The sequence below is a fragment of the Molothrus aeneus genome, chromosome 1 (assembly GCF_037042795.1).
Source record: "Molothrus aeneus isolate 106 chromosome 1, BPBGC_Maene_1.0, whole genome shotgun sequence".
Taxonomy (NCBI): domain Eukaryota; kingdom Metazoa; phylum Chordata; class Aves; order Passeriformes; family Icteridae; genus Molothrus; species Molothrus aeneus.
The window spans coordinates 114,418,626-114,490,714 of record NC_089646.1 but is presented as its reverse complement, the minus strand read 5'-3'; the positions used below and the strand labels follow the sequence as shown (position 1 = coordinate 114,490,714).

Genomic DNA, 72,089 nt, shown 5'->3' with positions numbered 1-72,089 from the left:
TTCACACCCATGATTTCTTAAGGCATATAGGAAAGCCAAAACTAATAAAGACATCTCTATAAATGTTGTAGGAGGAAAACTTTACTATATAAATCTATGGTCCATCCACATCATGAACAAAACACAGATCTGATCCCCTTATCTTTAAGAAATATACAGAACTAGGAAACTCTCAGAGCAAGGCAGGAAGGGGAATCAGGTTCAAGATGAGTTTCTCCATGAGGAACTTTTCTGTAAACCAATGCATTTCCATTTGGGAAAGGAAATATTGATGGAGATACAAAAGAAAGCTGCAAAATCATCAGTGATCTGGATAGGATTCAACTGTTCACTGCCTCTTCTCATATCAGAACTGAAAATGAAGTTACTAGAAATCATCTTTAAAAAGGATTTGGATTAGGGGAAGCTGGTGGTTCCTCATGTATGGAATAGCAGATCTGCAGAGCTCCTGAGAGATGACCCTGTGAACACTAAAAACTGAAGAAGTTGCCAGGAAAGCTGCTCATGTGAGAGGAGTCATTTGCTATGGGACACACAGGCACCAATCCAGCTCAGGAGGTGGCCATGCTGAAATAACTAAATGCTAAGAAAATATAAGAGGGAAGTATTACAAATGCTTGACCTGCTTTTGCACTTTCCTAGACAGTGATGTAACTGAGTACTTATGGACACAGTGGGGTACTGGATTTTGAACTAAATGGGTTGTTGGTCTAAGCCAGGATGGCTCATTTTATTAGGAAGAGAAAAGGAAAATGGATTTTTTCAACAGGAAAAAAATATCCAAAAAACTAGCTTGATTCATGATCATGAATTCCTATACTTTGCTTTAATGAAGAGAAAATGTATCCATATTTATCCAGACTCCTGCTCTTTTTTTTTTAATTTTTTTTCCATCAATATATCACCAGTATTCAGGTTAAACACACTTCTAGTTCAGAAAACCAACATTTCACAACCATTTCGTATCTTTAGCTCCTATTAATTTCAAGGGCTCAGCAGTTTTAAAATTCTGACTACAGGATTGCAGAGGTAGGGAAGCAATCAAGTAATTTTCTACAAATGTGTTAGAAAAATTATAAAGATTGTCACAAAGTAGGAGTTATTTCATCATGAATCTCTACAAACTTCAAGTGTTTTCTGGCTACCCTCCTTCAAAGAGTATGTTTTGATCTTGCACTTTGAGAGCTGCTCTCAAACCATTCTCCAGGATTGTTTCCTTTCTGTCAGAGGGGTGGCTAGGGAGCACACAGGACTCTGCATGTCCCAGGCTATGACACAGATACAATGCTCAGATCAGTGAAGTTCATTTCCTGAGAGGGTTTTGTTCAATATAAAGAAGCATTGAGAAGCTTTCTGCCTTTTTCAGCTCTCGATAAATGCTATAAAGACTGGTTTTTGTAGTATTTAAGTAGCAAAAACTGTGCTTAGCATCTTTCAGTCTGCCAATTGTGTAAAATGATTGTGTAGAATATAAACTACTTGGAATAAAATCATTAATTGTTTTGTTAACAAGATAGCCATCAGCTACCTGGACATGGTGCCAGTGGATTGGCATAAAAGAGAGCTTTCAATGGGCTGGGGAGAAAGAAACAAGAGAAATAGTCAGGCTCTGTTCTAATTGCTTCAGTATTAAAATAACTGCAATGGGAGATGAGCATGAGTCATTTTCTTTGGGGCCAAATTTTTCTAATTTTGAGTCACGTTGAGCAATACCATTCCGCATGTGTAGTTCTGCAGAAATCAATGCAATTCTCATCAAATATTATTCAGTGTTAATCAGAATACCTGCAGCTGGCTTGTAGAGTTTGAGAGTGAATTTTGAAATGAGCTTAGGATGAAGAAATAGATCATGGCATGGATAGAAACCTTTTCTCCTTTCAATGGCATCTCCTGGAATCATAGAGGGCTCATATCTCCTATCTTTTTGCTTTCCTTCTAAACTTGCAGATTATCTCCCAAGTTTTCACATTATTTAAATTATCTTTCACAATTAGCAATCCCTCTTCCTTCCTTAAGAAAAAGGCTTTGACACACTTGACTTTAAGACATTTTGGGAGAGGCGAACTGTTGAAGGGGGAAGCTAACCACTTTTTAATGGAAGCTTGGAATCTGTAAGCTGGCAAGCATTTGCAATTCCCAAGGATGTTAGAGGGGGAAAAAACCTCAAACCATTGGTTATTTGATTTATCATAAATATTTGTTGGCATTCCTGTTTGTGCTAGAGACAGGGAGACTGTTTTTCAAGTACGAGCTGAAATAATTGCAGATTCAATAGAAAACTAAGGAGCATTTACCAGTGGAATAGTAGCTAACATTTGTCAATGCAATAAAAAAATTATGTCAAAAAGGTCTGATTTCCTTCTTTAAGATAACAACATTGATAAAGATCAGTGCTGGAATAATGTGTCCACTTCTGGGATCAATGTTCTCTAAAGGCATTAGGAAAACAGAGAGACTGCAAAACTATTTGAGAGTTGGACAAAATCCTTTACTGTGACAGACCAGACAAGACAGACTTTAATAACTCATTTGAAAAAGTACATTTAGAAAAGATCTGATTATAGAGCATAAACACTGTCCTGGAAAGAAAACAACAGACAGGAAAGGCTGCATAATATGCAGAAGGAAGATTACAAGGATCAAGAGCTGAACCCTAAGCAAAATTAATCCAAATTAAAAAGTAGGCATCACTACTTAATTATGTGGAAAGAGGTTAATTACTGGAAAAAAATTTTAAAATATTCTGAGCACTCTACCATTACAACAACATGCTTCTTCTAAAGCCAAGGTGTTGCCTTTTAACGAGGTAACTGGATGGGTTTGACTCACCTAGGACGACAAGAAGGTAGGATTAGCCTTACTAGTCAATTTTGGTCTTAAAATCAGAAGCAAATAACAAGAATAAAAATTTACAAAGTTGAAAAATGTGCTTAATAATTACTCTGCAGACTTCATGGAATCCCCACTCAGCTGCTACTAAAATACCACAGCACTTAGGTGCAAAATCATGGCCTAAAGGGAATCTGCTGTAGTAATGCAAGGCAAAAAAAAACAAACAAAAATGTTTCAGTTGTCTTTATGCTTGAAAAAAAAATGCAAACAAGTTCCCAGATATTTTGCAGTGCTCACCTTCAGGATAAGAAAAAAAATTAAAAATTTTAAAAATTTAATTAAAAAATTTAAAAATTTTATTAAAAAATTAAATAACTTGCATCTTAAAGTCCTTTTAATAAATTGATGCATCCAGCTGATGGTTCTTGATGGATGCACACAGGAATGGAAAGTACTTCAAATAGAATCTGAGTCTTTCTAAAACTCAGGGGATTGAAAAAGGAAATTTAAATAGACAGTTGTGACCTCATCTGACAAGATGCAAAAGGAAATGGCATGGAAAGTTATTTCTCAAATCCCAGATTTAACACTTGAGATTTTTAATGATGTTGTGTCCAATTTCATTTAATAAGGCAACTAATATGCACTATCTTCATGGAATTTATTGGAGGGAAGTGATTCAAGAAGATACTTATAAGACCTTACCATTGATTTATATGGTTATCTGAAAATAATAATTTTTATGCTTGTGATAACCTTAAATGTCATAAATGGGACCCTTTTTTATTGGTAAAATTAATCCTTCCTGATATCTATGATAAGAGGACATTGGGTGTTTTTCCTCTTTTATTGCTATCATACTTCATTTAAAAAAAATATCTTCATCATCTGGCCACAAAAAAATAGGATGTCTTTGCTTTTCAGGGCAGAAGAATGAAGGTTGGACTTAAAAGAGAAGCTAACGTTTATATTTATTATTTCACAATGAAAAGGACTTATTGAGAATGGCTTTAGCCCCATTTATTCAGCAGCTGCAAAAGCTTTGTCTCTTTAAAAGCCAGCTAGTATGAACTCATTCTTGGGGATTCAAATAAAAATATAAGAACTAAGTCCTTGGTTTAATACCTCTTTCATTTAAAAGTAATGTTAAATATCTTTATGTATATTGAACAAAGATAATGAGGGCAAAAAGCATTAGCAGAACACAGGGACATGTGCACTGCATCCTCAGGGAGCAGTACAGGACAGACACAAACTCCTCACACACAAAAGCACCACTTCACTCATGGGCTGCATTTCAGAGGGAGGAAGTAATTGCAATGTCTGCAACACTACACAGCACGGAACTGGACTGGAATTTCTGGCATGTTTGTCATAAACTACTAAAATCTATGAAAACTGAACAAAAGTTGGATGAAACCTAAATCCTTCATGAATTAGAGATGATAAAGATGTTCCTCAGCCACAAAACTCCTCAAAAGCGTAATAATGACCATTCAAAATGCTTTCATCTCCAGCTGTTTCTGCACTTCTTTTGTGCCTGCAAGCTGCTGTGCATAGATTAACACTTTGGCTACAATTTCCTTCTGAGCTTCCTACTAAGTCATGGAGAGAATCCTTGGCCATTTCAGCCCTCCAACTTACAAGAAAGTTCTTTGCTCAATAGTGGCTTTTTTCACTAAACAGCCTGAGCAAGTTGGGGCTCTTGTAACTTTGTCAGTGGCCCATTTATTCCAGCACTTTTTCATGCCAGCAGGACTGAAGAGCTGCTCTTTTTTACATCTTTAGATGAGACAGGCAATGCTATGTTGCAGACTTCCAGGACTGCATTTCATTTGAAGTCCCACACATGATGAATAAAGATAGATTTTTATACCTGAAAGTCAACTTTAAAATAAGAATAATCAACATATTTCTGTGACCAAGATTCTTATTGTGAGGCAAGACTTAGCAAAATAATGTGCTGCCTAGATCTAGGTTACTTCCCAACGTTTGTTTCCATATTGACCAATTTACTATACAAAATTTGCCTTTCAGTTTAAGGAGTACATACCACAGGCTGTGATATGCAGTCTGAAATGGAGGAAAGCCATCCTTTGTGCAAGTAACCCTACCTTATCAAATCTGTCTTGCAATAAACCAAGATGCAGAGAGTGATGGATGAGAAATAATTTACTGCCCAGATAACCTTAGGCCAACTGAGCCTTGCAAACTGCAGCTTCAAATTATTTATCAGACTTTCCAGAGTTTGTCTTGGATTTGACAAATGTAGACACATTAGGCAAAGGTCTAAATACTATAACTGAAATCTGTAATCACATATATTTATTTTTTGCTTCATTTGTTTTGCATCCTGCTGCCTCTCTGCTGCTTCTGCTAAAATGGAAAAGTTTAAAAATTGTGTTATGAAAAGTTTGTATTTTCTGTCTCCTGTGCCTGAGTAGTAAAAGACATCATTGTCTAATCAATGGAAATAAAATTTTACATCCATGATGCTACCAACATTTTCTTAAACATAGCTCTCTTTTATTCATAAACAATTCCAGTAACAGATAGTTAACATTCTCTGATCATTATCTGCCATTACCTACATTTTTGAAACTTGTTTACAGAATTGCTTTTGAAACTTCAGGAAATTGAAACAAGTTTTTTCTCTATCAACACAAAGCATGAGAAGTCATCTGTAAGAGAAGCAGTAAAGCTGGAGTGTGACAGAGTGAAACTCAAGCAGCCGAGGGCTATAGATGGCCTTAAAACAAATGTAAGTACCTATTTGAATATGAAGAATTGCTTTGCTTCTTTATATATATTTATAATAAATATGCAACTGCAATTTAGCTGAATTGAAATTCAGCTAAATTTTACTGAAAACATCTGCAGAACCTGTAGCACATGTATTTTGTCTACAAGACAATACAAGTCCTTGAAATCTATGCACATCAACACTTAGAAATGTGGCCACATAAATTGGGTTCTGTCAGCAAAGGAAATCGTTGCCTACTCTGTTATGCTGTCTGAGATGCAGCAATGTGAATGTTAAATGGGAAATGTCATCCAAGAGGATACGGAAATAGGACTCACAAAGTTCTGATCTTCTCATGAAGGCACAAACCTGAGATAACAAAGAAATGTCAATTTTTTGCAAATGTCACCCTTGAAAGGTTTAGTAATCTGTAGTCACTCTTCAAGTAAAGGCTTCACCTCCCCCATATTTTTAAGGACATTAGAGAAAATTGGCAAAGTAACAACAGAAAAGTTCAAAGCATATAGGACCACACAGAAGAAATTAATGCTATATGAAGACAATTCTAAATAGTTGATTCAGGAAGAAGCAATTCAGGTTCATAGCATCAATAGGAATTACATTCATCCCTAAACCACATAGAGAGTAATTCAATTGTGAGAATGAGACTGACTAAATCAAAGGCTTTAAGATTCTTGGATGAGAAGAGTACAGACTTTAAAAAATTATCAAAATTGTACTGAATTTTATAATAAATATTTTTTTATTCTGTTAGGTTTGCCTTTGCCAATAGTAACAAAATTAAGAAGTTTTTCAAGGCCTCTCTTCAATGTATAGATATTTATGGGTTTATAGGTACATTCTTGTTGAAATAAACTGTGCATCAAAGCATCAAAATAAGAATCAAAGTGACCTTTCCTACACATCCATATTGCACTGATATACTGTTCCCCACTGCATAATTAAATCAACTGGATGAAACTAAAGCAAGCCATAGGGGTGCCACCACTTACCTCATATGCAGTTGAATTTGGGGGAACAATCATTATCTTAAAAGGTTTTCCTGAAAAGTACATGAGATGTTAGCTCAGTTTAATGTCAGTGCTCACCATCCCACATCTCTCTTCTTCTTTTCTGGTGGTTTTTTCTTTATAATAAAGCAGTTATAAATCACTGTCTGCAATGGAATTAAATCAAATGATGCATAACAAGTAAAAAGATCAGTGCCATAAAAACTGGCAGACTGGAAAAATATTAACATGAGTACATGACACATAGACAAGAAAAAGTAGTTTTGAACTTCATCAAGAATACAAAATGTGGCATCACTGTAGCTACATGAATTTGGACCAGCCAAGATATTGGCAGTAATTTCTAAAGGGTGACACCTTGTACTCCTCAGCCATGAAAGATTCCTCACGGGACTGAGACAACAGATCTTAATTGTTAGGTAGAGATTAAGTAAGATTAGCCAAGGACATTGCTCTGAACAGGCAGGGAAGGGTGGAGTACTGAAAATTTCTCATTGTTTCATGGATTATTTTATTGAAGAGTGAGTTAAATGCTGATATGCTCCACTCAAGACAGTGAGCAGATTACCTGTAACCCTTCCCTTCCACTTAAAACAAAAAAAAAAACAAACCAAAAAAACAAAGAACAAAAAAAAAAAAAAAAAAAACCAAAACAAAAAAAAAAAAAACCAAAAAAAAAAAAACAGAACAAAAAGGAGCAAGAGTAATATTTACCTGGAGAGTAAATATAGCAGGAGTACTATTTCCATGAGTTTCTTTTCTGTACTGTAATTTCTATCTATTGTAATATGATGTTTGAGAAGCAATGATCCATAAAAGTAGCAGTTATTTAATACTTAGATCACCGTGCTTCAGACACTATTCCCCCACAGCTTCCTCACGTTCTGATTTGTAACTCAGGTAACTGCACAAAAGACATTAATCACAACTCCAACAAAGTGAAGAGTTTCTTTGCACAAGATCAAGGAAGGCGTACATGATTAAAACCAAACCTCTGTTTTTAATAGGCCTCTTGGAACTAAATATCATACAGCTCCATAGGAAATAGCCATAAACCTCTGCAAAAATTAAATGAAGAGTTTTACAGAATGACATTAATTGTCTAAAGCATTTGCAAAATGCTTTAGAAAATACCAGATTGAGTTTGATTACAGTTTTCCTTCAGATGAAAATGTTTACAGGAATATTCTTATCCTGTAAAAATATATATGTTACTCACTTCTGTGTGTGCATCATGGACATTATTGGATTCTGCACATTCATAGTGGTAACCTTGTAAAAAATTCCAATTTATAATTTAATTAAACTCTTTACTGAAAGCATTACAGAGAGGTAAAGTCACCACCTTTCTTTGAACTTCATATCACTCCATATTACCTAAATTTAATTTAGCATTTTATTGTCTTAAACAAAAACTAATTAATCCATACCTGATTATTTTAAAATGTACTTACCCTTTAAAGAATTAACACTTACTTCCCTCTTCAGTATTCTCAACCCATTTTGTATAGTATTTGGAATGCTTCAGATTACTGTTTCCTTCTTTGAAGATATGCAATAAGATTACTGTATTGTACTATGAAATATTCTCATAAATCATACCTAAGACACAGATGTCAAATAAATTAACACTGAATTGCCCTGCCTTATGCTTTCATTTTTTTTCTTATTAACTTAATGACCATAATGGCCTATAAAGGGTCCCTAAATCATAAGTTTTCAATTAGAATTCTGTTGCCTAAATTTTTGATGAAAAGTTTTTCAGGTGTAAAAAGGAAAGTGCACACTCCTGTAAATCCCAGCAGAGGAGGCAGGTAGCATGTGGGAGAAAGGAAGGTGTGATTTGAACTCAAAACACTGAGACTCAGAAACAGGTGTAGTTCATCACAGTGAAACAGTCAAGCCAGGCTCAAAGCACCAACCTTGGATTTCAAACTTTGGTTATCTCCACACAGAGCACAATTTTATTAAACAGGATTGGTAATTATTTTCTTGGCCTCATGTGCACATTTAGACTGTGGAATCACTTCTTTCCTCCCAAGTACCTTTCAACAGCCCATGAAAAGGATAACACAAATATGGATATCAGACTAAACCTCATAGGATTTTCATCATAAGATTAAATAATTGGCAAAATTTAAAAATATAATGAACCTTTGAGTTTCTCCCGTCTCTGTTTTTTATTGCTACAGCTATACTTCTAATGAGAAGTATTCAGAGGAGATTTTCATTTGGTCATGGCACACTGCACCATGCTCCCTGGAGACAGGGAGCTCCACCTGGGACACAGAGAACCTGGAGGTCATCAGACATCCAGAAGACTAAAGGAAACAGCAGATAAGATAAAGCAGAAATCACTGGAACTGTGTGTGTCTAGCAGACCTACACAAAAACTACATTTTGAAAGACTTGGAAATTACATAAATGAAGCATTTTCTCTGACATTCTTCCTCATGAGCTCTAACTTTGTCACATTTCACTGATTCATAATTATGGTTTGCTGATCTATAGTTATTTTACTTCACAAGGCCTTTCACTAGGCTTACATGCATGCAAGTCATGTTGGGCATCCCATCTGCAGCTCTGTTCTGAGTTCATTTATGGTCTTAACAGAAGACCCTGAAGCTCAGCTCCTGACTGCTGTCAGAAGCTCCATCATTCTCCTAAGAGAAACAGAAATGTACCATGGAGAAAAAAAAAAATTGACATCTCACACATGTTTAGAAGGCAACTGGCCTGCATTTTCTGTCAGTAATAAAATCTGTTCTCCTGTCAGGAACCCCTCCACTTTCAGGTAATTCTATATGCTTCTGCACTGCCTAAATAAGTAAAATCAATGGGCTAAGGCTCAAAACAACAGTCAGCTCTTCCTTATACAATATACGTCCCATCTCCAAAGGGAAGCAAAGCCCCTGTGAGATAATACACAGCTCTATGCCCAAGGAGCTGCACAACCAGATTGGTGACAGTGGTCAGTCCTGCTTAGAAGCTCCCTGTCAGTGGCATTTTTGACCAGCTGACCAGCAGTACAGTGCTGCATTTTTAGAGGGTAGTCCTCATTTCAGTAAATGCTTTGTGTCTAGCTACAGTGTGCCATGATAAAACTCCTCCTCATCCTGAAGATATGGCTGAGGTGCAAAGGCAGTTACCAGGATGCTCTCAGAACCAGGCACAGAGTCTGCCTCAGGCACTGATTAGCACTGCTGCCTGCAGAGAAGTGGCAAATGCACAGCAGGAAACAGCAGAAAAGACTGAGAAATATTATCAGCTTGAGAAATACTTAATGACATAAACTAGCCTAATCCCAAAAAAACTTCAAAACTGTGACTTGAAGTAGTCATTATCTATACTTAAGGTGCTGTTGCACTTGAGCAAGCTGAAGTACAACTTATTACTGCTTAAAATACATCAGTATTTTAATACTGTGAGAGTTGCATTATTTTATATTCTTTTTTTTTCTGAGATTTTAGTACACACCAGTCTCTTTACCTTATATGTGTCTGAACACAACAGCTGATTAAGTCCTAGGGTACCACTGTAGACAAGGGATACTCCAAAGGACGTTCAAATCCCTAAGCTAGAAGTCTGAAACACCTGATGTTTTTAGTCCTGTGTTAGAGGTATAAGTACTATACATCACATTTGAATTAACACAATCATAGGCTATAAAATGGCATCAATTGCTTTGTCTAGCAAAATGCTGCCAAGCTAGTCATTATCAGGTCCTAATTGGTAGCAGTTACTTTACATTAGAAGGAAGAGGTGAATTCACCACTTTGAGGTGGCACAGAAAGCTTTTGCCAAGAGAGGCAGTGCTGGTTAGCTGTGTGGAAATGTCATTGTGAGCATTTTTATATTAAAAATATCCTTGTATTGTGCCTCCACTTTAGCAGTGGTTGGCACCCTAATTTTTCAGGCTTTCAAACCGACAAAGGAAAAACTAGATATCATAATAACAAGGACATGTAACGATCAAAATGCAAGATGCCCCTTTGCAACTTTGGAAAGGAGTCAACCACAAGGCAATCTTCTCCAATACATTTATGTCATCTCAAAATAATCAAAACATGACACCTGTCGTTTTCCTTTCTTGGTCACTGCACCTCCATTTTCACTCAACATGGTAACTCTTCTGCTTCCAAAGACATTTGGGATCTTCCTAACTTCTCCTTAAATTCTTCAATCTTCAGATCAAACCTAGACCCCAGTCAAATTCAATGCTTCAACCTTCATGAAATATTTTCACCAGTTTGCCACAGCGAAAGCAATAAGGACTCAGCTGGCTGAGATCACTTTTTACTTTTTGAAGTGTTCAATTATGCAGCAGGAGAAATGAAATGACTTTCAAGTATAAAGCAAGCAGCTTGTAAGGAAAGGAAAATAATCTAAGAAGGGAAAGGTCAGAGTTCAGTTTCCAGGTTTTTTAATAGAAATGCAAAGCACAAAGAGGTACAAACAATGGCCAGCAGAACAGGTCAAATATGTGTAAAATGAGGGAATGTGATGATAATGTTTCTTATTTCATTTTTAAATGCTCTTATGATTCTTTTTATGTCAACTTCTTCTTCCACTTCCTAGCTAGGTTACTTGATAAATTGAACCTTTCCTTCCCTATGGAAAACAGTTTCTGGAACTCAACTGGGGGCCCAATTCAAGTAAAACAGCTGAAAATCATTTATCCTGAAAGAAAAATGATGGACCTTTGATATGGTACTTGTGAGAACCCTGTGCTTGTGTACCTTTCCCACTCCATTTTTTTGCATTTGTATCATCCACTTAGCATTTGCATTTCCACAGGAATTACAGCTGTGACAGTACCTAATCTGGAGTGGACTCTACCTTCAATGAGCAAAACATTGCTTTTACAGCTGAGAAATTTAGCCCAGTGTTAGACCAAGATATGTTGTAAGAGCACAAGAGGCTCAATGCTGCTTGCACAGCCACGGCAAGCTGTGAGACAGACAGACCCCAGCATGAGCAAGGGAATTTCCAGCAGAGGTGTAACAAAATGAAGTGTGTGTCCCTTATTGCTATCCCCATCACCTCTGGGGGATCCTTCCAGCAGAAGAGGAAGAGTACACACAGCCCTTTGCTGCTCCCTTCATGGCCCAGAAACAGCAGGAGAGAGTTGGTGCTCAGGCCCTGGTGGGGGTGGGAAGGAGGGAGCTCAGTGATCACCTGGAAAACACACAGTGTTGTGCTGCTGGAAATCACAGCAATCGTTTTAAGCTTCATTTCTGAAGCACCCAAACTGTGGGATTTCCAAGTCACCTCTGCCTGCCCTGCAGCACCATGCTGTGCCCCACAAGGAGGAACCCAGCCAGCCCTTACCCTGCCTGCATGTACCACACCAGGCTCTCCTCACAGCTCCAGCCTGCAAAAACAACTTGTTTTGCATGTTGTGCTACAGTGTGAACACAGCACTCCCCAGCTGGGCAATAAAATACTAGCAGTGAAAATGTAAGGCTGGAACTGGAGAAAAAGCTCCAAAATTCTGCTGCCTCAATGTGAATAGTAGAAAATAATTGAAACTCACACTCCAAATATATTATTTAGATTCTGGTTGTTTGCTTTTCTTAGTATGAGTGAAGTGATCAAAATCTCTCATTTACAATTTTCAGCTAATCCTTCCACATATGCATTAGACACTGAAATCCTTTTCATAGATGCAGTTTAATACTTCCTTTGTAATTCATGGATGAATTTTCTTAATTGAAAAAATTAGGATAAATCACTCCACTTATGTGGAGCAGTTATTGTCTTAAATAATAATCACTGTGTCTGGATTCCATCACAATTTATTCTGCAACCCAGCACCCAGTTTTCTTCTTATTTTATTGGAAATACCTCTCCCATTGCCTCTGTGGAAATGAGAAAAACAATGCTTTTATAACAAATATGTTTAGGGGAGTTTTTTTACAGTTTATTCTATTCACTCTGCAGCACATTCTATTTACTGCAGTTCAGGACTGATCTCAGAAATTTTCATCAATCTCCGAGAAACAGAAAAATGTAATAAAGTGAATCTCTGTGTATTTTTATAGAACAGCATAAAATTCTTTGCTTCATTGTTACTTTGTCTGATACAATTCCAGGTAAATAAATGCACTAATAATTGCATTTGCTGCATGCTTATTCTGAATGCATGTCACTCTCTTTATTTCACTCAGATAAAGTAGCATGAAGCCTCCTCCCCCCTCACAAAGCTACATGGCATCAACCACTAGGCGGGGACAGTAGCTGTCAGTGCTCTTCCCGTGAAAATATCACCTTATTGCCACCAGATCTGTTCACACCTTTGCCTTCTAAAAGAGGTGTAAATTGTTCAAAGGCAAAAATATTAATAAGAGCCAGCTTCTTCTGAGACCCAAAGTTCAGCATTCCAGTTCTTTATACAAGATTGCCTTCAGCAGCTGTGAGCAGGAATGTCTGCATTATTGAGATCTTTCTTATTTTTTTATATCTTATATGATACACCTAGACATTTATTAAGGAATATACAGATATCTGGGAAGCACTGGAACATCTCTGTCCTGTAAAGGTACATTTTAGGCAACGCATACCAGCTGTAATTGACTACCTCTCTGCATTACAGCTCCCCTCTGCTTACATTAGACATCATTTAATAAAGATATTTAAAAAGTAACAATGCATGCCTTGTATATACAGACTAATAAGTGGTTTTTAATTATTTCTATTATATTTGGTATAAGAGTTGACCTGCAATGTCTTTCTTGGCTCTGATACCAGTTATGTATTTTCCCATTAAAAACTAAGCCCGTTTAGGCTGAGCTAAATGGAACCTGACTGTTTGATGTTAAGACATACTGTGATCTTTTACACTGAGCTTAAGAAAATAAGCTCAGTGTAAAAGATCTATTCAATTCTAAAAAAAGATCTTTTCAATTCTACCAAAAAGGCTCTATGTTGTGAGGAGGATTGCTTGAGGTGCTGAAAGCATGTTTATTTCATATTTATATTAATTCATCTTCATTTAATGACATTGTAGCAGCTTGATTAGCATGATGAGTAGAGTTTGGAAAGTAAAGCTGGTCCTGCAGAAAAGATACCAATGTGAATTCTAAGAGAAATTCCATTTCTAACTCAGCTGCTCATTTTTTGCTACAGTTCAGAAATTCACTCAGACTGAGTTCTTGGTCAGTAAAATTAAGACAATTTCACCTTGGCTTCACCTCGTTTTGCCTTAAGTTTGGGAGTTAGACAAACCATAGGGCAATGGGGCCCTTGGCACTGCAAGCACTACTGTTGTAAAAACAGTTTTCTTCTGGCTGGTATTTTTAGATGGCAGATAAAAAGCAGTTGGTATCTGTGGTAATTCTGGATTATACAAATGCTAAAGGTTTTTTTGCATTAGTAGCAAAAAAGCTACTGTCTTTACTGCTGTGAAAAGTGTTCTCTTTCTCTTTCTGCCTCCCTATTTCTTTGTTTCTCAGTTCACCATTGCAGAGGAAATATTACCCTCCATGCCTACAGTGAGTAATTTTCCTTATGTAGTTTTTACTCTGTAATATTTTGGCAAAATTTGCTAAATTCTCTTTTTGTTTCATCCTCTCTATGCAAAGAATACCTTCCCCATACAAAACTGAACTCAGAGAGGGAATTACAGAGCTTTCATTTGCTGACACTGGGAAAAGTGAGCTCTTCAAGAAATATCATCTACATCACTCCTTTCTTGTATCACATCCTCAGTGAATATTAGCATCTTTCAGGAGGAAGGGAAGGACTCTGTAGCAGGCACTGTAAGAAAGGGTAAAACAAGACTCCAGCTTCTTTTCTTCCCACTCTCAACTCTGCCATGCCCTGGGGACCCTTTTACAACCTCCATAAGGATGTAGGATGAGGACCAGTGACAGAGAGGAACCAGGTGAAGATGCAAATGACAGATAGGAAGAAGCAGATGAACCAAAGAGTCATCTGTAGTGCTTGCAACAGCCACAGCTGGATTTCTTCTGCCCAGTGCTAGCTGTACACAGGTACCTCTGCTCTCTCTCTCACTTGCTGAAAATGTCCTTGCAGATGTGTATTTCACACTAGATCTCTTCCACCTTTTCCCTGTTTCCCACCATCAGGCAAAAGGCTTATGCACAGTAAAATAACTCTCTTCACTAGTTCACTTCTACACAGAATTTACAAGAAGCCTTTTATTTGGTTCTTTTATATGCTTTACTCTTACTTCATTCATTATCTTTTCCTGTTATAATCTGTATTTTACCCACAGGGATTATCTGCACCTCTGTACACAGTGAGATTCTAACACTGGCTGGTTTTCATCATGAACAGATTAAGCACAATGAGTGACATCAAACAGAGTAGTGAAGGCTGTGGCAGGCTGAGGAGCTGAGTGAGCTGGCTGAGCACAGATGCTCTTGTGCAGAATGATGAAAGCAGCAGCCTCTCAGCCCAGGGACATGGCATGTACGCTGCTGGAGGCACAGTCATGGCACTACTGGGCTGTCTGTCCTGTCACACCATGCTGACTATCAGAGTGCAAGCCAATAAATGATGGCAGAGCTGAGAGTCGGTAAGTGACCCTGAGGACTACTCTGATGATGTCCATCACAAAAAGCTCTGCTTGTACTGAGCAACTTTACAGCAAAGGAGACATCAAATGTGTCACTTCTGGAGTTAGTCAGTGCTTCCCTAACCAACTCAGGAGCAAACTTGAAAGCAATCCTGCTGATTCAGTGGCATAGCAATTTGCTCATTGTTCCAAATGTAGATCCCTCACATGTTAACATAAATATACTCACTGGGATGATTTTTAAAATGTCTACCTCTTCTCTTGAGGGTTCACTTACAAAGTTGGCTGATACTACTGCATAAACAGAGAACCTGATTCTCTTCTCACGCACACTGATTATAGGCAAGAACAATGCCTTTGGCTTAAACAGATGTATTTCTGAAAATCCATACATTAATTTGAGCATCCTTAACCTGAGTCTGATAGCTGATGTAAAGACAAGGTGGCAAAAAATCATGGTTTCCATACAGTAATATTACTGGATTTCCTCTTACTTCTAAAGGATAAAGATCTGGCTGTATCTCAGTAAGTGTGTGACATCAATGTACTGCAGCATCAGAAAAGGCAAATGAGACCTGGGGAGGTATAAATTGAGGTGTCTTCTTCCTCCAGGGAACATAATTACGCATTATTGTCCTAATGAAATTTCAACTGACATACTGTGTTCTGTTCCCATCACTCATGCACAGAAATTATGAACTCCAACCAAAGCAAATGCAGAGCAGAACATTCACATGACATCTTAGGACAGACTGATGAAGAGCACAGTTTGTTCACTTCAGCAAAATGAGGACTACAGAGAATAATCCCACTCCAGAAACACTAACATGAGGGAAAATGCTCTTTTAGCTGAAGAACCATGCTGGAAGAAAATCAAGCTAATATAGACCAACTAGAAATAATTTGGGGCTGAAAGTAGAAGCTGGCATCTGACAGTCAAAGAAATGCAGCTGAGCATGGCTGGGGCAGAGCCCTCTACAAACAAGAGGTGCCAGGGATCAGTGTCATTGCTTTACACCTGTTCCCCAAGATGTCAGTCAGAGCACAGCAGTGAGCAGCCCTAGCTGCTGTGCTTGAGAACCTTGTAGAAGGGCTTGGAGGTTTGCTTCTCTCTGGTTCATTCCTATTTGTGTTTTCCTGAGCATCAAAATTGTGACAACAAAGCAAATCTACCCATACTAGTGAATTCCAATAGTTTCAAATTACAACCCTTGTCTTCTTCCTTGGTCTAATAAATTCTGCTTCCCTCAAACAGTTTTACACCTGGGGCTTAGGGAGAGAGGCAGAAGACGTGCAGCAAGAACTCTCAGCACAGCAGCTTGGGGGTTTGGCGGAGTAGCAGAGAGGGAGGAAACAGAGAAGGAAAAAAGAATTAAAAACAAACAAAAAACAAAAAAAACCACAAAAAAAAAAAAACCACAAAAACACAAAAAAAACCCAAAAATTCCCAAACGCTGTAACGCTGTCCCACTCTCCGCGTTGTGCGAGGCTCTTTCGGGAGCCTGCCTCCGCTGCCCCGGGGAATGGGGTTACCTCCGAGGGGCTGCCGCAGCCTCGGGGCGCCTTTCCCGGTCCCTCACGCCCACCCCCGCATGACTCACGGGCTGTCTCATTCCCCGCCCGCCCCCGGTGAAAACTTCCCCCGGTAACTTTGGCGGGGCCGGTTCCGCGCTCCCCCCTCCCCGATGGCAGGGGCACGCACACCCCCTCATCCCAAGCCCCGCTGGAGTCACGGATGGCGGGGCGGTGGTGCCGGGGGGGATGTCGTAGTGGCCGCGTCAGCGGGAGCCCGACGGCGATTGGGGGAGGCCGCCTTCTCCCCGCGGTCCCCAATTATAAAGTGCCGCCGCCGCCGCCCGCACACGCTCCGCAGCGGCGCGCCCGGCCCCGGCAGCGGGCTCGGCTCGGCGCCCCCCGAGCCGCCCTCGCTGGAGCTGCCAGCAGGCCCGGCCCGGCTCTGCCTGCCTCCCCCGGGGCTTCTCCGGAGGCTGCTCGGTCTCGCTATCAATATTAGTGGCTCCGACGCCGAGGCTTCAGCAAGGCGCAGCTCCTTTCTCCGCAACTCCCGGGAGCCCCGAGGGCAGCGTGTGTGAGTGAGGAGCAGCTCTGCCCGCGGTCGGGACCGGGGGAGGGCCGGGGCGGCTCTGCCGGGGCTGGTGCCGGTGTCGGGGAGGCTGCTCGGGGCGTCCCGGTGGGAAACCCATCCCGGGAGGGGCCGGCATCCTGTCCGTGCCGCTCCGCGGTGCGTCCCTTCTCCCCCCTGCGGTGCCGGCTTTTGCAGGCAGGGAGGGATAAAGTGTTTGGGGACTGTCACCAAACGGGATCTGCTGGGCGCTTCATCCTCCGGGTCCGCTCCCGTTCCGAACGCAGGTCAGTTGCCTTGCAGCTAGCTGCCAAGCGCCCGCTTGCTTAAAGCTCCCGCTTGCCTCGCAAGCGCCATCACCCCGGCTCTAAAAAGCGTGAGTTTTAGCGGAGTTGGTTTGAACCCTTTCACGCCGCCTTTTCCTTCTCCGAGGCTGGGGGGCGGCCGTGCCGGGGTGGGAGCGGGAGGAGGCGGCTGCCGGCTGACCTCTCCTTCTCGCAGCCCCATGGCGTTGCTCCTGAGACTCGGCTGCTCGCTGCTGGCCCTCAGCACCTGCCTGCTCCCGAGGGCCCGGGCCGACTGCGGCCGCGACTGCGCCGCCTGCGCCTACCACCTGGGACCCCGCGCCGGCATCCACCCTCTGGTAAGCGGCACCGGGGCCGGGAGCGCCTCCGAGCCCCGAATCCCCGCGGCCGGGCCGCTTCCCCGCTAACTTTGAAGAGAGGAAAGGGGGAGCGGGGAAAAACAGCGAAATAAGAAAAATAAATAGTGGGGGAAGCGACCGGGGTCGCTTGGAAGACCCTTTTTTCTGAAGAGGGGAGAGAGGGAGAAGCGGGTTTAGGGGCGCTGGGCAGAGGGCGAGGAGCGAGCGGAGAGCGCTGATACAAACCCAGAGCGCCCCGAGGAGCCCCGAGCCCGCCCGTCCCGCCCGTCCCTCCCGCTGCCCGACGGCGAGAGGCGGCCTTCGGGGACGGGGACAAGCGACACCGCCGAGCAGCCCCGCGGGGAGCCAGGAAAAGGCCGAATGAAAACGTAAGGAGGAAGGGAAATCCGACCGGAAAGGGCATCTCTGCAAGGGTAGGAGGGGTCGCTGCCCCTCCAGGGCATTCCAGCGCCGACAGGACGGGGGGAAGCCGAGCAGAACGGGAGGGAGGGTCCCGACCCTTGTCCGCTGGCTCCATGGTAAGATGAGCTCTCTCCGGGCAGGACGCCTGTCGAGCTGAAAAGATCTGCCTGAAATCTCACTAAAAAAAAAAAAAAAGTGTGTTTAAAGCCTATTTGCGTAGCAGTACCTTCGCTGTTTCTCCTCTCTGCACGGTGCTGCACAGCGTTAGGAATATGCCTGTGGAAGATGCTCGCTTCTTAGACAAGTCGTGCTAAGTCCGGAAGGGGGGGACTGGGGGGTGGGGGTTAGCTGTAATTCTTATGATGTTGAAATAATTTAAAAGAACAGTCGCAGAGGCAATTAAACTTGAAATTTAAAAATCGGGGGTCAGTGAAAGTCTGGGGTCCCTCAGCCCTTCCTGAAGAAGGTGGGAACTCTGGCTGCCGAGTACTTTGCCAGTGGCATCAGTTGTTCCTGACCTCAAATACACACACACACACACACACACACACACACACACACACACACACACATATATATTGAGGCATCATGCTCTCGGCACTTCTAAATGATCTTAAAAATTGTTCCTCTCATGTCACTGGTTACTTGGGATCATGCAAAAGGAAGGGCTTGGCTCTCTAGCCTTACACAGAATTAGGAACCACTGAGTACTTCTATTTACTCCAAAAGCTCAAGAGCTCTTAACCATAGTAGGCTCAGAAGGGCAAGATTATTTGGACAGCTGGCCAAACAGTTCCCTCTACTTTTTTTTTTCTCTCTGCTCACATTAGCTTTCAATCAAACTTTAGTTTTAATGTCAACTAGGGTAAAAAAAGTGGTAGTTTGCCCTTATGGAGGGAGGGCTTTTCAGAGTATATATTCTGCATGTCTATTTTGACAGTCTCTCTTGCACACCTTCAGTAGTCATTAAAGAAAGAATCAAAGTTCTGTTCTGTGAGAATGTTTGTTTATTAACTAAACAGGTAAAGAAACAATGTAGCACACCTTGTATTTGTCAAACATGTATGAACAATCCTTGGAAACTATTGTTTCTATGTATTAGTATCAAGTAACATAATAACTGAATTTATTATGTTGTATTTGTTAGACACCAGACATTGCACGCTGATCTGGTCACTTACACTGATGAAGTATGTTCATCTGACAATAGGAGGTTATTAAAACTAATTGAGAAAGAGAGAGACCTATTCTTTCTTTGATTTAGAGCAATTCAGACTGAAGCTGAAATCTTACTCTCTCTACAGCATGACTATAACTTATAGTAATAAGCAGGTAGTGGCAGTTAAATTATTGTATTACACAATATATAAATCCCTTTAATTTTCTTGTGATCAAACCATAAAAGTAATATTTAAATTTCTTAGAGTAAAGTGATGCTGAAGAGACAGACTGTGCAGTGGATAATGAGCTATCAGACAGAGCTGCGCTGGAGTTTAATTTCACATTTTAAAGTATGTTAGGATCCTTAGAACACATCGTCTAGAGTCAGAATGAGTGTTTATCTTATTGAAAATATTGATGATTTTTCTTTACCTATTGTGGTATGAAAACCACAGGCAAGAAGAAAAAACACTAGAATCACCTTATTTTACAACTTAAGGGTATGGCTGCACAAGAAGTAAATTCCCCTGACACAAGAGAGATAATAATAGCTAATATCCATGTTATTATCATCACAAGACAGGTTATGAGATATGCATAAGGTACTGAAAGCTTTTTTCATGTTGTAGCCTGACAATTTTTCAATACAGTCAGAAACCACACAGCTTAGGATTTTTTTTCCGTCTCTTTAATGGTCACTGCTTTCCAGCTAGCAAAAAGGGAACTTTGATCCTGCCCTAAGAGAGCCTGTGTTTCTACATTTCTATTGGTACATGTTGGAATGATCTGTTCCACAACGAGAAACAAATGGCAACACACAGCCTTTAAAGCTATGCAGTGTATTGAAGATACTGAACAGTGCAGTACAGCTGGCTTCTTTGCAATGTCCATGCTGTGCAGCTTTTCTGCACAGTTTCTGGATGATACTTTTAATTATGAAGTCTGAATATATTTCTACACTTGCATTATGAAGCAAACCACAATTGGTCTTTAGCTTCCCGGTAGTAAATTTTAAAAAATAAATCATAACTCTCACAAGTGTAAGGCAGATAACAGGAACTGTAATTTTGGCTTCCTTTGAAACAGAAGCATAATGGCAACCTTAACATAGAGGATCCACAATTCATGTTATCTGGTAGTCTACCTCTTGTAGTGGAGACTACCTTGTCCTTCAGAGAGGGATATAAAGAACTTCAAAACAGACAGGTGCCAAAACAGCTATTCCCAAAGAGCATTTCTACCAAGCCACTCACAAAGAGAGGCTCGCTCACGCTCTTTTATAAACAAGTAAATCTAAGATAAGGCTGTAGCGAGGTGATAGTTGCTATCAAATAATTCTCAGCAAACCACATCCATTTTTCAGGCATGTACACTAGAATGCGAAGGAAAACTGCCTTCTGCCAAAGCCTGGGAGACCTGCAAGGAGCTCTTGCAACTGGCAAAGCTGGATCTTTCTGAGGATGGCAACATTGCTCCAGGAGACAAGAAAGAGCTGGACGAGAACCATTTGCTTGCGAAGAAGTATGGAGGCTTCATGAAAAGATACGGGGGTTTCATGAAGAAAATGGATGAGCTCTATCGGGCAGAGCCAGAGGATGAAGCTAATGGAGGAGAAATCCTGGCTAAGAGGTATGGAGGGTTTATGAAGAAAGACTCGGATGACGATGCCCTTGCCAACTCCTCTGACCTGCTGAAGGAGCTTCTGGGAACAGGGGATAACCCCGAAGCGGCGCACTACCGAGAGGTAAATGAAAACGACGGCGATGTCAGCAAAAGATACGGAGGCTTCATGAGAAGCACAAAGCGCAGCCCTGAGTTGGAAGACGAGGCCAAAGAGCTGCAAAAGAGATACGGTGGCTTCATGAGAAGAGTGGGCAGGCCAGAGTGGTGGCTGGATTACCAGAAACGATATGGTGGGTTCCTTAAGCGCTTTGCCGACTCCATTCTCCCTTCAGAAGAAGATGGGGAAACTTATTCCAAAGAAGTCCCAGAGATGGAAAAGAGATATGGTGGTTTTATGAGATTTTAATACCTTTCCTTTTATCCCTTTTGTCCTAAATGAGAAAGACTGCCTTATTTGTCATAACTTATTGTAACGTGTTGCTTGTACTGTACAGTTTTTTACTGTCCTTGGTTAATGATGCAGACTGCAATTTGTTGTTTCAGGTTCTGTGTTCTTTCAAGTCAAATAACTACTTTCTGGTTTAGTCAAGTTTCAGTCTGTATTGTAATTTCCATGCTAGAACTATTTTGATTACTGTATTCGTTTTCTTTAAAGAGGAACTACATCTACAGTAGAGTTGCTTAACTGTACATACAATAAATTCTTCATCCTAACTGCAAAAATTCTGAAGTGCTATTTTTTCTCTGTCATTTAATCAAATATCATTTCAATTTTTCTTTAAGCCATCAGAGCAATGCCAACCTTTTTTTCCATAATTACAGGATTTGTAGTGCACACACAACAGTTTAAATATACTTTTGTCTTTAGTTTTCTGTTTCTTCGAACACTAAAATAATAAATAATTTTAATCAGTTAACAGAATAAATATTTAAAGCCTAAATTTATAATTCACAGTGTTAAACAATTGACATTAAAAAAAGAAAAAATCACAAGTGTGTTTGACTTTAAGCACCAAAATAATTTCTCACGTAAACACAGTTATATGTTTGATTAGGTACATCTTTGATGTTTATCTATATAGGGTTGTATACTTGGCTTTAAAAATAATAAACACTAATTTAAAAAGTGGTAAGATATTTGTGCAAAATAAACATGACTTAAAATTGCATAGAAATACTCGATTTTGCAGGGCACCTGACAAATGTTTTTCCATGGAATAGTTTTGTGTTTCATTCCTCAGCTGCTATAAATCACTTTTGCACAACTGAAATATAGGAAAGTGCTGGTCAGACTTCTGTGTTTCAAGCAAAGGCAGTATAAGTAAATCTGAGAACAAACATAAAAGCAAACATTAACACTGTAGATCCTTTGCAGTTTACACAGGTAGGCTTACATCAAAGGCCAGACCCCATTCCAGTATACAACTCCTTCCAAAATCCTGATGGTCCTCCTCTATTCCTAGTCTGTGAGCAGTTTTCCCCCACCTATTACTATTAGTTACTGGTCACTTCCCACCTAAACTAACATGATGAAATTTGCCTTGGCCATGGCACTGCCAAAACCATCTGTGACTGTGCTTTCTATATCTGTATCTCAGTTTTGCACAGTACTAGCCATTTACAAAAAGGGAAAATAATGGTCTGACTTTTCTTTAATTTCAAGGCAATGGGATTGTCTAGGTTCTCATGTCTTATAAAAATTATGATGTGTTTCAAAATGCACTTGAAGGCCTCATCACATACAATTAGTTATGATGATTTTAGGCTTTGCCCTTAGAGGATGGTATAGGTAGTCTGAAGTGGTCAAAATCCTGCTGAAGGCTGGCTAAAGTGTAAGGCATTCCTTTTCCTTCAATTAGAATCATGGCACCTATTTTCCTCTTCCTGCTGTACAGAAGTGATAATACAAAATTTTTAAATCCAGAAAATACAGGTGCCTGGAGAAGCTCCACAGCCTCTTCAGGATTCAGTTGTGTTCCCTATCACCTTACTATAGAGTTCTTCAAGATGCCACCAGCCACAGGAAAAGTCTTCCCATTCTTTCCTCCATTGCACCTGCCCACAGTGGCTGGAGAACAATGCATCACCTGAGTGGTTTCATCCACAAGAACCTTGGGCTGTGTGCACTAGGGCTGCTCTGGAGCACAAACCCACACATGGGATGCAGCCATCACCAACAGGTTTGATTTAAATGTACACTCCAGGAAGAAATAAGTGACATCCTTAATATTTCACTTCAACATTTAGTCACTTCTTTTCCCTAAAAAGTTACTCACCTGTAATTTAGCCAAAGGACCCTTGCTGGCCTTCAAACTAAAACAAGCATTGCTGTACCTGTTGATGCAAACAGTTGACCAGCTGTTTTTACCCATCCTTCACAGTTAACAAAAACTTGGTAATTTAAAAAGGAATAAAACTCCCAGACCTCAAGAGATCTAGTATGTATATTGAAAAATGAAGTGGTTTGATCAACTAAACCTTTAAATTTATATCAATATGACACCTTTGCCACCATCTTTGTCACCTTTTGAGCCCTAAAATCAAGAGCCAGACAAGATTAGGTAATAAAATGTTATGATTTTAATGAAGATCCCTTCAGGTGCACAACATGCTGAAATGCACACCAAAAATGTGCCAAAGATGCACACATAATATAGGGCATGTAGAGTTTTATAAGTTTAGCAAATTAGCATAATTGACAAGACTCCCCAGTTAGAAACACAAGTGAGGAATTCCCCTTCTTGGTTCAACCTCTTCTAAAGCTCACCTTCCTTGGTAGTTGTTAATGGGAAAGTGTCTTGGGAAGGTTTCTTGGTCTTGATTCCCATACGAAGCAAGATTAGAGCAGGCCCTCAGGATTCTCATGTCTAATAGGAAAAGTACTGAAGTAAATGTATAACTATATAAGAACAGTCTGCAGAGCTACAAATATATATGAACAATATGTATAAAAGGAACAATCATTTTGGCATCATCTTCCATGGCATACTCCTTCAAAAGCTGGCAGCCCACATCTTGGACAGGTGCACTCTTCACTGGGTTAAGAGCTGTCTGGTTGGCCAGGCCCAGAGAGTGGTGGTGCTGCTGCATCCAGTTAGCATCTGGTCATTTGTGGTGTCCCCCAGGGATCAGTGCTGGGGCCAGTCCTGTTTAATATCTTCACTGATGATCTGGATGAGGGGATTAAATCAGCAAATTCATGGACAACACTGAGTTGGGTGCAAGTGTCAATCTGCTGGAGGGTAGGAGGGCTCTGCAGAGGGGCCTGGACAGGCTGGATAGATGGACAGAATCCAACAATATGAGGTTTAACAAGTCCAAGATAGATGGACAGAATCCAACAATATGAGGTTTTACACTGAGTTGGGTGCAAGTGTCAATCTGCTGGAGGGTAGGAGGGCTCTGCAGAGGGGCCTGGACAGGCTGGATAGATGGACAGAATCCAACAATATGAGGTTTAACAAGTCCAAGTGCCGGGTCCTGCGCTTTGGCCACAACAACCCTGCAGGGCTACAGCCTGGGGACAGAGTGGCTGGACAGGGACCTGGTGGAAAAGGACCTGGAAGCTCTGGTTGTCAGCTTCTGAACATGGCCACCCACGTGACCACGAAGGTCAATGGCATCCTGGTCTGTATCAGGAATAGTGTGGCCAGCAGGACCAGGGCAGTGATTGTCCCTCTGTACTTGGCATGGGACAGGCCACACCTTGAATCCTTTGTTCAGTTCTGGGCCTTTCAGTTCAGGAATGACTTTGAGGTGGTGGGGTGTATCCAGAGAAGTGCAACAAAGCTGGTGAAGGGTCCAGAGTACAAGTCTGATGAGCATCTGAGGGGAGCTGGGGGTGTTTAGCCTGGAGAAAAGGAGTCTCAGGGGAAACCTTATTGCTTTCTATAACTCCCTAAAAGGAGAGTTGTGGGGTTCAGCCTCTTCTCAAGGCAGCCAGCAACAGGACACAAGAACACAGTCTTAAGGTACACCAGGGGAGGTTTAGGTTGGAATGTTAGGAAGAATTTCTTTACATAAAGGTCATTTAAACATTAGAATTGGCTGCCCAGGAAGGTGGGGGAGTCACCCTCCCCAGAGGTGTTTAAGGAAAAACTGGATGTGGCACTCTGTGCCATGTTCTAGCTGACATGGTGGTGTTGGGTCACAGGTTGGACTCAATGATCTCAGAGATCTTGTCCAACCTAATGGATTCTGTGAATTTATATAGAAAAACTAAAGCACTTGGTACAAACATCTAACTGGGATATCTGCATGCAAGCCAAAGCTAGAGTAAGGCCATCCAAAGTGGAGTATGTCTCTTCCAAGGCTGAACAATGTACATGGAAGGCAGATGTGACTTAGATTCTCAGAATGAAATAGTAAAACTGAATAGTCCCCATTCCTTCCATTATAACTGAAAATATCTCCAGTCACACTTTTTCTTGCTTCAATAATTACAATTTAAAAGATGTGAAATTAGAATAGGATCTAATTTCTTCTGTTGATATGGAATTTCTTATTTTATGACTTTCAGTTATACCACCATTCAGGCCCTTTTTAACTCTAAAGTGTTCTAATATTTCCAGTAATTAACATTTCAAGTTAAATCAGCTCAAAATGTGCCAGTGAATCAATTAAGGTTTCCTGAATCACAAATCAAAAATAAGGTTGAAGATAGGACCTACTGAGCTGGGAGATGAAAAAGGACATCTCCCTCTCATTTCAAGTTCTGAAAGGCTCCATTAATTTTCATCTTACAATACATTCCTAGAACTATCATTTCATCAGAAGATTATTGAAATAGCTGCATTCCTTTATATAAATAAAAGGAGAAAGGAGGAAAGCCTGATGTCTAGAAAGAAAATTAATTGCTAGAGTATTTTGAAGAAAGAAATGTCATTCAGAGACCAAAAACAGGAATATATATTTATATATTTCCTTTTTCTGGCTTTTATCATTGTTCCAGAATAGAATCATTGGTCTGATAACTAAGTATATATTAAAAAAAAATAATAATATGAACAACGTATGCTGGAAGGGTCCAGACCAGTCAAAGAGATTAATGCCTCTGCATAAGGAACAAAAGGGAAAAAAAGATAGTCTAATTGAGGTTAGACAAGGATGAGTTGGGCTTTTTAATAGGAACTAATTACAGGAAGGAACAACAACAAAAAAAGTATTTCCTGAACTAAATGGAGTTCACATACAGGAGAGAGACAGAAGCTGATGAATACAGTGATTTCTGAATACCAAACTGCTTGCAGCTGAAGCTGTGCCTGAAAACCTAATCTTAAATCTTGGGATAATGAGCAAAGGCCATAAATCTATTTCCACATTTCAGCTGAACTTGGCTTATTCTGAAATATGAGCTGAAATATGCACAGCATAACTTTGAATTTCCTGTTTGATTATTTCTGGTAAATTAAAATATAGTATGATATATAATAAATATAAATAACTACAAGGTTATTATTACAATAATTATTTTGTAATTATTTCTAAATAGTTACAATAATTTACTTTATAATTGTTTATAACTATATCATAAATACAAGTAATTATAACATCTAATGTTGTTAGCTGTTTCAGATAATGTTTCCCAAGATAGAATCTATACAACAGAAACATGTTCTAATTTAATAAACTGAAATAAGTATTATTATACTGTGTTCAACAGAGACTCTAAATATGCACTGACTCATTTTAATTCTGAAGGGAACTTAATTAAGAAGAACCTAAATTTTCAGTTTATGGTACATAAGGGTGTCTCTGACATTAAGAGTGGTTTTGGAGGCCTACATGTAAGGCAAAATGACAAATTCTTTTGTCTCTCTAATTTATGTGAGCATCACAGTGCTCTGTAATTTATGGACACATCACAGTGCCTCAGAAAGTTTTCCTTATAGCTTTCTTCCTCAAGCACTACAGTGATCATCTGGACACAAAAAACAAAATTCCTTTATATATGAACAAGACCATGCTAGAATTTTCAGCTTAAAAGGCAAACAAATTGTAAAATTTTCTGACTCTGGCTTGCTGTGAGAATTAAGAAGTTCCTGGAACAGGTTAGCTGGCCCTGAAAGCTGTGACACCCCAAGGAGCATACTGTATTTCTGGTCTTTTAAAGCATCAAAGAGGGATCTTCAAAATCACACAGAGAACAGTGCAACCACTTCCCTAAATGCTTCCATCCTTCTCTTCAGTTCCCAACAAGCTGAGAGATTCAAGCATCCCCAATGAGACTCCTCTACATGACTACACTTTGCAGTCAGGTCTTTCTCCAACAGCAGACACTTTGGCAGTGCACAGACTTCATCTGTTCCACCCCCTTTGAAACCCTACTACCTCTTGCAGAAATCCCTTTGTCAGCCTCCACTCACAGCCTTGGATTTAATTTCACCACACTGAGGTTTGCTTTCTGACTCAAACCATAAAAGCCTACTTTAATTGGAGAGTGACTGAGACCTTCAGTTCCAACTACTACCTGTGGAAGTTAGGCAGCTGCTCTTAGACTTCTTGCTTTTAGCAATTTGATCATAATTCTTTGCTCCATGCAGAATTAAAAATTGTTCTCTGTGTCAACAGGAATACACTGGCTACATCAAACCTGTATCATACCTGGATTTCATTCTATCACAACTATATTGCAGTTACACTATTACACTATTCATTCCATCTGAGAAGGATAGGGAGTTATCACAAGCATAGCTGTAAGCAAGGAACAGGGCAGCAAAACCAGCTGTAAATCATTAATCCCAGCATTCAATTACTAATCCCATCAGCCTCATTTAAGGCATTTAAACTGACAGTTGCATATCCAATTAACTGTTGCTATAGAAAATTAAAATGCTTAGAGGTATTTGACAGACAAATCTTTACTGGCCCAGCAGGGATTTAGACTGAATTTGTTTAATTAGATTGTGACTTTACCTAAATTGATCATTTACTGTAATCCTTGCTGAAACCATGGAATGAAATCTCTCAAGGTTAAATAGTTGTCACAAAAGCACATCACTCTGCTAAAAGATTAGTTAAAAGCTCTGTGCTGTGCAGTACTGCTTCCTCAAGGAGAAAGATGGCATTTCCTTATGCACAGATCATGAGTGCTAAACCTTTTCATAGCTGTCCATGTCTGCTAGGACATACATGACCTTTGCCTCTTGCCCCTCAACATACTCTGTTTCTCAACATAGTCTTCCCCAGCCCATGTAGCTGCTTATAAGAGACCCTGTATTTTCCTACTTTTTAAATGTTTGCACTCTTAAACGTGTGCACTGACTTGCACTCCGATTGCAGTGAGATCTGTGTGTTAGTCTGGTCTGAGCTCATCACAATTCCGATCCATATAAAACTACAAGATACCAGGTTAGGAAAACCACTTCTACAGTCCTATGAGAATCTGCAACTTAACTTTTAGACTTAATGCCCAGCAAAATACTCTAAAGCCCTTCTTCAGGCAAAGCTTTTTTCTTGAGCAGGAGAAAATGGCAGCAACAGCACAAATGAGAGGCAATTTTCTCTCACAAGAGCAGTTGAAGCAGATAAGCCACATAAGCCTCTCTTAGTACATATAAACCAGTGTTTTTCAATCATGACCTGCAGTATAAATGGGTTTTACAGTGGGAGTTTCACATTTCTCTACATTTTCATCTCTGCTAATAACTAGATGAAAAGGGCTGAAGTTTCAACTGCACCACATTTCTCTGTCTAGAAAAATATTATGTGGAATTATACCTTTTTTAATTTTCATTTTTGTTACTACAGCATAGCTGTCATGCTATGACAGCGGTTGACACAGTTAATGTGACAAAGTCATTCTCAGAACATGATTAACTGATTCTTTGCCCATCAACCAGAAGAAAAGCTGTCAGCTTCCATCTGAACAGACTCAGTGGAAATTAATCAAAGCATAGAACTTCTATGGGAGCCATTGCATGCTTAAACTTTGCTAACCAAGCTGTTGATCAGCAGACTGAAGACAGGGGATATGTTTCACTCCCAGGTATCCATCATACTGAATTTCTCTGTAGTAACTGAGACAAAAAGTCTGAAGCAGGGTTCTCGGGCTAGATGAGGTTTAGAAGTAATATCTTCTCCCTGTGGATTCTTCAGAGATCTTTTAGACTCCAGGGATTTCACCATCAGCACATAAAATAAATCTGTTCCCAGCAACATGACAATTCAGAACATATGGTGCCTGCTAATGCCTTTTGAAATCACCAACCTCACTGTCCCAGCACCAAACCTCGTGGGCCCTCGAAAGGCTGAGGTCACTGGTGAAGCATGACCGAAATGGTGACAGCATGACAACAAATCTGCTCTACACTCTTTGTGTAAATGTGAATGCCGTCGTCATTCAGCTTCTCAGTATCTTAACGAAAAGAGCAATTAAATTACTAAATGACCTTAACCTGAGGCAAAATAAATAGGCATAGCAGCAATAAATTCTTAGAGGAAATCCTTTTCCAAATTCTACCTGTCACTGCTGAAGACATCCCCTCCAGTTCTTGCACTGCTTTGAGGTCTTTTGTGGTTTGCTGGCACTGTTAGTATACTCCAGCTCTTCTGGTCTCCTGGTTGCACTTCTTCCTGGGGTAATCATTCTTTTGTTAGTGATTTTCAGACTATTTGATAATTCCAGTTCAGCAGCTGCATTGAGTCACACCTTGAGGAAGCTTCAGCTTTTACAAAACAGCAGGTTGTCAGCCTAAGTGCCCAGACATCCATCAGCACTGTCTTCTGTTCTGTATTCCTGGAGTTCAAAGTCCCTAAGCCAACCCAGTCCCTGATATCAGAAAGTGGTCTCAGAATAAGGGATACTTCCTGAACAGGAATATCATCTTTCCTTCCCCTTACTGCCAGTCTCCCCATAACTCCTATTACTGACCCATCACTATTAGGGCTCTGTAGCTGCACAGTGATAGTGAATATTTTTTAGTCAGGCTAAAAGAGGTCAGGTTACCCATTTTTGTAGTCCTCAATACTACCATCACTTAAGAACTCATTTTTTTCAGTATACAAGAAAATATGTACATTATTTATGACTACATTCAAGTGCCATTATACCTACATGTAAATAAACAACCCATCCTAGTAAAATAGTCTAAATACTTGTCATTCAAGTTGAAAAGAGTTAAAGAGGGTTATTTCAGCCTTTCAATTAATTGGGAGGAAGGGAATACCATTTGACAGGAAGAACTGGTCAGACTACACACAAAATTACTTTGTATGTCTGACTAACTTAAAGAAGACATCATTCTCCTCCCTGGCTATTTTTTTGGCGAATATGTTATTTCTGCAAAGCAAAGCCAGTTTTCTACCTGTGACAGAAAGCTTTATCATTTTGTCCACTTCTCATTTGCCTAAAATTGTCCCCAACATACCTGTATTTTCCCTTGTGAAGACCACAGTCAACAGCAGCTTTTCCCCAAATATTTTATATTTCCAGGGATGTGAGGCTCTGCAGCTTAAATTCTCAAGTGTCTTTACACACAATAATGACAGGTTCTGCGCTCTCTGCCCTGCTCCCAGGGAATGCAGCATCAGCTGTGTGTTTTCACAGGAATGAAGCAGCAGACAAGCACTGGTGCCCTGCAGTTGGTGCCCTTACACCAGATATGACTGCAGCCTCACAGATACCACACCTGGATACTGCCAGGTCACACACCTGCAGCTGCTGAGGCACATACCCCAAGCACCTTCTCAGTCACAGGGTGGAGTTGCCCTTTGACTGACATGGTAGTCACCAACTGGCAGAACATGAAGCAGCTTCAGGGTTAGATGTGGATCCAGATAAGCCACATCTTAGAAGATGGATGAGGCATGCACAGGCCTGAAGAGGGATCCCTGCCCATCTCCACAGCTCTAGAGCTGCAGTGTCTCTGCAGGTTCACTGTAGGATGGCTTAAATTCATTAGCTAAGGATTTTCTTTAGAGTATTGAAAGTTTTTCTCACATGCCTCTTAAGTACATACCCTCCCACAGCTGCAGTAGCCTATAGTTATCCCCTGGATCATGCCTCAGCAGTATTACAACATCTACCTCATACAGCAGCTACTAATTTTTAGTTCAGTAGAGATTAAATTAGTTTGGTTGACTGTGTGATGAAGTATATTGAACCAACTAAAAGAAAAAAGAAAAAAAACATAGAAAAGGAGGTCTTCTGTGCTCCATACTATTCCTTGGAAAGCAAGCAACATATGCTTTGATTCAGGATACAAGATCAAAGTTTTCTGAGCTGGAACTCCTTTTCTTCTCCATTTATAGGGTGTACAGCCACTTCCTGCATACCTCTGATCAACTTCATCTTGAGGTAGGATGGCAGGTTCTCTGCAGAGGGCTTTGCCTAGTGGGTGCTCCCCTGTAGTCCTGAGTTTTGGCCAAAGCTGTCAGAAGGAATACACACGGATCCACAGGATTCATTGAACTTGTGCTGAGGATTTCCTTCTGATGAATTAATAAAACTATTACTTAGATTTTAAGACATAGCTATCTGGTGAGATTTCAGGCTGGTGCCTTTGACCTCTATGGATCAGAAGCATGTTTTCACCCAGGAAACAATTGGAGCTTTTCCTGCTATTCTGAAAGTTAAAATTATTAAAACTGGAGAGTTAAGGTTGTCACATACACTGTGTAGTAAGGGATTCCCACTTGTCATCTTGTATTTAATATTGGATTACTCTAAAATGTCAATCACATGACTTAATTCACTATCACAGACAGACACTATGTGCTTCTTTCTGGGTCCTTATATACATTTTGTTTTCATGATATTAATTCACTAACTTCAACAAATGCTAGTGACCTACAGAGAGGTTCTTTTCCTCACCAGTCTTTACCAGTGCTAAACAGTTCACCTTTTGAGGAATTATGTGTATTTAGGAGGTTTTCTGTTCCTCCAAACACATGAATGCAAATTGCAACATCATTTGAAAAACTACATTAATTGTTAGCACTGATATGATATGATATCAAACAATTTTGAATGTTAAATAAAATTCTTCCATAAATTCAGCAGAGACCTAAAGAACTGTTAGACCCTGCAGGAATGAGTTTTGTCGGAAAATGTTAAAATATATCTTGCCTGTATTTATCAAGGAATTTGTCACATCTGTTTGCAGTATGTGAATGGCTTATATTAAGTTTTAAAAAGACAAACCCAAGTCATTCAGCTTCCCAGTAAGGTAATTATTTATCAAGCACTTTAATAAAGTAATCTTATTCCACTAAATCCATATTTTTCTTTTTAGTTCAGTGGAGTTTTATGCTGATAATATATGAATGATTTATTAACATATTGAAAAATACTTAATAACCATTTATTAAAAGCTGTGGGATATAATAATTAACAGTAATTTATAACATATAAAACATATATTTAAACATATATTTAAAGCATCTATTGCAACTCAGCTGTGAAAATACTTTTCAATACCATTCATCTCAGCACCTTGCAAGTAAGCATCTTCATATTTTTGGTAACAAAAAGTACTGATCAATGTATAATCCACCAGAAATATTCAAAAGGTCCAGCTGGCTTGAGGATAAGAGTAATTATCTAACCCTAATCTTTACTACCAATCAAAAGGCCAGCCAATAAAATGAATTATACTTACAATTACTATGCATGGTCATTAGCGGCCATGACAATTTCATGCGTCACACAAGCTTATACATTACTATACTGAAATAGTGTCAGCTTTATCACCTTGACGATTTCAAGTATGCCAGAGGATTTACACAATGAGAAAACCAAATCCCTCACTACATGGGTAGATTTTAGCATATGTGTTTGACTGATTCTTACACACATAAAAAAAGGAGAATGAGTTATTTTAATAGACTTGCTTGGTAGACTTGAGAGGCTTAATTTGACATGCTTCTGTGCTGGGTTTGGCCGGGGTAATTTTCTTCACAGTGGCTGATTTGGGGCTTGGTTTTGGATTTTTGTGCTGAACACGGGGTTGATAATGTAAAGATGCTTTTGTTGTTGCTGAGCAGGACTTACACAGAGCCAAGGCCTTTTCTGCTTCTCCTGCTGCCATGAATGTATTGGGGGTGCATGGGAGGCTGGGAGAAGACACAGCTGGGACAGGTGGCCCCAACTGACCAAGGAGATACTCCAGACCTTATGGCATCATGTCCAGTGTACAATGTGGGGGGAAGAAGGAGGAAGAGGGATGTTTGGAATGATGGCATTTATTTTCCCAAGTAACCATTACATGTGATGGGGCCCCGCTCTCCTGGAGATGGCCAAACACCTGCCTTCCCATGGGAAACAGTGAATGAATTCCTTCTTTTGCTTTGCTTGTGTGCACAGCTTTTGCTTTCCACATTAAATTATCTTTATCTCACTAGTTTTCTAGTTTTTTCCCTCCAAATTCTCTCCCTGATCCCACTGGTGGGGAGTGAGCAAAGGGCTGCATGGGGCTTGGTTGATGTCTGGGGTTAAACCACAACAGCCTCTTACGATGTCTCTTAACTTCTCATAACATGGAGAACATACAAAGTGTACAGAGGTGAATAAACATACTGGTGAACTGTCATTTTTAGGCATTCTTGGTTGTGTGGTTATCCCTGCTCTCAATATCATTAGTGATGTACTTTTAGATTGATCTATTTGTGCATTTGCCCTGTTTCCTACGTTTAATAGATTTTTTATGATTAAACCAAATGACAGACATGTGAAGGTTTGTTACCGGAAGGTCAGTAGTAAAAATATCACTCACAGAATTACTTCCATGGCTTCACTAGCTGCAGCAAGTTTTTTGCTTCTTTGCTTCTTTTTTTTTTCAGTGCAATCAAATGTGGACAATTTCATTCCTGTTTTCTTACTATCACTTAGGAAATGGAGCTTTTGGTAGAAATTCAAGGTTAATGCAGAGAAAGATAAGTTTGGGGTTAGAGACCAGCTACAGTGCATACATCAGTCAGGAGAATAAGTTTCTGTTTGACAAAAAATTCAATGTTTTGAAACACTGGGACAAAATTGAGACAAAAAGCCACCCAAATACTTAATTTCAAAATGCTAAACAATTCTCTAAATGAAACATCAAATCCAGCTGGCAGTGAGTGGAATGCAAGCTATCCTAAATCACTCTGTCTTCCCCAAGACTCTTGTCACTTACCACATCCGCTCTTTATCTCAAGATAGCGATGAGCTGTGACATTCCATTAACACACCAAAGCATCTAATTTAGATATATAAATTATTAATCATGATTGTCATTTTCATCACAAATAGAATGATAGCTGGCTGCTCCTTAGGTATGCTCAGCATAAGAGCAAGGAAGTCATGTGTTTGCATCCTTGCATAAGGACATGCTTTGGAAACAGGCTCCTCCTGTTAACTTACAGCTTACGAAGTTCTGGTTGCAACACCATTCGTCACCAATGTTGTTCACCTTGAAATGTCATCATAATAAACAAGCATCTTCCCTGAATTTTTTCATAACCAGGAATTCATTGCTGAATCATCTCAGTTTCCCCACCGTAATCTGCTGCTTTTGCCATGTAATTACTGATTACAGCATGGGATACTTGGAGTCAGGTTACCCACCTATTTTGCATTTCTTGGCACCTTGTTTGGAACCACAGCACACCGAGGCTTTAAAGACCTGCCACTCTCCTCAGTGTGAGTATTTCAGCTTCCCTTTTGCTGGCACCTACATAGAATATTCAACAGTTAACTGTGCATGGAAACACATCCTTTCCATACAACTGTTTACACTGACAGCATACAGTTTTACACTGTATTTCTTGGTGTAAATGACATCAAATTTTCTGAGCTATCATTTTATCTCAGCTCAACAGAAAAATACCTTATGAATTCCCATATACTGTAATCTGAATGGTGTATACAACACAGATGTGTACATCAGAGCACAGTGTGAGTTTATTCCATTTTTTTCCTTTTATGACTTGCCAATAAACAAGGCCTCTAATGTAACTCATTTGAAATGCAAAGAACACCAACTCAGTAGTGTTCTCTTCATTGCCTTTTTACATAAACAATATGTGGAAGACATCATGGTGATTGATACAAGCTGATGCCACAGGAGAAGCACATTCATACGGACCTAAGTATGTGTGTGGCTTTCTATCCAAAAATATTGATGATACAGTGGTGTGGGGCTGTACTTTTCGAGTTGGATAACTCATGTATGGGAAACTGAGGACCCACAAAAATAATTTCAAAGATGTGAAATTATAATCAGGGGATTCACTGTTTTATGGGCCACACAATCATCATCTGCCTTCTTGCTCCCAGCTTGGCAAGCTGGAAAGCAGTAACATTATATAAATTAAGAAGTGTTTAGCTTGGTACCTCATACGAAGGAGCAGCAGACGCAGGAGAGAGCACTTGCTCTCCGAGCCCTCGGCCGGGCGGGATGGAGCCAGGAGAGCCTCCTCGCTGGCCGGGCCGGCCCAACAGGAGGGCCACCGACGTGGCTCAGCAGCAGCAGTGCCGCCCAACAGGTGCCCTCGGGCAGGCACCCCGGTACCCTGAGCCGGGTGGCCTCGCCGGCATCCCGCACCCGCCCAGCCGGGAAGCGCCGCCCGCCCGGGCCCGCACCCCTCACGCCCCTGGGCCGCCCCCGCACGGAGCCAAGCCCTCGGGGCGGGCAGGGCAGGGCCAGGCCAGCCCTGCTCCGGCGGGCAGGCGGCTGCGGGACAGACGGGAGCCGGCGGTGAGTGCGGGGGTAGCGGGCGCAGGGAGGGCGCGAAGATGGGACTGCTGGGGCAGGGCCGGGAGAGGCCAAGGGACCGGGACGGGACCGGAGGGGACCGGACGGGACGGGACGGGTCCGATCCGATCCGATCCGCCGGGATGTGCGGGCGCTTCTCCTCCTGAGCCTCTCCTGTCCCGTGTCAAATACTGAAAAGGGAGTGGTGCTGCCTAAAGCAGGATGAAAACCAAGGCTCGTAAGTGCCAGGGCCAGGCTTTTCCCCGCGGCTGGCCAATTGCAAATGGGAATGCGTGGTGTGATTTCGGCCGCCCAGCACTGGAAAAGACACAGGGTGTGGGAACGTTCCAATTGCCTGGCTTCCGAAAGAGGTCACGTCTCCTGCTAAGGAAGACACCTTCCTTCCGAAGGTTGATGTCGCACCAGTGTGTTCAGTGCTCTTTGTTCAGCTGGCATCAGCTTGCTGCAAAAACAAAGTGCTATTGCCGTAACATACCTCCCTAAAATGTATGTTACTAAACGTTTTTAAAAGCAGAGTTGGAAGGTGAGGAACCTGGAATCAAACAGGTCTGTAGCATCTAGAGGAAGACAATTGCTTTACCCCTACTAGTAAGGTAGATTTCACGAAACAAGTCTTTAATGTATTTTGTGTCAGAACAGAAGAACACTGCAAAAGAACTTGCTGTTTGAAGGTCAACCTCTTCTTTTTTTCAGTCAATATCCCACTGTTGTAATGTGTTGTGTTTCTGGGTTTGCACAACAGAAGAGCGGTGCTTGTTCCTGAGAAATCATGTTCAACTTCAGATGCATCCAGAAGTTATTACAGTACCTGAAATTTTTTATTTTTTTAATTATCGAGAACACCTTCTGTTTATTTTCTCTCCGCAAAAAATATTTTGCTGGTGAAATAGTACTTATTACTGGCTCTGCAAATGGGATTGGAAGGCTGGTTGCCTTAAAATTGGCTCCTTTGGGAGTAACCTTGGTTCTTTGGGACATCGATGATGAAGGTAACAAAGAAACAAGCAGATTGGCCCAACAAAATGGAGCCAACCGGGTGTTTGTCTACCACTGTGACTGCAGCAGGAGGGAGGAGGTCTATGAACAGGCAGACAAGGTAAGATCTGCATTTTTGCTTCTTTCTAATAGAATATCCTATTGAATTTATTGGGTTTTTTTAGAAACCATGCCTAGAGGGAAGCTATCATGTAGGGTAATGTCCTTCTACTTTTGAATAGTTTCTAGGTGGAACTTAAACTATGGTTGCAACAAAGTAACTGGGTTTAGTCGGTTCTGTTGAGATTTATCCATTTCTGTTCTTCATTGTGAGATGGTGATGTTTATATTAAGAGTGTGGTAAAGCCTGCAGCAGAGGTTATCTCCATATATTAACATATATAAAGTTTATAGTTTCTTTAAGATATCAACAAATAATTTTAAAAGAAAAGAACAATCAGTGGATGTTGTGAAAGGGGGATTATTTCCTTTGCCTATTTGTTTAGGAAGGAAACTATAGTTCTTTAAGGGTGATGTGGGATGTAATGTTTTCAGACATGTCATTGGGATGTGGTTAGTCTCCAGTCAAATTGATGATTCAGCTTCAGGTCTTTTTTTGATCAATACAGGTGGAAAACAAGGTAAAGAGCTCTATTTTTGATGAAACTCTTCTGCTGTGCTGACCTGTGCTTTGTAAACTATTACCTTATTAATATTGTCAGAGTTCAGAAATTGGACATTGAATTAACATGATTAATTTTTACTTTTTCTTAAACTGCCTCAAAATGCTTCTCAGTGTAACTTCACTTACAATCCAGTTACTCACTCTGCAAACTTCATCCAGGTGTAAACTTCTGTTAAATTCTCAATGTATGTGCTTATATACATGATTCTCAAGCCACATCTTTGACATTCTGTGTCTGAAGGCATACATCAGAGAAATTAGCTAAATTATTTTATAATGTCAATGTTGATAGATTGTTTCAGAATAGACTTGAAATGTAACATTAATTTTCTATGAGTTGTGGGTGGAAAGGTGGGGACATAGTGGGGGCTCAGCTCTTTGTTTTGTGGTTGTTGTTTTTAATTTTAACCAAATCAGATAAAGTCTTTCTGAGCAAGGTAATGAAAGTTTGAAACACCTTTTTTCCTCAAGAAATGTTCCTGAGGAAAAGTACTTTTAAAAGGTAAGTTGGATTCAGGATCTGTAAGTGTCTGGAACTGCAATTCTCATGATTTCAAATCAGCAAGGGTTTCTTTTACCCATACTTGTAAGTAGCATGTGGGCCACAGCTCACTCACATTGTAGACAAATAAATGAACATTTTGAAATTATTTGTTTGCTCTTACTTTAGCAGAGTCTCAAAAGGTTTGTTTTGTGTCCCCCAGTAATTTTCAATCTCCAAACACATTAACCAAATCAGCCACAGGACTCCAACCTGTGGAATTTGCTGTGCCCAAATCAGCAAACACTATTCTGAAGTGCACAGATTGACCTGCCAACAGAAACTTAAAGAGCAGTTCAACATTTAAAAATTGCTGTTAAGGTGTCAAATTATTGTTAACAACACCAACATATTCACAGATATTTACAGGTATTGTTCAGTCCTGGTGGAGATAAAAAATTTCTTAGATGAAGAGCTTTTCAAATATGAACGTACTCTACTCTTGGAAATACCTGCAAATTTTTGATTGGTAATATGAAAAGACTTGAGCTTCGACACAGAAGAGAAAGCAATAGCAAGGAAGTTAAATTAATTGGTTTTATTTGGTATACTTACTGCTGCAAAGCATAAGTATTTTCCCATAATGTAACTTTTGCTTCTACGAAACAGAAGAGACCATTGAAGTCTTTAAAGAAGAGGTTTTAGAATAAATTGATCAAGTGAGCAACAACTAATTTTCAGGAACAAGAGATGCCCACCTGGGAATTCTGAAGGAAATCAGACATGGATCTGGTGGACTAGAAATGCAGAATGTGTATTTTGCTACAACAGATGAGCAAGGAACAAAGCATAGTTAAATAAATAAAGCACAGTAAATTTGCCAGTCTTAAAAGGCACTTGAGAGCCTTTTGAAGTTCTCTTGAGAGCCAAACACACTGTGAACCTGTCTTACACAAAACTAGTAGAAATTATGCTAACAGAAGAATAAACAGACACCTAAAAATGTACATAATATAGAATAATCATCTTGACTTTTTCTAAATGGAAGCCAAGCTTCACACATATTTTGTAGTAGTGAGTAAACAGGACAACCGATGCCATGGTAAATAAAATGCTGCCATTGGTGAAGATATGTTGTCATGTTAAGAAAAAGAGGATCATCATATGGACTGACACAGCAGTTAAAAGAGTGGGGAGAAGGTGCAGATGTGTTCCTCAAAGGAAGAATTGAGTAATCCTGCCATAGTGAACAGTGTCTAGATCTGCATTCATTTAGGCAGGTGAAAGGTGCAAGCATCTGAGCCCTACTTGTCAATGAGAAGGCCTAAACCTGACACAGCTGGAGAAATGTCAAACAAATCTTCACTGAATGCTAAGGTTCCCTGAGAGAGAAAAAGGAAAGTCAAATGTTGGTGCACCAGATCCAATCACCTGTTTCCAAATTGCCAGAAAACAGCATATGTAGGATTTTAATGTTTTTGTAGTCATAATTTTTGACACCACACATAATCATCTACCTTTAGCAGAGAAATCTGTGAGACTTATTCTTCATACTATAAGTAAATCTTGGCCATCTGCTTTGATGCAAATCCAAATCATGGCACAAAATCTTTTGAAAACAAACCCAAATTGAGCTAATGATGATTTTATCTGTCTATTTCATGGTAGATGCTATTGTGCTCAGAGGATGGTATCTCCCAGTTATCTGAGCTGAATTCTTTTCAGTTCAGTAGAAATTACATGGAAAAATGGGAGCAGGCTTAGCAGAGGAATGCAGGTTCTCACAATACCAAGAACAGGGGACTGGAAGTGTTCTGATTGTAGTTAAAGTGTGTTTACAGTGCATACTAAAGCTGCATAACATTTTACCTTTGGTTTCTGTGGAAGCCAAAAGTATTCCAGAGTTCAGGAAGCAATTAGACAAATTTGGGGAGGAGGGCAGGGTGGAGAACCACTGGGATATATTAAAGACAATGATATAGATATCTTATACCTCTCTAAAGATCCTAAATTGGACCAGGTGAAAAGTTGAGCGTGCAGGAGGACTTAGAGCCCAGGTCCTTTTTTCATTGCTTTCCACCATGAATTTGATCTGATGCAATACAACAGTTCTTGCACACTTATGTTTTCATACATATCAATTATTGCAAATATTACTAAACATTTTCATAAATGAAGCACAAGACTCAAGGATACCTTCTAAAGCTTTCTGTTTATCTTTTTTTTTTTCCTTAATTCAGGTTAGAAAAGAAGTTGGGGATGTTACTATTCTAATCAATAATGCTGGCATACTGATTGGGAAAAAGTTCTGTGATCTCACAGATGAAGACTTTGAAAAGACCTTCAGAATCAACTTCTTTTCTCAAGTCTGGGTAAAGTTTTTGTGGGTTTTTTACTCCTGAGTGACCAAAAAGTACAGACAAGTATTTTGGTGTGAAAACCACAATGGTGGCATCTATCTTAAAAACTCATCTGGGATAGGAATGTGAAGGACCTTGATTGGAGGAATATATGTTTTCATGATCATCCTGTAATTTGAGACAGTCTCCCCAGTATGTCTCAGCAATGTTAACACAAACCTGCCAGGGCACTCAGGTAAATCAAAGTTTGTGGAGCTGCATCATGAAACACACCCTACCTGTAACAGCTGTGGTTGAAAGGAGAGTGCTGACATGATGGCATTTGACTTCCCTGCTCCTGATGTTTCCAAAGCATCTGAAGGCTTTGCCTAAGAGACTTGCAGCATTGAGGGAGACACAACCATGGTTTACTGGCAGACTTAGGAGCGGTACACTTAGAGTTGGTCTCGATGATTTTAAAGGCCTCTTCCAGCCTAAATGATCCAATGATTTTATGCTACACATGTTGCCCTTCAGGCTGTGTTTTCATTCCTAGTCACCATCTGCTTGAAATACACAGAAAACTAATCCAGCTAGTAAAAATTTATTTTGGTATTTTTACCTCTGGAGGAACTTGCAGTTATTTGGGGTCTCAGTAGATTTAGGAGAGTTTTTTTGTGAGAGAGTGTTACTATTGCCCCTCTTGCATTTTTTGTTTATGTGCCTGAGTGAACAGCCTGCACCAGGGAGCAATACAGCATTGCAACTCCTTTGTTAAAAGGCATTCCTCAATGGATAATCATTGCAGATAGAGGTTCTCTAAGTATTCCCCAGTCACACTGCATCATTCTTCCAAACACTTGAGGAGAATGGACTGGGAGAGGTGTTCCCCCTGAAAGGTCTGAAGAAACCCAGGGCAGGAGGACAGCAATGTACTTAGCCCTCACATCTGAAGTCTAATAGGATTCTTCAGCTATTGAAAAAAAAAATGTTACTGCTCTTGTCTCTTTTTCTTATCTCCCCCTTTGTAAAACACTAGCATTCTTCCCAGTTCGTATCACCCACAGTGATGTCCTGGACCGCTGGAATTGTCCGGCAGTTCGGCTTGTAACAAAAAGGACCCACAACAGCTGAACTCTCCTTAATGTGTTGACTTCTAGCTCCCTCTTGTGTACCAAACCTTTAGCAATAGACAAACTGTGAGGAGCCAGGAGAGCAGAGACTTTACTGCTTTTAATAAGATGCTTTTAATGCTGTTAGATCTTCAGACAGAGGCAGTCATTCAAGGAAATGTTGTCTTTCATTTAAAAATTGTTACAGAAATAAAATATCATTTGGGTTTCTTGTATATTGAAGTCCCAGAAAGCAAGTCAGGTTGTACCACCTAATTTTGGAAAGAAACATTTTTGTTATGCCTATTTATAAAGGGGATTTTAAAATAAATGTATTTATATTCTTTTAGACTTGCAAGGCCTTTCTTCCAGCCATGGTGGCCTGTAACCGTGGGCACCTGATTAGCATGGCCAGTGGAGCTGGATTCCTGGGACTCTACAGGCAGTCAGGTAATTATTGTCAACTGCCATTACAAAATAGATCTACATACTAATCACTTTTCCTGTGTGCCTTATAAATGCTTGGCTTAAGCAGCCTGTACTGACAATAGCCTGTGGGTTCCAGAGGTGATGGTGTACTGGAGTGTGATGGTGTCACATGCCTGAGCAACGCAGGGGGCTCGCTGCAGGTTTTACTGTCTGGTTACAGACTATCTTTTTTCCACAAAAAAAAAAAAAAAAAAAAAAAGACAATTCTGCTTGTACACATGCAGTGGGAGGGAGCCCTGCATACAGGTTGTGTAGTGCTTTCTCATGACAATTTTTCTGCAGGTGAATGTTCAGAGACCTGAGACACACAAGGGTTGTAACCTGGAACTACACATTCAGTTGGTTTATCAAGTGCAGAAGGCATTCTGGCAGAATTTTCAATAAAATTATTTTGAATGAAGTATGGTTTAAGCCATTTAAAGCTCAGTATTCTCAGCTGTTTCCCTCAGGACAGCAGTCTGCTAGTCTAGCCTATTTCATCAGTCTGGGTCTGCTTCCCAGTCTCCCCTCAAGCCTCTCTTACATGTTGATTGTATCTCTGAGGTCACCCTGTGAAAACCTGAACTTCAGTGTAATAAGGATCTCTTGTTTCTTCTACTGATTGATGGTGTTACTGTAGCATTTACTTGCCATCTATTACCTAGGGGTTACCTTGATATATTATCAGTATTTGGTATTGATAATACAAATCACATTCAGCTTTCATCATATAACTATAAGGCTCATGAGAATAGTCCTTCCCATCCGTGCATTACAACCTTTTACAGCTTATATACAGGTATATATTTTTAGGCTGTGTGGTCCCATCATTCACTGTGAGTGAACTCCTGAAGAATAGCAAACTATTTCTGATGCCAGTCTTTGGAGTCAGTCTTTTAGCAAAATTGGATTTCATTGTATCTAGCAACTATTTTCACACATATTTGAAAAGGTTTTAGGAAATTACATGTAAGGTATTAAATTCATTTCTAACAATTGGAAAACTGTAGAATAATTTGTGTGGGAAGAAATCTGTGAAGGTCACTTGCTCCATATCCCCAGATAAAAACAGGCTCAGCTTAGGTTAGGTTGCACAGGGCTATGTGAGGGCAGGTTTTGATTATCTCCAAGGATGGGGTTCCATACATTCATCAAACAATAAAAATCAGATGAGTCTTCCTGGGCAAACAAAATAGTGCTGTAGTTGCAGGGCAAATCAAAAGTAATAGGCTGAAGCAGCATTTAAGTAAGGTATTTTTATTTTACTACTAGAAATAGTTCTGTCTGAAATGTAGCCTATGATATTAAAAGTTGAAGACATTCTGAACTGAAAGAATGCCTGGTTGGTATATGAGTATCTGGAAATTTACAGAAAATGCTGAATAAGCTCATTTGCCTATATCTTTCTATAGTGCACTGAAAAAAAAAGAAAAAAACCTCCTTTGAAAAGGATTCATTTTATCCTTAGGCAACTGTGCATCATTCAAGGGAAGAGCCATTAATATCCAGAGCTGGATCACCAATATGCTTTAAATACTAATTATAAGACTGCCAATAATAGAAGTAAATAATATTGTGGCTTAAATGGTATTATAAAGAATACAATTCTATATACAGCTTTTATTGTTGTGCTTTTAAAATTTATGATATTTCTCTTTTCTTCCCTTTCTAGATTATGGAGCAAGTAAGGCTGCAATCATTACAATGATGGAAGCCATAAATTCAGAACTGTATCATGGAGGAAAACGTGGCATTAAAACCACAATCATTTGCCCTTATTTTATTAGTACCAGGTTAAGCAAAGGCTTCAAAAGCGCGTAAGTAAAGCTTCGATTTGTACTATTTCATCTATAAAAAATAATTGCCACTCACTGGGTATATCATATTCAGTTTTTGGTTGGTTGATTTGATTTTCAATTCAGTATTTTTGCCCTATTGGCACAGACATAAAGAAATGCAAGTCTTGCATACAATGAATAACAAGAACTGTGCAATAACCTCACAGTCAAGGAACAGTTGGGGATACACAGCAGTATTTAAGGGTTAAGGGACCCTTACTTGTCAGGAGAGCGCTGATGTTCTCTGCCCCAAGTAATTTTGGCAGTATAATTACATTTATGGCTGTCAAGATACCCATGACCTGTACTTATTAACTGTCTGCACTGGCAGAGACTGTACTTTGAGTGAGAACAGCTGTGGTGATGGTATCTGCTGGGTGGCTCTGTGGCTGCACTGATAGGAGAGGCTGCAAGCACTGAAGGAGCCATTGCAGGAGTGCAGGACCAGTGATCTTGGATTTTCAGTGCTCTGCTCCTGCTTGCACCATTCTTCACCGTGCAGCAGCATATGTATGCAGAGCAGAGCCCTTCTCCTGGCTGGTGACAAGCCTGGTCCTGGTCTATTCAGCTGTCACCTCAGCACTTACATCTGCTGGAGAGCAATGATGCACAGAGCAGCACATAGTATGGCTAAGCTTGGAAGTTTCCAAAGCTGCAATCAGTGTGGGCATCAACTTCATTGTGGTCAGCTTACAAAAAAGTCCTTAAATTCACAACATCATCAAAGTGTCTTCAATTTATTTTGATGATAGCAGGAACAAAAGGATTTGGAGATTCCTTTTCAAGACTATGTGAGGGGAAGGGGAAATTGCATACATTATTCAATTATGTATGCGTGTGTATTTACCACGAAAGTAAAGTTCTAAAATTTCACAACCCTTTTTTCTTGTTTTACAGAAGACCCTGTTTGCTTCCTGTTTATGATCCAGAGTATGCAGCCAGTAGGATCGTGGATGCAATTAAAAAGGAGAAATTTTATCTGATCATGCCTCCAGCTGTATACTTACTTGGTCTCAAAATGTAAGCACGTGACTTGTCTTCTAGCATTACCCTCTTTCCTTTGCCATTTGCCTGTAAAACCAGCAGGAGCATTTAGTCAAACAGTCCTTTAGTTAATGTTCCCGCAATCAATCAATATGTACCCAATTTTAAAGAAACAGTGGGTTTGATTTTTCAATAATCTAGGTGAATAACATTCCTCTGGCCTCTTCTGTCTCCAAGATATGTTTTAAGCTGCAGTTGGGTGCAGAAACTTCAAAATTTTTCCTGAGATGATACACTGGGAGCAATGCCTGGTCTAGCACTGTCTGCTTCCAGTCCCTGCCACCACTGCAGGGTGGGATTTCACAAAATGTCTTGGTCTGTCATTCATTTTCCCAATTCATAACATTGAAGTGCCAAATGTGCTACTAGCAGACATTAGAAATATTGAGCACATATAATGTATTTGTCATTTCTTTATTTACAGAGTACCTTTATCTAAAAAAAAAAATAGGCTAATTCAATGTTTGTCTCCTCAGTTTCCTTCCTAGAAAAGCAGTGCTGTTCCTTGAGTCTTATGTCAAGTTCCCTGAGAGCATGGAAGAAGCCTTTGCTCAGAAGAAAAAGGATTGAAACAAAAAGTATTCTGAAGATCTCAAGTGCTATCTAATTTAACATTTTTAGTAAAAAAATAATTTTAAGTCTTATTTATTTCTTGGCAAAAAAATTCACTTCTTTTATGATATTTTACATTGGCCAGCATGCCATTTAATTCTTTCCAACTGTCTTTTAAGCCTAATGTTTGGCAATTTTCTGAGAAATTTTTCAAAAATCACTAAAATCTAAAATAAATTAGGTATTGTGTTGAATGACCAAGCAACAACTTTGCACAGACTGTACCGTTTTCAGACTGAAGTTTCAATGAGGTATCCTGTTAGTGTGGAACACAATTCTGTTGTAAATCATGGGAAAATGAAGACAGGAGGAATACCTGGAAAGTTATACGTGAAATCTCTCCTTGTATTTGGAGAGAAGTCACACCCATGTTCTTCAACTGTCTTCGAATGAAATTACAACATAAGGGTCCTAAAGAAAAAAAATTCCCCAATAGCAGAAGTTTGGGGATTAGTTACACAAAATATGTGCTAGTACTTGATTGGTAAACATCAATCCTCATGTAATCCTCATGTAAATTTTCAGAAAATGCTAACATAAAATGTTCATAATTATCTTGATTCAAAAACAAATAAACTGCATAGTCAAATAGTGAATCTACAAAGCCTGGTTCATAAAACCTTAAGGAATTACAGAAAACATTTAACAGTCATCTATTGACCATGTTTGCCATCATAATTCAATTGTACTTAACTAAACTCATACTTACAAGCTCCCAGATACAAATAGTTATTAGAGTACACACTATTGAAATCCCTGTGTTTCCAAAGCATGTATGCATTCAATAAATTCTTTCATGTACCAGTAGCTATTACAGGGAACCTTTTCTCTGAGAGAAGGGAAAAGCTATCTAAAGTTTGGCTCTTTGGAAAGCAAAGTTTATTGATTTATATTGTTTAAAACTCTCTAGGTGATGAGCAATTAAATATTATTTTCCTCTTATTAATGAGACAGCAAAGCCTAAATTACTTCCTGCAAATACCAATCATTTTCTCAATTGCAGGCAAATATGTTGAATATTGGGATTCCCTTGTTCTGCATGAATGTTACTATTTGGCTCTAGATCTATTATCATTTTAAAGTATGATTACAGGAGTCAATGCAAATTGACATGACATTATGATTGGGAATATATTGAGAGCCCGAACATCTTAATGCATAATTTGATTGCTGGTGCTGCAGAGCTTAAAAGCTTAAGAGCAGGGGTTATGAGATGAGAAAAATGTATTTAAAAATTATTTGTGAAACAAAACTCCCACTTGAAGTAGTCTCACATGCTAGTGACATTAATATATGGTGGACTATCCATCATTTAAATGTTAAAGGTTTCAGGATTAAATATTTGCAGGCGAGGAGCTCAATGTGAGGGCTCACTTTTAAGGATGCCTTTCTTGTTTTCAGTTTTCTTAACTGAAGTGTGTCTACCTTACCACCTACATCTGCAGTTGTAAATTAACCAACCATATAGGCAGGACATGAGTAGGTTAAGAATAGTGCAAAGGAAATAATACCCTATTCTCTAAGCTGTATTTCAGCTTTTCTGCACAGCCACTCTGCAGAACCTTATTCTGTATTGCTGCAACCTCAGCCAAGGGCACTTTTGGCTCCATATTCTTTTCAGGCTAATCTGCTTGTCTCAAGAAAGAATTTGTTAAGCTTATACTTTCTAAGTCTCACAGTGATCTGTTAGATCTTCTTATCAGTCCTAGAAATCAGTAACTCACTCTTTTCCATGAAAATACCAGGAAAAAAAATTTGGAGTTTGGGGTTGCTGATGGTGGTGCTGTTTGGGGGGTGTAGTTTCTTTTTCATACAGAAAAGAAGTGTGATAGATCCAGTAATACAATTCTAAAACTGTAAGCCAAAAACTTCTTATTAAAGTTCAGAAAATGCATTTGAATGGTGTTCATGTTTTTTAATGGGAAATTATCTTCATATTTTGAAATATAGTGCGCCACTTAAGAAGTATCTCAGACTTACCAACAACTCCTGAGAATCCTGTCCTTTCTTTGAGGCTTTTTATCTTATTTGTAATTCCTCCATGACAAAAACATTTTTACAGGAGAAATTCTGTTACTACAGAAGCTGCCAATGAGACTGCAATAGTTTATGTTAATTTTTTCATATCGTTTTCTCACTCCTTGTTCTAAGCAAAACTGATGAAGAAAGGCCTGCGTTGCTGCACCTATAGTGAGATAATCTGTGATGTCAGTTTCTTGTACTTTTTCTATGCCCATTGGTACAGCATAGCCCTTCAGAGCACATTTTTCATGTAAAGGAAGTTGTAGTATTGTGTATCTTATGAAGATCATTAATCATATTCAAATTATAAGCATTTTTATGAAGAAACATCTGAATTCTTCTGGGTCACTTTGTAATCTAACTCTCTGAATAAACCTTAGAGGCAATGATATGCAACTTTGATTTCTCATTAATTTCATTCTTCTACATTACTTAGTTCCTCTTTTACTTCAGAGTTTAATGTTTCCACCCAAATTCATTATGTGTTCCCTGTAAGTCATTATTACAATTTTCATAGGTGCTCAAGTTCCTCATTTATATACCTAAGCATGTAATAAAAGCCCAGAGACACCGAGATGCAACTTGCAGGAAATCAAGGAAACAACTGGACTTTCCCAGAAATTGATAGCCTGTTCTTCTTTATCACCTGAATTGACATTTCCCCATTAAATTTGAAAACATTTCCATAAAAACCTCCATCTTTCTGAAGGCCAGATCACCATCTATTATCTTAGAAGGATGGCTTTTATAGAAGACACTCTAAGAATACTCAAAGCTAATTTGAGGCAAGTTTCATATACTAAAATGAAAAACATATTTCCAAATCCTACAATATTTGGAGTCTTTTTCATTAGTAACTTGAATTTTCTCAGCTTCTCTCTGGAAAGATGTTTGGTTCACAGTTCCCACAGGTTATGGTACAATTGTGGAGGGATAGATTTGACACTGGAAGTCTGGAAATTCCCTGTTTCTCTGTCACTTACCTTTGTCTTTGACCTTATTTGTACCCTGAGAAACAAAAGAAATATTGAAAGCTGCATAAACTATGTTATAGGTGTACTGTCCTGTCTTTTATCCCTGTCCTGGGAAAAGGAGGCTTCATGCCTAAATAATTGTTCATGATGACTAAAAAAAGAATTTTCATCTCTTTACTTTTACACCTAGAGAAATGTTATACTTTCTATATTGCCTGATGATTTTCAATATTTTATATAATTTAATGAGGAAGAAAGATCTGAATCAATCCAAAGAGCTCAGTTATTAACAGATCAAAATTCTACATTGATTACTATTATGGATTTTCCTAGTCTATTTCTGCAGTCAATACAATGCCTCTGTTCAATACTTCAGATTCTTCAGGATGCTACAGATTGCTAATAAAGAATGACTGTGTAATTTTAAAAATAATTAATACAGCTCTAATTGCCTTCTACCATTGCACAGAACTGTTGCTGAAGCCAAATAAATGGTCAGGTGATCTTCCAATTCATTTAATTATCTCAGCTGGCAGCAGTGCCTGAGGTAGCAGTGATTTAAAGAGTCATGAGGCATTGCTCAATGCTTTCATAAGCTCCACAATTCTGCAGTGCTCATTGATCAAGTGAACTGTTGGATGGAAGGGGCATTCTAGCAGTTGCTCTGTTGTTTCCTCCATATCTTCTTTCTCAGAAATGTAGTTAACAAATTAAATGTCAAGAGTTCCAATATCCATTTTGGATGGATATTGGATTTAAAGTCCAACTGGATATTTGACTTAAAGATACTCTCTTTTCTGCAGCTGAATGGGCTGAGTAGAGCTGGCCTCAAGAGTCTGTCGTGTTGCCTGTCTGCCTGGGATGATATGCTAGCTGGTGACAGGAGATAAGGACTGAGATACTCCTACAGAACAGGAAAAGAAGCCAGAGAGTGTGATAGTCCTGAAAAGATCTTTGAAAGCTACTTAGAATGTGACAGCAAATAAATTAAAAGCAAGAAATCAGGGTAGACGTGATGTCTTCTGTGTTGTCTAAAGCCCTTCATTATCTATAGCTTGGATTTCGCTGGAAGCTGAAGGAGTACGGGTGCCTCGACTGCTAAACTGGCAAACCTAAGAGTCCCCACACAAACTAAGAGAAGACCCATGATTCTAACCATGTCTGCAAAAGCAGGAGATGAGAGACCACACTGTGGGACCATGAAGGAATGGAAATTAGAAGGAAATTGTTCTTCTTCGATATTTAAGCCATGTTACATAGGACTCTGCTTGCCTTACATACATCTGTTTACCACTTGGTAAACTGGTGGTGTTTATTTAATTTACATAATTCTTTAATATACCATTTCATGGCAGCTGATTTCCTGTTTTGCAAAGGTTTTACAATGACTTTCTAATCAATTATTTCCTTCCATTTGCATTTTTACAATCTGCTTTCCAAGCAAGGAACATTCATCTATACGAAAGTCAGAAGCCACTGCAATAACTAAAGTAAGGATCAGAAAATTAAATACCACTTCTTTTATATATGGAAAAAGTTGCAGAGGCAACACACAGAATTCCTACACAAGAACAACCCCCACAATTTGAGAATGCTGTTAGAGATGTCACAATGGAAAACTTAAATCACTTCAACCACTCATAATGGCAACTTGATGCATTGTTGGCACAAATTCTCATCACACATTCTTTGTAAATGAAAGGTGTTTCCATCTTGGAGATGGCATCATGTCTAGTGACGTTGATGATAACAATTAGTTCTAGTGGTTTGTTTTCCACCACTCACAAAATACCTTTAAAATAGCTCCTTCAATACTATTGCAACAGAGATGCATTCAGATACTTCTTAACCTGATAAAACATCTAAAAGGGAAGTGCAGAAGGCAATATTATCAAATTAGAAGAATTTGATAATACTATACTTGCAGCATTGTGTTGTTTTTGTAATATTAATGAGAAATGTCATCTTTCTGGGGAAATATGAAAAAGAAGCATATAACATTAGGTGGTACTTCATGCAAGAGAGAGGTCGTACATGTTTCATTCTTAAGTGTACAGGCCTTCTTTTTGTCCTAGTATTTTTATGTTTCCAGCTTTTTGATTCTGGTTTCTTTGCTTTCTTATTAGAAAATTATCCTTAGTATTTTTCATGTGCAACTTTAAAATTTTCTCAGAGACAGTTCAGTCACTGGCAATCTTCTCTGAAGCTTTTGTATCATTCTTATTTCCCCCAAAGCAATAAAATCAGAACTTCAGGTTGTATGAAAGGCAGTTTGCCTTAAACTGAGACACAGTTAGACCTACCCTAGTGCTCTAGGTCACTAATAGAGAGTGCAAAAAAGAACATTAGGTTATCTGGACAAAATGATGTGTAAGGAATGCTTGCCTGCTAACAGGGCTGCAGGAGTAAGGAGGAAGGCCACAGAGGAAGGACAGGATTTCTTGCTTACGTGTTATTATTCATTAAAGGAGTAAATCTTCCAAAATCTTGTTTATTAAATTGTGACATTTAGGAAAGGGGAGTAAATAAACAGGTCTGTGATCTTTTTCTAATTCAACAAGGAAGTTGTAAAAAAACATTTAAACTGTGTCTGTAATAAATAGCTTTGGAACATACTTCACTTTAAGCTTCCCCATAACACATATTAGCACACATTCCCCTAACATATTAGCTGCTTTGGTCAAAGAGCAGAATTAGCTGTAAAAATTGGAGGTTTTCCCTTTTTCTGGATGAGACTCAGAGTTTCCAAAGGGTACCAAGAAAGAAAAAGGAGCAGGAAACTTCTGGTTTTGCCCTTTATGTTTAGCCAAGTGTGTACAAGCAGCAGTGCCTGGTACACTGTGGTTTCAGGGTGTGTCCAGGATCCAGGACAGTGTTAACTTCTCACAGAGCCTCAGCCTTGCTGCTGCCTTCTGCCTGGGTGGCACAACAAGAGGAAAGCTCTGCTTGTGGTGTTCACCAGAGCTACAGCACAAAGACCCACCATGCTCTGCCTTCACTTGGCTCTTCTACCACACCTCTCATCAGCTTTGCTCTCTGGCACCCAAATGTCGCTAAAATCTAACAGCCAAACAATATTCCACTGATTGCAAATATGAAAAAAGTCCATTTTGGAAATCTCATGGCCTGTAAATGATGCCCATTTGCAAGAGGCAAAAACTTCAAAGACTCTTTCCTATAAGAAATACTTATCTCCAGCCATATTTATTTCAGCCTGTCATAGCCAGAAAGAACTAACCACCTTGCCTACAAGTGTAAGTCACAACAAAACCAATGAAAAACAACAAAATAGAAAGCTAAATGGAAAAATATTTTTAGCACCTTTGCCAAATCAGTGTGCAAACTCTCAGGTATGGAAGAGCATTTTGGTTTGCCTCCCTAAATTATGCTTTTAAGCAAAGGACAGCAAGGAATTACTGACATGAGTCACAGATTTGGTAGAAAGAGTCAACAATTTGGCAGAAAGGGGATTTATCCTGAGTAGATATTGGCAGAACAAATTACATCTGTGATACCAGTGACATCCTGCTTCCACACAAATGTGGGGGGGAAAAAAACACAGAAGTTGCAGTCATTTTGAGAAACGTATCAGAACAGTACTGGATAACAATGTGTCTCCAAACAATGTAATGCCAGAAATATTCTGTAAAATAATGGCTATTTCACTAGTAATATACATTTCCATTCAAGCAGAAACTGATCCTACAAGTCTGATAAATGCCTAGCTGACTGCTGGTCCACAGCTTAAATTTTCTCATCCTGATAAAAGGAACCAAGGAAAGAGTAGGTGAGTGAGAAAAAGGAAAAGTGTGTTTAAAGTTGGCTGCCACCATTCTCAGCACAAACAAGTGAGGCTTGTTCTTGTAAGCAAGGACAATTTCTCTGAAAAATACTGCTTCACAATCCTAAGAAAGGCAGAAAACCTGTCTTCCCTGCCAGTAAAATTCTCTGACTGAACTAAAAATACAGAGGGAGTTCATCTGTTTTTTTTAAACAATCATTGTGAAACAGATTTGATTAATAAATTTCAAATGTATTTACAGCATTTTTTTCTAGATGTCCTATTTTTTCTCACTTAAAAACCACAGAATAAATAATGCTAATAAAATCTATTTGAATCTTTCCTAATTTTCACTTTATAATAACATGATAGCATTTGCTTTGCTTACACATGAACATCTTCCTTTTAATCACCAACTATCCTTGCAGAGCCTAAACAGCAGAATGAATATTTCTGATGGTGCTAGTTTGAATTCAAAGTGCATTGCATAGAATTGCAGTACACTTTACACTGAAGACTGAACTGTGCAGCATTTGCTTATTTAAGCTAAAATGTATTCGCTCACCTGAATGATCCTGCAGAAGTAAGCAAGCGATCTGCCTCGTTTAATTTTAGTTATCTGGAGGTGAGGTGGCAGACCCAAACTACTCATTTCACTGCCTGATTGCTTTCTCAGAGTATCAATTTATTTCCACCAGCAGATGAAGAAGTTTGGATGGATTTCCTGTCCTGAGATGTCCAATTTATTGTGTAAAAATAGGATGAAGGAGTTTCAACCTATACTCTTATTGACATCAGCTCAAATATTTGGACATTTAATATGCATCACAAAACAGACAGGAAGGATATAGCTAATTTATATCCAAGTTTAAACATATTAAAAATAACATGTATATTATAACTACATGCAATGCCAAAACATCACCGTGCTGTTGATTTGTTGGATTATTCCTTCTTTTCTTCACTTCAAAGATTAGCAATTACTTATAACTAATAAATTTGTACTGATTGGGCAAGCTGGAAACAATGGATTCTGAGTTGAGTGCAGCAGGCAATTGAAACACCAGATATCTTCCCTATGGCTGTTGAATTATCAATAGGTGTTCAAATTGGTATTTTAGGTAAAAACCTTTTTCTGGAAAAATCTGGCTCACTTCACTCATGGAGATCAATGTGGAGTGAAAGGTTTTTACACTTTAGAGGATATTATCCTCAAAAATGCTGCTAAGGTTAGGAATGAGGTTACTTCCCATTTCTAAAGCAGTTTTGGTGAATGTGGTCTTGGCTAAAAAGTTTGCCTGCCCTTTCTCATTCACAGCTTCAGAAAGGAAACCAGGTCCTGAAATGCACTGATGTAGACATAAAGTTTGAGTTCAAGTTCTGATTTTTTTAATCTCCTTATTATCATGCAAATTTCCAGTGTGCCTTTTAAGATTTTATATTAATTAGAAATGCTGGTTTTCACTTATGAAAACTAAGCTGCTATAAACCAGAAAATTAAGGCCCTTGTATAGGTAAACAGGGTGGGCTTAATATGGAAGAACAACTAGGAAGAGTGAAGAGTTGATTTCCAGAGTGGAGGTGGGCTGTTTGGGAAACCTTAGTGCTGTGCTCATTTCATGTTTTTGTTACTGATCTGGAATAGAGGATGAAACAGCAAAATCATCTGAAGATATCAAGGACATCTTAACTATTTATTTCACTCTCTTCTTCATTTGGCACCTTTGTGTCCCAGGCATCCCTAGAGCAGATGTAATAGCTAGCTACCAGCTAAACTAAGGCAAACCTCAGTTTCATTTTTTCCCCAAATGAACACTGGTCAACATTTTCAGGTTAATTGATGGAAGGCATGACTCTGTGGAAATGATGAACTGCACTATGGCCAGAATACAGGAGAAAAGAGGAACCAAATGACCCATTATAAGTTTGAGGTATATGAACAAGGGGGAAAGGTATCATGGTCCCTGTGAGCCTGGCACTTAGACACAGATGTAACACAGCTTTACATACCAACAGGTACACTAAATTTCAGAAAACACTCTGGCACAATGGCATTCCATCACACATTTAACATAGATTCCTTTATGTTGGAAAAGACCTATCAGATCATTGAGTCCAACTGTTAACCCAGCACTGCCAAGTCCACCACTAAACCACGTCCCCAAGAGCCACATGTACATGTCTTTAAATACCTCCAGGGATGGGGATTCCACCACTTCTCTGGGATGCCTGATCCAATGCTTGCCTACTTATCAAAAGATTTTTTTCTTAATCTCCAGTCTAAACCTCTGCTGGGACAATTTGTGTCCCTCTTCCAATTTCCTCTTCTCCCTGGTTTCCCTCCCACACAGAACAGTTCTCACTGAATTTTCCTGCAGCTCATCAGCTGCTCCCGAAATTACGGAGGACAGGAGAGACCACAGTTCTGCACGAAAATAAACCTGACCTAAGCCTGCTCCCTCCCCCGGTTCCTAGCGGGGACGGGACGCCCCAGAGCGGGTGCCCGCCGGGCTTGCGGCGCTCCCGCTGCCGGCAGCGGCAGGCGGACGGCCCCGGGCAGCGCGGGGCTCCCGGCACTGCGGGGCTCCCGGTACCGCCGGCATCCCCCGCTCCGCGCCTGTGCCCTGTGCGCCTCCGGGCCGGGCCGCCGTGCCAGCCCTCCCTGCTTCCAGCACCGGGGGTCGCTTCGTATTACCGACCCAGCCACTCACGGCTATACTCATGGCTACTTAATCCTGTTAAACTGGCATATTCCACACCAGGAACCTCACCTATTGATGAAACACCTTATAAGCACTTCATCTCTCTTTTTCTTTTTTTTGCTTTCTTTTTTTTTTTTCCCCGAGCATATAATTTTTAATACTCATCAACTATTTGGAAAGGAGGAGAAAAACCTTCGAGGGTCGCCAGACCACAAGTGCACAGCCCTCGGCGGCAGCACGGATTCCCTGGAGGAAGAAGAGGGCTCGTCCCGTGAGAGCAGAAGGCTGCAGGAGGAGCACCGGCGGCTCCGTCCTGCATCTCTAAGAGGCAATTTCACAGACTCTTCACTCGCTCCTCCAATCCCGTCGGCAAAACTTGAAAGGCAGAAGGGTACTTGTGCTTAATTCTTTACCTTTTTCCAGATGGTGGCGATTTATATTTCCCGCTCACACTGGGGAGTGTGATTTATGGCGAGAGCATTCACCACTAGAGAAGACAGAGGGGTCAGTCCCTCTTTTCACTCCCTTCTCCCACCCCGGCCTTCACAAGCCCCCAGAATGAGAAGATCGCCTTTCGGTGACACGATAGAATTGTACATCAAGAAAGAAACGTGAAGGAAACATTCTCACATTACAGTGTTATAAAAGCGCAAAATCCTTAATCCAGCCGATCTTGCCTGGCTGCACTGTGCCGTACAAGCTTTGCGCACACAGGAGTGCCCTCTAGTGAATAACAGTATCTGTATATTGAAAGCAATGTTTTGCCGTGAACATTTCGGAGTTAAGAGAAATTGTCGTGGTTTTGAACTGCAAGTAATTTTTTGCCTTTTCTTTAGAAAACTGTCCCGTGTATGAGAAGATCCATATACACTTTTTAAAACTTCTTGTAGTCATTCAAATGCCGGGGCACTTCTTTATGATTTTTGACAAAAGCATTTATAACACCTTAATAATTGAAAGCCTGGCAACTAGAAAAGACAGGGCACAAGAGTGAAATTCATGCAGCAAATTCTTATGGAAGTAAGCAAGATATTTAAAAAGAGAGGTGCAGATCCAAAAGGATCTGGTTTCCAAAAACTAGACATGAGACAGAGCCAAATTTGGAAGCCCTTGGTAATATGAAATAGCAGAAGCCAATGATGTTGCCCAAAGTTTATGAGGAAAAAGGAGGATGAACACTGAAAAATGACCATCAAAGAGTTGGGGTACAGAGCCATAGCTCCCTTCACATGGGGTACTCTAAGAGTAGTGAGGGTACAGTTATAAGCATGGAATAGCAATAGTGTTGTCTTGGCCCTGATAAAGAGGCAAATAAATCACTGGTCTAATTTACAATGAAAAGTCATGTGTTTGCAGGTTACTGCAGGAGACAGTTGCCCTCATTCACACTCCAATGAAGATTTCCTCTGGCATTTCTCAGCTGAGATGTCCTTAACAGGTTTTTCACTTGCTGTAAACATGAAGACATCGAGGATGAGCAATTTCAAAAAAGAGTGATATCCCTGTTGTACAGGTCTGGCACTCAGGAAGACCTTAGTCCTCCTTCTCATGAAGCAGATGAAGTTCCCTGTGGAGATCAGGTACTCAGCAAGTACCCTCAGAAACAAACAAAAAAAATTTTGTCCTAGTGCAGACAAACTGTGTAAAACTTTGTAAAACGTACAAGCTCTCTCTCTTGCTGGCTCTGCAAAGCCTGCACATCAAGTGGATATGTTTTACTGGCACATCCAAACCAGAGGGACCATGGAGATAATCTGGAGCTGTCTGAGGCACAGACACCCACTGCATGGCTACCACACACATTTGTGATAAAATCTTTGTATGCTCCCGATATACTTCAGTTCTGAAAAATAAATGCTTTCTCCTCATCAAGTTTAGATTCAGTTTGAACACCCCATCAAATAACATTGCAATTTTTCATGCTTTTTCCTTCAGTTTCTATTGAAAAGCACAGGTATTTTTCTGAAGTGTAACAGGGCACAAGAAAGAAAAAAATACTTTCCCAGAAACGCTGGCATCCTTTTTAGTTGCCTAGACAGACAATATCCCAAGAAATGTTGATAAGGTTTGTCCCAGCAGTACAGCTCATCAGCCATGAGCTTCAGCTTTTAATACATCCTATTTAATGAATTTGCTGAGAACTGTAACCAGAATTGTGGGCATGAATTCCCTTTGCAGGCAGTAAAAAGACCAAGAAAAGGAGACTGAAGGCAGGTAAGTAGTCTGAGATACCATGGAGATTTTGAGCCCACTTTGTGCATGTGAGTGTGCAAATTAGGTATGCCTTCCCAGAAAAGTGTCCACATTGCTGCAGGAAACTGCAGTTGCCTTCAGCTGGCCCCAGTTAGGCATGCATTTACAGGCACAGAACCCTGAATATTTACACATAGCATGAGTTAGTAAACATTTGAACAAGTCTGTTACTGTGGGAAAAAGTCCTATAAATTTCACCAGGCTCTGGAAGAAGTGTTATTTATTCATTGTTAAAATCTCACAATGTCTGCAGCTGTTCTTACAGATTTTATTGAGGTAACTCTGTGAGACTGGAGAATGGATACTGAAATAATTTGCATTAAAACAAGAAAAGCTGAAAGTGAAACTTTACACTTTTTTAAATCCCTATTTCTTATTTTATCAGGTGCACATTTTCATTTTCTACTTGGACATAGGGTATGCTGTCAGAAAGATCAGCTTGAAGTCCAAGTGGAAAAACTCAAGCACATTCCTACTTAAGCACTTAAGGATGTGTATTTCCTCCTTATGAAATCTTTCTTCTCTTTGCCAAATATTGATTAGCAAATATCCATTACTACAAACATGGTAAAACCCTGCAATAAAATAGACTGTCGTGCTCATGGTCGTTTTCAATCTGTGTCACAAAGAAAATGTGTTTTCAAATTTTATGCTTTAGATTAATCAGATTCCTATAGAGACACATGCTTCAGATATATTTTACCAGTCCTATGCATGTACATATTTAGTCCAAGAATTTCCATTAGTCTAAAGCAGAATGCTCTGGCAAAATGCCCTCTGCAGGAGGAATCAACAATCCCAGTTTCTGAAGCCTCTGTTATTGACAGTTCTATCAACTACAGAGGATAATTTAAGTAAAGGTCCTTCTTCATCTGCAGCCTGAGAAGGCCAGCTAGGTCATGAAAAACAGTGTTGGAAATGTAAATGCAAGATGGTATTTCCATAATAGTTAAACAAAGTTTGCAATTACTATATATAAACATAAGTGTTGTGAATTTTATGGGGGGCAGGGTTGTAGATATAATGAGGGGTTTTCAGATATCATTAGTAGAGGCAAAATACAATATTTTCAGGCCTAACTAGAAATGTCTCCTTGGTTTGGCACCGCCAATACTGATGCTCACATTGTTCATTTACCTTACAAACTTTCACTGAGTGAAATTACTCAGTTTGTTGAAGATTCATTTGATGAAAAAGAAATTGTGAAAGAAAATGGCTCTGAAGATCTTAAATGCCAGCAATTTAGCAATTTCTATTACTGCATTTACCCTGTGTTCTTAGCCATATGGGTTGTTCTACTTTTGTTGACTCTTGAGCAACCTTGCAAATACAACATTAATAAAAAAACTCCAGAGACTTAAAAAAATACCGTGGAGCACGACTTAACCACATTCATTTTAAATTGGTTTATTGAGGATGAGAAAGAAGAAGGTGACTTTCACAGTATCTTGGGCTAAGAGGAAGTCTGTATTTGCCACCTCACTTTTGCACAAAGAAAATGATAATATTTCTTTTTAATTACTTTTGGATTTTCAACTGCCTAAATAGGATCATTGTTCAAAAAAGGAAAGACTGAAACTAGACATATTTTAACTATTGTTACTGGTGAACAAACTTCTTCTTTAGTCACTTGCAGAATTAATAAATTACTAACGTTTAATCTTTCTTTAGGTCATATTTTCTGTATGACATTGAAGATTTTTCTTCAGTTGCTATTCTTAATGTCTGTTTAAACAAAAAGATGTGAAAATTTCTCTTTGTTCTTTCACACATACAGTTCTGTTCATTATTTTTTAAAAAGCACATAACGCATTGAGTTTCACAATAAATCTAGCTGGACAATCATCTCTTTCTTATAAAGCAGTAAAAAAGAAGAAGATATTTTAGTCTATATTTATACATTGTAGGCAAAGCAGGAAAAGAAGTACTTTCACACAAGATTATTTTTCATTAATATCTGTTGTAAACTCTATAAACTGTGTTTTATTCATCAGTAAATCTTTGGCAATTTATTGTTTGTAATTTCTAACCTTCAATTTGATTACATATGGGGCTGTGAAGAGTGTTAGATAACTGCCTTCAAACAATAGGCCATGAAAATATTTGAATACAAACATGATTATAATTAAATGAGAAATTAATTTTTTTTAAGGGATATGCTATTATGGAGCAGGTCTAATTTCTTTCCTCTCTAAAATCTTGTTTTCTCAGTAGACTCAAGTGTAAAATGAATTTTTAAAAAAAAGTCATCAGAAATAAATTATTGCCTTGAAATTTCCTGGCTTTAGCCATACTTTTTTATTTTGAATGAGTATTCTAAAAATGTCTTTTTTCCTTAATTACTTGTAATTTCTTGAATTACAGTGGGGTACAAATAAATCACAAAAATAATTCCTTGCATTATGGTATTCAATTGCAAATTCTATATCATTGTGTGGAGATATGTACAAGTTTAAGCACACAGTCAAATAACACACACACTGAATTCACATTTAAATCCATAGAATGATAATTCCTCTCATAGAGTATTCTGGATGCTTAAAAGCAACTGAACACAATCCCAATGCAATGCACCGTTCACCCCAGAATAAAGAAACTGTTTCCCAGATAACTTCTGAAATATATTGGCAGTTTCTTGGTATTTTGTTAATCTCTGAAAAGAGTAGCAGTGGATGTCTGGAGAAAATGGTCCTTGTAAAATCAAAATCTCGCCTCTGTGAAGGGCAGCAGACACGTTTTCACCTGCACCTGCCTTTTGCTAACATGCCTCTCAGCTGCTCCATCCCAAACTTAGTCTTCACACCTGAAGAGGCTGGGAAGCCAAGACAAACATGCAAACATGCAGTGGATTGGGTCAGCATAGGATGGCAGCTCCAAGCACATCAGGCAACTGAGATAATGAGACCTAGTGAGGAAGAACAAGAACATACAAAGCATAAAAAAGATCCAGTAGTGGCTCTGGAAGTTACGAGGAGTCTAAATGAAAGTAAGCTTCAATTAATATTGGGTAGGCCTAAATATATAATGTTTTAGAGAAAATGTGGTGTCATTTATTATTGGTGTTTGCTTGGTACTGTCTGCAGTGGTCAAAATTACCCGTGACCTCTAAAAAGTGTCCCTGTAGAGGTAAAGTTCATATTTATTAATATGTTATGGAAAATGAGACATGGAAATTAATTTACTCCATGTCTTCCATGAAACTTTGGCACTAACCTCTTTCACAGGTTTCCAAGATGCTGGTTCCACTGCAAGTATTAATGCATTTTAGTGCATGTCACTAAAATGTCTTACAATTGAAGTGTTAAGTATTTTTAGGTTTCTGCTGAATTCTCAAGAGGTATTGATGAAGGAAGATGAATTCTCATAAAGGCAGAACAAAAATCGATGGGCACTACCTTCATCTAGTTTTATTGCTCTATCAGTATTTGGTTTTGCACTTTCCTATCAGTATGATAATCAGGTTCTTAGCTTGTGTGTTTATGTGTTTGTTAAGTCAGCCTAAGAGCTCTCGTCATGGATAGGAAATCTGTACGCTTAACAAAAAATTTGGCAGCTGGCAGAGGGAGTAAAAGGTGGAGTTCAGGGGTTAGGAGTCTGGGGCTGAGCACAGAGAACTCACGGTGTTTGCAGTCTGGGCCTCAATCACTAAAACTTAAATAAGAGAAAAATACCAGTTTTGCGTGTCATGTCCCATGACAGTATTGCAAATGTTCAAGTAGCAGAACCAAATGCATTTGAAGAAAATGGTGTGCTTACTTCCTCAATGCCATTTACATGTTGCCCAAAAAAAGCAGGTATCAAGGTTGCACCAAAAAAAAAAACCCTAGAGCATGGGAACTAGGCTGTGAGCAACTTTCTGCTCAGTTTTGCAAGAGTTCTTTATACCTCACTAGCATGGCATTGGAAAGTCATTCCAAAATACATTAAGCAGCATGACTTCCTGCTTGCTGCATGCTGTTTGTTCTCTCCTCTTCTTCCCAAGGGAAGATGCTTGGGCAGTGAAGTCTCGTCTATTTGGTAGAGTTGGTTTGATTATAAACAATTATGTTGCCTCAGTGTTTTTGCTAGAAGTCAAATAAATATGCCTTGAACTTTAATTGGAAGGTCAGGTTTGTGACTGTCCTTATATCCCAGGATATTCATTTCACTGTCTCAGAGTGGTCTCCAAGAACATTCTGTCTCCTAGACAGACAACTTTTATGACAGCATTTACCCCTACTGAGGTGGAGATAGGGAGCAAAGGGAACAGTCTGCATGGACAGATGAATGCAGTTGTCAACACCAAGCTCTAGACAATTTTTTGGCCATTGTGGAGAAACCCCACGGCGATGAGAAGAACCATCTTCTTGTGGGGAGAGATTGTAGACAGCTGAGGACAGGTCTGATGATACACTCAAAGTAAACAGAATGGCTGAGGGCTTTTTATTGTAGGTGAATTGTTCTAAGTGCTGAAAGCCTGGTGACCAAACACATCAGACTCCCGTAGTCCAGCCAGGAAGCAAGTGAAGCATGAATAACTGAGTAACGTGTCATCGTCTGCCAGCATGGGATGGGATCTTCTAGCCAATCAAAGCTTATAGAAAGCATTACTCATGGGCAATGCTATGTCCAAACTTAGCGCAATCAAGGAATGCAAAAGGACTTCTAAATTATAGATTCAGCTGATCAATCACAGATGTGCAACGACTAACTCCAAAGTAGACTGCACTCTTCAGAACGGCTTTCCTCACATCATGATTCTTGCAGGGGTTTGGTTTCACACAGATGTTTTTCATCCTTGGGCTAACTTTGTCCAACTACAGAGCCGACAAGGCAGAAACAGCAGCACGGTTGTATGGAGTAAGTAACAGAGCAGTATCTCATCTACCTTTTTCTAGTACTTAAGTTTATGTCACCTGATGAGCTTCACTTGATGATAAAAAAGACCCAAGAGACATCCTTCTTGAACACCACATGTGAGCAGCCTGACAGTATCTAACAATTATTCATCAGTGCAAGCCTGCAGAAAGGAGTCAAAGCAATTTATTACATTCTCCAGCATCCTTCACTTTCAGAGGAAACAACTCATTTTCATGGCTGACCATCTTGAATGCTGTGGATATGGAAAGGATATGAGAGCGTGTGAACGTGCTAGCTCTCTCTAAGTAGTCCTTTCTCTTCATGTTCATGACATTTAGCCACTCAATGTCAATGGCTCTGCACGTCAGTGTACAGACCTGAGATCAAGTAACCTTATTTCTTCTGCAGAATAACCCAATTTCAGAATATTTCAGAATAACCCAGTGAGTTGTGGGAACTCACTGGGGGCTGAGATGTCATCCACACCTTAGCTCTGTAATGCCTGACATTTCATTTTCTTTAGCTAATTGACCACAATGAAGACTGAAGGTTTAGTATTTAAACACGAGTCTGTCAGTATTTCCTTTTCCTAATTCTTTTCCAGTCATGACAGTCCTTTACTTTCTTATTCACACCACAGAACAAACTAGTGCTTAGTCAAAAGAGACTTTCTGTAGTATTGCTTTATATGTTTCAAATCTTCATTGCAATGGAGTAGGAAAAAAGTAATAAATCTCTTTGGATAGTTGCCTCTGCATAAGGACTCGGGAAATTGTTGATGGTAAAATATAAGTTCCATCAGCAATATTTCTTGATGGAGGAAATTTTGAATGGTAGATGTGCAATGTATACATTGCTGCAACTTTATCAGAAGATCATTAAAGCAGTACAAACAACCCAAGTCAATTATATATTCCAGAAATATCTTTTTTCTGAATGGTTTCAGGTGTCCATTTCCACTCATATCATTCAATGTATCTCTATCTATACTTAGTAGATCCGTTTTCTGCAAATGACTGGCACCAGAAATAGAGAATAAAAGTAGAATTTAATATACTTTAGGAAAGCCACTGCATTTACTTCACAGATCTATCTCTGAAGTAACCAAGAAGCCTACAGACAAGGGAAAAAAATATAAGAGTGTATGCATATTCAAAAAGACATTTGACAAGATTTTTAAAAATTACACTGACAAGGGCTAGCAGGAAAACCCCTTGTGCTATTACAGTTGATCAAAAAAAATTAGGAGTAAATGCCAAGTGCCACAAACTGCATGGTGTTCTGATCCAAAGTGTTCATCATATCCGAAATGACCACAAAAAGGTGTGACTCAGAAGGAGACATGGTGTGCTGCTGATGTGGTTATTCAACATCATGAGGCCTGAAAATGAACCACAGAAAAGCCTCAGGAGATTGAGTGACTAAGTACAAAAATACCAGAGGAAATCACTTTTACGTAAACAAATGTAAAATGACACATGAAAACACAATCCTAACTTTGCAAACAAATCTAATTATGGTCCCAACTTGACTATTACTACTAGAGAGGTTTTATAGATATAATACATGTTTATGTAAAAATATCACTAATGCAAACATAAGATGCCACTGTTTTTTAATAAAGATTTTTTATTAAAAACTCAGGAAAATGACATGAATTATTAGGAAATTAATACTGAAAAAGACAAAAATGTCATTATGCCACTGGATAAAGTCAATTATATGTATTATGAGTACCAAGATCATGACTGAAAGGGCATATCAGAAATGAAAAGGTAGAGAAAAACCTAGCAAGGGTAATTTTGACCTGCAAAGTGGCCTTTGTATGAGGAAGAGATAAAATAGAGTAGGATTAATAAACCTGGTGAGTAGACAGCTGAGAATATAAGAGGTCAAGAAATCAAGGATGGCATGAAAACAGTGACTAGAGAATCTATACAGAAACATCTGGGAAACATCAAATCATACTAGCAACAAAATCCACTGTAGATACAAATGTGTAACTGTTACCGTTTCTTTTCATCAGAAGAACAGCTGCAAGCTCTTAAATAATCTTAGACACTAGATGAGCAGTTCTTATGGTACTTGAATTTACTAGCAACACTTCCATGATTGAACATCTGACTGAATCTTCTTTATGTCTAGTGAGACACCTGAGAAACCTCAATCTCTTCTTTGACTCCTTGCAGATACATAAAATCTTTGACATTTTTATGTTGCAAAAAATAATAAGTAGGATGTCCACTCACCTGAAGTCTACAAACCTAAATTATTTTCTCAAAAGTGGGTTGGCCTCAGTGAATGATCCCTGGCCTGAACTGTCCTCAAAACCATGACCATGCACAGTTTAGGGGAGGGCTGACTGATGAGGACAAAAGCCACTAATAATGGATGAAGACAAAAACCAAGGATATGATGCATCTCCTCACGATCTCAAGGGAGCCAGGGAAGTCTGTGGTGACTGATCACTTCTTTCTTGTGACTCACAGGCCACTTGCTGCAGAACCTTTTTAAAAACTCACAGTACAGAGGTGCTCTCTATTCTTATGGAGCACACATCTGCAAATAACCTGGAATGAGGACTGTAGGCGCATCATAGATATTTCTGTTATAGATTTGTGCCATATAGACATATATCAACAGCCAAAGAATGATAACAGAGATTCTGTGTAACCATTGTACAATCCAGAGCTGTGTGAATGATGTCACTGTGTTTGGAATAATTCCTAAATCACATGAAAAATACTCATGGGCTGTACTAAGCACAATTGAACTTTGCCAGATTTGATTTAAGGCAGGCAGAAATTTCTTTTTCACAAGACTTATCACAGAATCATAAGCACATCAACTGGAAGGCTTCTCTGGGGGTTTCTAACCCAACTTTCCACTCAACACTACAGGGTAGTTTCTATTTGAAAACTGGAAAGAGATTTCTCCATCTCCCTGGACTCACTCTCTAGTGCTACACTACCATTATAGTAAAGTTTTCTCTAGTGTCCATCCCGAACATCCCAGGCCAAAGTCTTGTGGTTATTGTACTTTATTATTAGATAACCAAAATAACTTCCCACAATTTGCTGGCAATAATCCTCCCAGTGTAGCCTACTATGCAACTGGCTTTATCATGCACCAGAACACAGTGTTGGTCCAAATTTGACTTCTATTTGTCCACTGTAACACCCATGTAATTTGCAACAGGACTGCAACTCAACCTTTAAGCATCCCTTTGCTGAGAGAGGAGCATGTCTTTCTGTCCATAAAAAAGGACAGTTTGCTTTTTCCACCACATATTCAAACAATGAATGCGATCCAGCAGTGGTCTTCAACAGCATCACTAGAACCAGAACCTCTGAATTTAATTTTCTTGGGAAGATAAGACCAGTCATATGCTATTTTAGGCCACATATATATGTATGTGTGTGCCATGCACACCAGAGTGCATGGCAAGATAGAATAACATCAGACATATTTAACAGTTTTATTTCTATTCTAGTATTCCTGTAAGAATTTTAAGATGGGTAATCAAAAAATACACATTATTATAATGTGTGTCATAAATCAATTAGAATTTACTTATGCATGGCATTCTTTCTTAAATTAAGAAAACAATACTTCAACCTCAACATTCATCTTTTAAATGCATAACCTGTTTTGGAATGAGTTTCTGTGGTTTATGCATGAAAGTTGGCCAAATAAATACTAGTTTTATGAAAAAATAATTATGCCAATGGCATGAGGAAAAAGAGTAATCCTAATTAAATAAAAGCTTATTTTTACTAAGTACATTTTGGGAAGTTCATATTGGGGAAAAGCTTTTGATTCCATCAACACTATTTTTTTTGTAAAACTGACTGCATATCAGAGCCAACACATTACAGGTGAGATCAAACACTACTCAACAAAAATAAAAAATCTTATTTCATGAAAAGGCTTCATATTCAACATGCAAATGCTATATTTCAGTGCTGAAAATTATGTCACAACTAAAACATGAATAATTTTGAGATACAATTAATCAAATGCAAACACTAAAAGTAGAAGAAAACTGCCATGACTGGAGTTCTTACCTGCAACAATAATTTAAGATATTTTAGATAGTAAACCTTCCTCCACAAGTGTCTGCATTACTTTCATTCAATACTACTTGCAGTTTCAAGGTGCAGTTCCCAAGTTTCAGAAGATTTTCTATGGAGTATATTAATCCAGCACTACTACTGTCTTTTCAAACAAAGAATGAATTTACCACATAAGCTGTGTGATGTGGGATATTCTCAAACTTTATCAATTGCTGGTCTCCTTATAAGATATCAGACAGTTGTTCCCTGACATGACAATGTGTGCTTCATCTAACTCAGACAGACAAAAGCCACACCGTTGATATTGTGAGTATATTTGATTATACTGTATGAGGCTGTGACTACATTATCACACTGAAAATTTTGTTCCAGAAAATACCAAGTAACACATATGATGAAAGCTAGACTTGGTCTTTGCAGACCAGTCAAAGATCAGCATATTGCTTTTAGCAGGGAAGAAAACAGAAGAACTTGAATACATAATCCATTCACTAGGAACTGGAAACTTTTCTGAAGAAAAAACAGTGCACAAAAGATCAGCAACGTACTGAAGCCAGGAAAAAAATTGAATATATCCCTGCAATTCAGAAGCCAAGCTTACCAACCATAAATCTGCAGTGAAATGCCTGGAAAACCACATAGCAGACTTTCAGCCTTGACAGTGCTTGTCCCTGATTCTGATGTTTCAGCACAGGACACTGCTCTGATACTCTGGGTGGCAAATGGAGTCTCTCCCTTATCATTTGTCCTGAGAGTATGTGGTTTACTCAGACTTCTCATTGATATAGTCATGTCATATTTCACAACTTGAATACAACAACATGCCTGTGTTGTTGTATTCAAGTTGTGAAATAAGCTCTTGAGCTCTGTATTCTTCACTTCTATTTAGTTACAAAACAACCAGAAACAGAAATCATAACAACTGGGGCCAAAACTGTCCAGGTTCTTACTGGAAAACCAGGTTGATCTCTTTCCCTGTCCTACTGGATGGAAAGTCATCTTGCTTAATGGAGTTTTTCACATCTGACTGACCTGTGCATCCCGGCTGAAAGGAGGGGATGCACTGTGCTCCCTCCAGTGCCATTACGTGCAGCAATCTCACCAGGTAGGCCTTGGCCAACCCTGTCAGGAAGGCTGGAATTTCCTATTTTCCACAAAGTTCAGTTCTATTTCTTTTCTAAATTCCATCACCTTATTTGTCTTGATGTGTTCAGCAATGGAGCAGCCTGGAAGTTAACTTCCTTTTCATCCCACTCAAAACCATTTTTCTCAGAACCCACAAAGCATTGCCTGCTTCTGCTTCACCCTCTGACATACCAAAGCTCATCTCTCACACTCCTGATTCCTTTAAAACCTGGTGTTACCATAAGACATTTATAATAATTAGTTGCTATAGATTGTATTGATACAGGTGGTAGCACTGTGAATTTTGCACTGAAATCAGTGGCCAAATTTCTATACATTCTTTAGTCATTCAGGCTTTTCCATACCAACAGAAGAAAGGGCTGTGGAAAGTAAAAGAAATTAAGATGTGCCTAAAAGATAGGGATCTTCTGGTGATGGCATTCCATCTTCCAAAAACAGTTCACTTTTTAGACAGATTTTTGCAAGTGCAGAAAAGATCAAACATCAAGAATCTTCAGTTTGTATAAATCTTTCAGTCTTACCATCAGGCTACACTTATACCAAGTTCTGCTGAAGGCATTGCTGAAAGTGTGTCAGTTATTCATACTGCCTTGACTGCAAGGATATTTCTAGGGTGCAAAGACTTTCCTGGACTGATGAACTTGCTCACAAACAGTGTTACCTTAAAGCCAAAGAGTAAATACTAAATTTGAGAAAAGAAAATAATTTAACAGAATTAGATAAGAGCAACACCTTTTTACAAAGCCCAAGAAGCACTAGATGCCAATTTTACCACCACCTTCCTCCCAAAGCAACTTTGCTTCGCATTGCCATTAACAAATCCAGATACTAAGTTCATTGTAACGAATAAGTTAAAAGGAATAACATGGGTATTTATTGCTCATAATTTCCAACATCACACTTCAAGAGATAAAAATGCACTCTTTTTTTGTTTGTTTATTTTTATGCATTTTTTTGTTTGTTTATTTTTGGTTTTAAGATCAAGATAGTTTTCCTGCTTTGCTTTGGACTCCTGCCAACAGAATCTGCAGCTTTTCTAGCATTTGTTCTGCTAATTCAACAATACCCAGTAGGTGGCCTCAGTGTATAATCTATTTCTTTTCTCTTCTTCCAGTGATTTTGCCTGCTTTTTTCATTGCAACAATTTTATCTCAGAATCTCCTGTGTTTATCCCTTATTTTCCTTGGGGCTTAGAGAAACATTTACTTTAGAGAATATGAATATTATCCAGGTCCAGACAGACATATGGCCTGAAAAACACAGCAGTCCTTAGAGTCTCAAGCTCTGGATCTTTCAAAGAGTGATTGCTGAGTCTTGTGGTTCTCCTGCATCTCCACCTTCAGAACATAATTGACTTCTGGGAATCAGTCAGCCCCCGACTATGAACAAGGGTATCACCTACATATGCCATCCTATGGGAATGCCCTTTCAGGTAAAGAAAGGGAAGTTCTCATACAAAAAATGTGAAATTAATTCTTAACTGGATTGAACACATTAATTATCTTATTTATTGTGTTTAAGTATTTAAGACATAGTGAAATTAATTTATCTACCCATTATCACAAAATAGGAAATACTGAGCTCTGAGTTAGTGGGGTCACTTCTATAATATTTTATGACAAGTTTCTGTATTCAGTCTGCCTTGCTAAACATCCTATAGACAAGACCAGTTGACATTTTCACTGTGACTTCCTACACCGAAAAAAGTGCCCATGCCTTTGTGAAAAATATTTATCAATTAAGTATATTTGTCAATGATGGAGTCCCCAAATTTTTTGACCTGATTTTTGTAGTTAATTGATGTGTAAACTCAGTCTTTAGCGATTGCCAGTAAGCTAGTAAGACAGACAGTCTTATAGTTTCCTTACCATAATGAGGCCTGAAACCAATTTGGCGGAGATCAAGGAAATATGAAGCCTCCAAATATTTCCGGAATTGCCTCACTATAAACTTTTTCAAAAAGGCAGATTGAAATGTGCTATAATAGATGTGCCTGTCTGCATTAAGAAGGAGATATTTTTAGATTTGTGTTAACAAGAGCTTCCTATGGAGAAGTTGATGGTCCTATCATACCCTAACACCACTTTCAGCTAAGCTTGTGACCTTTGTTGCCCAATAATATGACTCCAGTACTGTCCTCACTTAAGGCTTCATTCATATGGGGCACTAAGAAAAATGTCCGCTCAAGACAAATAACCAGACAATGTATGTAAGTAAGGCTTTATTCATTTTCATTTAGAAGAAGGGCAGTTTAATTTTTTTAGTAAGCTAAATATGGCGACGTATGTTACAATGACTGAGAACATCCACACAGAAGTTTAGAGCAACTTAGCATATGTGCAGTAATTTATTTCATTTTAACATTCCAAAGTGTCCAAGTGTAGGCAAGCCCTGAGAAAACAACATTAGCCAAAATGAAAGCTTGGGTTTGCATTTGTTCCCTCCATAGCCTACTCTGCTACCATGGAGACAGACAGCTCTGTCACATCTAGTAATCTCATCTTCAAAGAAACAAAAACATTCTTGGTGAAAGAGCCTGTGAAGCTATATTATTGGTCCTAAATGCGATCTTGCACCCTTCACTGAAATCCCACTTCATCACAAAAGAAAACAGAACTATTCTCTGCCACTCTTGTTTTCCTCTCATCTCTTTCTCTCAATTGTAATCAGAGCTCCCAAATTGTTCCATGGGCACTACTAATTGGCCTCGCACAACACCTTACATGACCCCAGCAATACCAACACAGCACCCCTGTCCAATCTCTCATACCCCTTCCTAACCCTTCCAATTCTTCCCCATCAAGGCAAGACCCTGCCACACCTTCAGTCAAGCCATGCATGCCTAACTGAGGCTATCTGGTTCACACCCTTGATGTCTCCTCTCCATAGCTCTTGCCAGTTTGGCTGGGGACTGAGAGCACCCTGCTCAGACAGCACTGGAGGACTGGCCAAGCGTTGGCTGCCTCTGAGCAGGCAATGACTCAATTCTTCCTACATTTCTCTCCGTTCAAATCTCTTCTCTCCTACAATTCTTCACAAGAAGTATGGAAATGCAACTTCTATGCCATTCTGCCAAATGTTCCTGATGATATCACTGGCAGAGACATCTTGGTTAGTAGTGTGGCATTGTGGTCAGAAACCATGCTCATGAGATGAGGGTCCTGGGGTCTCAACACATACTAAAAAGCAAGTTTCACTGTGCTCCCTACAAAGGAACCTCACTCCTTGTTTCTTAGTCTATTAACAGAAACATGAAAGAGGCTATTAAAACTAAAATTTAGAAAGGTGTTGGGAGTTTAAGACAATGGTTGTATATTGGCATACTGATGTTTTTTATCACTGAAGAAAGAACAGACTAGGTATTGCAGTTCTCAAGAAAACACTGAAATAAAGAAATTAAAACTACATTCAAGTGCTTGGGGATAATTGTAGTTTGGGGGTATATTCTGAATACCAAACATAATTTTGCAGGAACTCCAACTATTTTTAAGGAGAGAAGTGACACATGGAAGTTATTTTCATGTTAGCTGGAGAGACATCGAAGGAAATGCAAACTTAACCCTCAGACTGGGAAGGGCAAAACTGCAGCACATTCCACTTTCATGAGACTTACTTAAGTCTCTTCACTACAGACAAATAAAGCTCTTACAAGCAAATCACAGATCTCAGCTCTGCTCCTTCCAGAAGCCACTGCCAGAAAATCTTGACCTCTTATTACTTTTAACCATGTGGTTATACATGATTTGGGTGACTATAGCAATCACAAGCTCTTTGTTAACATACCAGCACTGTGCATAAACTACTGAGGAGTCAATGACCTGGGCTCATCTTTCACCCAAGGCACTGATCTATCCAGATCAACAGAGTGATCTAACTGCTGCAATGCATTCACTATTTCAATCAGATCTTGGTATAAATTCACTAGGCTGAATATAAGAAGAGTCTCAGCCTTTTCTTTTCGAAGAAAAATAGTGAAGCTAATCACACCATAATAAAGAGGCACCTGCAGGCACATAGGATACCTCAGGTAACCCAGAACTCCTGAACCCCAACTGACATTTATGGTGTGTCCAGCAATATAAAATGTGAGATGGAAAGCACCAACTTTTCACATGCTTGCATTGCCACCTACAAGACTTCAACAGGAATTAAAGAGGGTGAGCTGGGAATGCTCTCTGTCATAAATCTGGTGTCTTTGTGGGAAAAGTGAGCAGGTAAGTGGAAAGGAGAAGGATGTCCCCAATATGCTGCAGGGATTTGGCAGTTAAATATATTTTTTTTGTTTCTCTCAATAGCCCTAAGATATTTTAGCTATTTTGAAGTATGAGCATTAGCCCTCTTCTCCATAGAGTGGTGTACAGGAAGAGGAAGGCTAAGAATAAGGTCATACACCAACCACGCTCATTGTCACTCAGACTTTTGAAGATAAGCAATAATGAGTTAAGATGTATGCCGAAATCACCTAAATTCTGCTCTCTTTGATCATCTGTAGTTTAATTAACATTAATATATTTTGCCTGTGAAGGTACCATTCTAGAATTGAGGCTCTGATACTGATTCCATCCCATTGCTAAATCTAAGCACATGTCTACATGAGACATATTAAACCAAGCATCCCACACAGCTGTGCACTCAAACTTTTAGTCATGTGTCCAGAATTAACCCTGTTAAATTTTATAAACTGGTATTTTGTTCTCAGCCACACCAACCCTTACACAATGTTATCCTTTCACAGGCCTACCATGGACCCCTACAATACATATGGACCCCTGTATATCAGAAGCCCTGACAAGAACACAGGAATTCACCACTGATACATGCTATAAAACTTGGTTCTGGCCATTCTGGATTGCTTAGGGAATCCTGGGAATCTCTCTTGTCTTCTTTTGATCATATAAATGGGGTGGATCATAGAATCATAAAATAGTTCAGGTTGGAAGGGGCTTTTAAAAGTCACCTAGTCCAGCT

The 72,089-nt window shown here is 39.3% G+C and overlaps 2 protein-coding genes across 2 annotated transcripts; both read left to right on the top strand.

Annotated features, from left to right (window-relative positions):
• The first annotated feature begins 17,013 nt into the window (after positions 1–17,013).
• PENK (proenkephalin) lies at positions 17,014–21,804 on the top strand. The gene is made up of 3 exons (XM_066563302.1): positions 17,014–17,237; positions 17,733–17,874; positions 20,822–21,804. Exons 2-3 carry the CDS (start codon positions 17,737–17,739, stop codon positions 21,485–21,487), a joined length of 804 nt encoding a protein of 267 aa, XP_066419399.1. The 5' UTR covers positions 17,014–17,237; positions 17,733–17,736; the 3' UTR covers positions 21,488–21,804.
• Positions 21,805–36,543: 14,739 nt separating this feature from the next.
• LOC136554664 (epidermal retinol dehydrogenase 2-like) lies at positions 36,544–45,286 on the top strand. The gene is made up of 6 exons (XM_066546801.1): positions 36,544–36,870; positions 40,156–40,287; positions 41,717–41,816; positions 43,507–43,651; positions 44,570–44,692; positions 45,193–45,286. Exons 1-6 carry the CDS (start codon positions 36,544–36,546, stop codon positions 45,284–45,286), a joined length of 921 nt encoding a protein of 306 aa, XP_066402898.1.
• The last annotated feature ends 26,803 nt before the right edge of the window (positions 45,287–72,089 follow it).

Bases quoted from the DNA above. Each gene is read 5' to 3' on its own strand.
- PENK (XM_066563302.1), top strand. From the start codon at position 17,737: ATGGCGTTGCTCCTGAGACTCGGCTGCTCGCTGCTGGCCCTCAGCACC. The intron at 17,875-20,821 runs GTAAGCGGCACC...TCCATTTTTCAG, and splicing joins GCGCCGGCATCCACCCTCTG to GCATGTACACTAGAATGCGA.
- LOC136554664 (XM_066546801.1), top strand. From the start codon at position 36,544: ATGTTCAACTTCAGATGCATCCAGAAGTTATTACAGTACCTGAAATTT. The intron at 36,871-40,155 runs GTAAGATCTGCA...TCCTTAATTCAG, and splicing joins TCTATGAACAGGCAGACAAG to GTTAGAAAAGAAGTTGGGGA. The intron at 41,817-43,506 runs GTAATTATTGTC...TTCCCTTTCTAG, and splicing joins GGGACTCTACAGGCAGTCAG to ATTATGGAGCAAGTAAGGCT.